Source organism: Notamacropus eugenii, chromosome 4 (assembly GCF_028372415.1).
Source record: "Notamacropus eugenii isolate mMacEug1 chromosome 4, mMacEug1.pri_v2, whole genome shotgun sequence".
Lineage (NCBI taxonomy): Eukaryota > Metazoa > Chordata > Mammalia > Diprotodontia > Macropodidae > Notamacropus > Notamacropus eugenii.
Window position 1 is genome coordinate 432,678,934 of NC_092875.1, and position 72,089 is coordinate 432,751,022.

At 38.9% G+C, this 72,089-nt stretch overlaps 1 protein-coding gene across 1 annotated transcript; it reads left to right on the plus strand.

Annotated features, from left to right (window-relative positions):
• Positions 1–4,769: 4,769 nt before the first annotated feature.
• On the plus strand, positions 4,770–49,824 carry FECH (ferrochelatase). Its single transcript, XM_072605965.1, has 11 exons — positions 4,770–4,919; positions 13,411–13,543; positions 23,841–23,960; positions 25,012–25,160; positions 34,241–34,375; positions 36,903–37,009; positions 39,980–40,078; positions 43,788–43,895; positions 45,332–45,496; positions 48,615–48,674; positions 49,154–49,824. The coding sequence occupies exons 1-11, from the start codon at positions 4,889–4,891 to the stop codon at positions 49,286–49,288; spliced, it is 1,242 nt and encodes a 413-aa protein (XP_072462066.1). The 5' UTR covers positions 4,770–4,888; the 3' UTR covers positions 49,289–49,824.
• Positions 49,825–72,089: the final 22,265 nt, after the last annotated feature.

Here is a 72,089-nt window from a genome sequence, read left to right on the forward strand (position 1 = left end):
TTTAATTTACCCTATGTGCTTTTCAGTTTTTTCCCCTGAAATTAACTCATTGGGACATATGCAGCAGTGTGATGTGGTCTTGGAATCAGAGGACCTGGGTTCATATTCTGCCTGCTTATTGACTGACATTGGCCAAGTCTTTTAAACTCTATGGGCTTCAGTTTGCTGCTGTTGTTAAATCATGCCTGCCTCATTTGGGGTTTCCTTGGCAGTGTTTTGTCATTTCCTTCTCTAGCTCATTTTACAGATGAGGAAACTGAGGCAAACAGAACTTAGTGACTTGCCACAGCTAGTAAGTATCTGAGGTCAGATTTGAACTCAGGAAGATGAGTCTTGCTGACTTCAGACCCTGTATTCTATCTACTGCAGCACCTAACTACCTGGGCTTTAATTTACTTATCTGTAAAATGAAAGGGATCACCCTCATCTCTAAGATCCATTTTAGGTCTAAATCTATGAATCTATACATTTCAGGAAAAAAAAATTTTTAGCTTTTCATCATTCTGCTCATCTTAATGTCCTCATTATTCAATATTTACAGAGTATAAAGCACTATTAGTTTTCTAAAGACACTGATTTTAATCTTAGGATTGGAAAGTTATACATTAAAGCTGATCCAGTACAATGTCTGGCACAACAGGCCTTAATAACTACATTTATCTTATTGACTGACTAGCCATTATAATGGTGTGATCTTCCTATATTTGTCTATGCCCCTAAGAGGACACATATGTCAGGAAAAACACATCTAGGTATATTTTGAAAAATAAGTGACAATAGGGTGCCTTCAGATTTTGCACAAGTAAAGGAGTACAGTAGATAGAGTGCCGGGAGTCAAGAAGATGTGAATTCAAATCTGCCCTCAGACACTTACTAGCTGGGTGACCTTGGGCAAGCCACTTAACTCTGCCTCAGTTTCCTCATCTGTAAAATGAGCTGGAGAAGGAAGTGAGAAATCACTCCAGTATCTTTGCCAAGAAAACCCCAAATGGAGTTTCAAAGAGGTTGGCACAATTGAACAACTTTGGTAGCCTGATGATCTAATTAAAGTATGCTGGAAGTTGCAAAGCATCTATGATCTCATGTGATCTTTAAAACAATGCTGTGGGATTAAGTACTGAAGGTATTATTACTGTTTTACAACCCCCTCCCCCATGAGGAACCAGACTTGGTTCAAGTGACTTGCTTTTGCTTGGGATTGACCCCCAGGCAGAACTCTTCTGGTTCCAAACCAATCTTCTTTCCACTACCTTTTAGTAACATCAAACACATTTCTGTGATAATAGAGATACTTCTTCTGGGTGAAGAGTAATAGATTCATTTTCTCTTGTCACTAATAGCAGTACTAATGTATCACATTTTGTACGTCTTGATCACTGGAAACATGACTCTTACCTTCTACACAGTGGTCAAGTTGATATTCCTTGAGCCCAAGTCTTAACACTGTCACTCTGCTACATGAAAAGCTTCAGGGTCCCATGACTCCTAGTATAAAATACAAAAACCCTTTTGGAACTATATTCTAGTTCTTACCCATCTATTCTGATGTTCCAGCCAGACCAGCCTATTTGCTGCCCCTTCACCCATCTCCAGACCTTTGGATACCGAGGAAATAGGGGGACAGGGAGAGATAGAATCTTCTTTGCCTCCACCTTCTAGAGGAAGCCACCTTTTCTGAACTACGTGGTAGTACTTTCCCTTCCCATTGCATTTTCTTTGTGTAAGATTTGTATTTGCTTATTTCTGTACCCCTTGACCTCCAGTAGAGTGACTTCAAGGGCAGGAAGTATTTGGGTTTGTTTTGTTTTTGTGCTTGTATCCCCAGCACCTAGTAGACACTTAAATCCTTGTTGAATAAATGATGGACAACTGAACTGAAAATGAATAAAAATGAAAATATATCCACAAAAAGAGTAATATAATTTATAAATAGTTGCTAAACAAATATATTTAATAATGAAATGGTTTTGATATTTATTAAAATAATATAAAAATGATTTATTAAAAATGATCAATACAAGTAATTTTTTATAAGCTTCCCCCCTAAAATGTACATTTCTTCCCCTAAAAGTACTATAACATTTACAAACCTTTACCCCATCATGAGTCTGACTAAAAAAAAAACCCCAATATGCAAGCAAACCATGAGCTGCTCATTGAGTTCCTATGAAATTATGTCCAGTTTTTGCCTACTCACCAATCACAATGGAGTCTGTGTGGTAGACAGATGATAGATAAGCATTATCTTCATTTTGCAGAAAGTGGAATGCGGCCAGAGATAGAGTACTTGACTTATCCAGGGTATTCCAGATGTGACTAAATGAAGAGGGAATTCAGACTCCTAATGTCCTCTTGCTTTCTACTTCTCTGGCCTTAGACATACTGCTTCTCCTAGTACTGAATTTAAAAGCAAGTAAAAGTTTCACAGTTTTCGAGGCAGGACAGCATATCTCTCATACTAGAAAAACCCTTTGAAAAGACAATACAGAATGAGTAGAATCCGAGCTAACAAATATAGACTTGGAAATGAAATAGAGGAAAATGGAATTTAAAAAAAATTACTATTCTCCATTTTTCAGAGCAACAATTCTATAGAATTCCCATTTGATTTTACCTTTAGATAATGATGAAGACTGACCCTTTTAATTGGGGCTCCCACTGCAACAGAAATATTCATTTTTAGGAAACTGAATAATTTGATCAGCACCTCAACCACCCAGGTACAGAACCCTCCAAAATGTATTTTTTTATTTCATGGGATGTTGTGGCCATCCTGGTGATAAGCCTCCCTCCCCTGAGCTCAGACAATTCAAGGTGCAATTTATTAAGTAACCCTAACCCTAACCCAACCCTAACCCTAACTCTGCTATATAAAAGGCACTATTTCTGACCTCAAGATTACATACAAGTTGAGAGATTACATTTATGTATGCATGTATGTATAAGTATAATAGACAAGGACACCAGGCAACCAGCAAGCTTTCATTAAGAGCCTACTACAAGCCAGGCACTCAAGAATACAAAGTAAAACATCACCTGCCCTCAAGGAGCTTATAGTCTAAGCTGCCTCTTTACTCAGCTATTTCCTGCCCTGAAGCCTATTTCTGAGATGCTACATTCTAAATGGGTGGGTCCTCTGGAGATCAGGCCTAGGAGGAACTAAACCACCTGCCTGGATATTCCTTGAGACCATGTCCATGTCCATGGACTCTCCTCATCCTCCTGCTCTGAGAACTGTAATCAAAATCAAACTGTTACGGTGTCTGGAAAGAGCTGGCTGCCCCAGTGTTCTGAGCACCAGACCAAAGGTCCCTTCTCTGACCACTGCTCCCCTACGTACCTTATTTCCCCCTTTAAATGGAGCTCTTTGAGAGCAGGGACTGTCTTTTGTATTTTTAATCCTGAGTGCTTAGCAGTTTTGACACATAGCAAATATTTAATAAATGCTTTTAATTCAAAACATACATTTATAGGTAGGTTCAAAATTTGTGCAAAATGGACACAATTTTGCATTTGACTTTAGAAAGGAGTGCAGTTACATCGATCTACATCTTGAAGGCAACGAGTAATCATAAGAGATGGTGGTAAAGTTGAGAGAGAGAGGGCATTTCAGGCTTTGGGAGAGAGATCCTGGACTGAGAAATGGAATGCCCTATTTAGAATGAGCATAACCACAAGCAATTATTAAGTACTTTGTTGCACACTAGGGATACAAAGAAAAGAAAAAAAGTCTTTACCCTCAAGGATTTTACAATCTAACAAGGGGAGACAACATTCAACCATAACTATATACATATGTGTGTAAGTATGTGTATATATGTACACATATGTGCATATACACACATACGCGGGGCAGCTAGGTGGTACAATGGAAGACTGTTACACTCCGAGTCAGAAGGACCTGAGTTTAAATCCGGCCTCAAGCACTTACCAGCTGTGTGACCCTGGGCAAGTCACTTAACCTGTTTCCCTCATCTATAAAATGGAGATAGTGATGGCACCTCCCTCTGCAGGTTCTTGTGAGACTTTTTCACTAGGTGAGCCTGGGCAAGTCACATAACCTCTGCCTCAGTTTCCTTGTCTGTAAGATGGAGATAATGGCATGTACCTCCCAAGGTTATTGTGAGACTTATTAGCTGGGTGACCCTGAGCAAACCACTTAATCTGTTTGCCTCAGTTTCTTCATATGTAAAAAGGAGATAAAACGACACCTATCTTCCAGGGTGGTTGTGAAGATGAAATAATAACCGTAAAGCAACAAGTCATAACCAGTATGTGCTATTATTATAACTATGTAGCCTCTGAGGCCCTTTCCAGCGCAATCCGTAAATGAACATTTTCTGCAATAGTAAAATATGTCTAGATCTTTATAGGAGCCATTGACACACTGGGGGAAAACCCAAACAAACCGACCCTGAGTTCAAATCCCACATGCGCCCGCAGGATCTGGGCGAAATCAGGAAGCCTCAGTTTCCTTAAACGTAACACGAGGGCGCCGGAGCGGATGCCCTCCGAGGCGCTTTCCCAGGGCTAGGGGCAGGGGCTGGAGATGCCCTTTCTGGGCCTGCCCAGCTTGGCTCGGGTCCTCCCTGGGCAGAGGCGAGGAGGGTGGGTCCCGCAGGCAGCCCCTCCCCCGCTCCCCGGGGCCCACCCCGCCCGCGGGCTCTGGGCAGATCCCGCGCAGTTCGCTGGAGGGAGCGGCTGCGGAGCGGAGCGCGGGCGTGGTCCCAGCGGGGGGCCGAGCGCGGAGCCGGGCGGGGGAGCGGAGCAGAGCGGGGCCGGAGCCGGAGCCGGCGCCGGCGCCGGACGGAGCGCGCGTGCGCAGCGGCCTCGGGGGACGGCGCCGCGGCCTCAGCCCAGCGACTCCGAGCTTCCAGTTCGCCCCAACATGGCCGCCGCCGCCCGCCTCCTGGCTCCCGGTAAGTGCGCCTCGGTCGTGGCCGGCGGTGCGGGCCGCTCCTGGGGCCGTGGGCCGCTCCTGGGGTCGTGGGCGGGGGCCGCGGGGCCCGGATGTCGGGGCTCCCCCCCGGGATGCAGACGAGCGCGGGCTGCGGAGTCCCAGGTCCTGGGTTCCAGTTCTGCCTCTGTCGCGAGGAGTTGCCTCTTTCAGGACCTTGGTCACCCCCTCTGTAAAAGGAGGGCGGTGCTGCAGCCCTGCCAGGGGCGCCGTCACCGTGGGGCAGACCTGGGGAAGCTGAAAGGCTTTGGCGTTAGCACTGCAGGGACCGTGAGGGGCACACACTGGGGGCTTGCCCCCCTGGGGCTTACAGGAGTAATCCTAGACGGGATGGCACTCACTGCCGGGAGGGCCAGGACAAGCCTGCTACGGGAAGTGTAGTTTGCCCTGAGTCATTAAGGAGATTGGGGAAATCCCAGAGATGGAGATGAAGAGGAAGATCATTCCATGCCAGGGGCACAGCTGGGACAAAGGCTGGGAGGTGGGAGATGGAGTGTTGTGTGAGGAATACAGTGACTAGACCAGGATTTTAGAATGTGTGTGTGTGGCGGGGGTAGAGTGTTAAAAAAAAAAAAAAAGCAGAAACCCAGAATGGTAGGAAATGTCTGATTGTGAAAGAATTTAAGGTTCAAACAGAAGACTTTATATTTCTGGGGAGCCACTGGAGTTTATTAACGCTTGACTTAGACGGTTATGGTCTTCAGCCCTGTTGGGGAGGAGGGGAAAGAAAAATGCAAGTGGAGTGATGCAATGACTCTTAGAGTTAGTGTAAACTATTCACTTTCCTGGATCTCATTTTCCTCATCTGTGTAATGATGACCTTTGAGGTTCATTCCGGCCCTAGCTGTTACGATCTCTTATGAACAGAGGGCTTTAGGCTGTTGTTGGAGGGTGAGCAGGAGGGGAGAGGTCCTTGTTGTTGGAGAATGGAAGTAAATATGTTATGAAACAGTATTCATTTACTGATAGTGCTTGCATTAGAAAAGCTTGGGAGCCCTGGTTGGGAGTAAGGGTTTTTAGAGTCATTTTATAGAGAGCCATCCTCCCTCATTACGCGGGTGTAGCAAATGTTTCTTCTGACAGCTGTGTGTGCCAGTGCGCCAAGCATGGAGACTTCCACATTTTATGTGTTGTAGTGTTGCTAGTTGGTTTCAGAAGCTAGGAAAATTCCTAGAGGCACCTGTTTGAATACACCAAGTGCCCGTTCTACCACTGAATCCTCTTTATAGTTTTTTCAGCCTAGAACTATCAAGTGCCTATTGTGCCCCAGGCGAAAGGCAGCATGATGTGATGGGTAGAGATTCTGTTTGGGAGACAGCAAGAAATGAGTTTGAGTCTCTCTGAACCTCAGTTCCCTCATCTGTATTCTGAAGTTAATCACATTATCAATCTACCTTACACATTTATTATAGGGATCAGATGAAATATTGTATGAGAAGTGCTTTGCAAGTCTTAAAACACTATATAAATGTGAGTTATTATTATTAGCATAGACATCCTACTAAGATTATAAATTACAAATTTCATACTTGGATTTTCCAAAGTGGATGAAATCATGGTCCCCTTCATTCCCTTTTTTATGATGGCCACTGGACCACTCCAGGTGCTGGACACACTGAGGGGTGGCAGTTCCTGCCTCTTTGTTTTTTATCCTGATCATCTAGCTCTGTGCCTTGTAGATAATAAGTGATTAAGAAATGTTTGTTGTCTCTAATTGAATTAACCAGTAATCCCTAAATTGCTAAATTGAATGGATGGTCTTCTCTTAATTCTCATTCTCCTTTACCTCTCTGCATTCTGCATTCTGTTGCTCACCTTCTCCCCTTGGATATTCTCGATTCCCTTGATTTCTGTGACAGTAACCTTTAACCTCTCTGATTGCCCCTTCTTGATAGTATTATCTACCAGCTGCCCCTTTAGGGTGGGCAACTCCCCACTCCCCCCACTGTTCTGTCCTGAGCCCTTTTCTCTTCCTTATTATGATTTCTTCCTTGGAGGTCACTGATCTCATCTGCTCTGATGAGTTAAAGTATCACCTTTATGTAGATAATTCCCAAATTTATATGTCCAACTCTCTCTCTTGAATGTCATCAGCTTCCTCCTAGATATCTCCTCCTGAATTTTCCATTGAAGTCTCAAATACATTATATCCAAAAACAGAGCTCATTTTTTCCCCCTAAACTTGGCCCTCCTACTTTTCTCTTTCTTTTGAGAGCACTATTATCTTTTTACGTGGGAAAGACCAAGCACATAAAAATGCCTATTGTCCAGATTTCAAAATGAATTTGATTGGATACCAGATAGACCTTAGCTGTCCGTATATTTATCAGATGCAGACTGGACAGGTGGACTCTTGGTTGGATCTGGAATTAAACAGGAGGAGAAAAACTGGTTGGATTGCCTTTAAGAAATTGCGAACATTTTTTCCTGCTTCGCATGAAGGGAAAGGCCCATCTTTTTAATACAACCATTTTCCTGGTGTTGCCGTATGGTGATGAGTCATGGAATATACTTGCCTAGGAAGACAGAAGTGCTGAAGGACAGTAAGAGGAAAAAGTTTAAGAAGCCCTGATTCTAGAAAATAAGGGGCACACAGAGAAATGTTTGAGCAGGCTGAGCATGTAATCAATGAAGTAGAACTGGAGGAAAGACATTAGCGAGGAATTGTATGATAGGAGAAGAAAATGAACTGGTCACATCTGGTGACACATGGAGAGGGTGGACAACAGGGGGCTCCACCACTGCCCTTTTGGTGTTAGGGGAGAGAGAAGAAACCCTTCGGCAGATTTGGATGGACCTGTTACACAGAATGTAGGGGAGTACGTGGCTAAGAGTTACATAGGATGGACGAGGATGGACGCTGTGTGACCCGCATCATTGGAAGGAACTTCCAAGTAGATAATATCATACATCAGTTTAAGTATTTTATACTCATTTGTGTGTATGTTTTATACCCCAGCAATGGCATACTCTTTTAGATCAGGGACTTTTCTTTGTGTCCTCCCAATCACAGGGCCTAGCGCATAGTAGGTACTTAATAGAGGAAGGGATCTTATAGCCCATTGAGTCCAACCCCCTCATTTTATGGATGAGGAAACTGAGGCACAGAGACATTGAATAATTTACTCTGGATCATGCACTAGTAAATGTTTGAGGTGAGATTTTAACCCAAGTCTTTTTGACTCCAAATTCTGCACTACGGCTTGCCTCCCCAAATGCTTGTTGGTTGATTGACCCAATGAAAATTACACATGTATGTGTTCTTTTGCCTCTTAAGGTGTTACTTTTATTAATCTGCAATCAGTGTTGTCTTGCAGATTCCATTAGAGGACAGCAACCATACCGCTATGAGACTGTTATGTTCAAGAAAGTGTTTGAGAAACACTTTTTTGGCTCATATCCTCTTTCTGTTTCTGTCTCTATCTCTCTGTCTCTGTCTTTGTCTCTCTGTCTAACACCCCTCCCACACACACACATATACACACATGCAGACACACATATAGATATGAGATCCTCTGACTCTTCTGAAAAGCTGACCAGTCAGCGTGCCATCAATAGAGAGTAACTGAAAAGGATCAATATGCAAACCTGTATGCCAGGTCTCTATTACAGACATAGATCACCTAGGGAATAAAGTGATGCTCTTTTTAGAATAGGCATAAAGACTCAGTAATGGTGTTGAGAGTTAGTAGTATTGAATTAACTCCCTCCCGCCCTTTAATGACATTTCCTATAAAATCATAAAAACTCTGCATTATAAGCCATGAAGTGATGCAGTATACTGCAGATTCTCTTATCCAGGCCACTATACTTAAAACAAAGTATCCACAAATATAAGCAATGAAGGTAGGAGGCCTTTAGTGCCAAAGATGTTAGGAGTTAAAACTGCAAAGGAGCTTACAGACCATGTGGCCTAATCCTGTCACTTCAGAGATGAGGAAATTGACTGAAAGGAGGATGTAAATTGTCCAAGGTCACACAGTGGGTGGTAGCAGGGCTAAGATTTGAACCAAGTCCTCTGATCTAGTCAGTGCTTTTTCTTCTTGGTCACAAAGGATATGAAAGAAATGCTCCACATTTTTAAAAATTATGTAAACAGTAAAATGCTGAAACTGACTGTCCTTTTCTTGTGTATCAAAAGGAACTTTAAAAGAAGTCAAAATATGCTGTAGCATTTGAAAAATGATCAAGTTCTCAAATTTTTATTATGATCTTCTAATTATTAAGTATCATTGAGAACATGTGAATGTCTCACAGATATCTTAAATTCAGCAAGGCCAAAATTGAACTCATTATTTTCCTCTAAAATCTCACCTCTACAGCCTGTTTCTGTTGAGGGTATCACATTTTTCCAGTCTCACAGGCACACAACCTGGGTGTCATCCTGGATTCCTCACTACTCTCGCCCTCCATATCCAATCTGTTGCCAAAACCTATAAATTTCACCTTTGTGAGATTTCTTGAATGTTCCACCTTATATCTACAATATTACCACTACCCTGGTTCAGGCCTTCATCCCATACCTCGACTATTGCAGTAGCCTACTGCTTAGTCTGCCTGCCGTAAGTCTCTCCCTATTCAGCCAGAGGTTAACGTGATTTTCCTAAAGCTCTGGTCCAACCATGTTCTGCCCCCTATTCAAACGTCAAGAGTTCCCTATCGCTCCAGGATACAAAGTCCTCTATCATTCATGCCCTTTGTAGCCTAGTTCTCTGCCAGATTTTCAGTCTTAAATCTTACATGTGCTAATTATACTCTGATCCAGTGACAGCAGCCTCTTCTTCCCTGAACAAGAACCTTCATTTCTCAGCTCTGAGCATTTTTTCTGACTGTCCCCATACCTGGAAGGTTCTCTTCTTGGCTTCCTTGACTTCCTTAAAGTCCTGGCTATTTCACTTTCTACAGGAATCCTTTCTATTCCTTAATAGGAATAGTGCCTTTGCTCTGTTGATTATTTCCTTTCTATCCTAAATATGGCTCTTTTGAACGTATTTGTTTGCATGTTGTCTGCTGCATTAGATTGTGAGCTCCTTGAAAGCAGGGACTGCCTTGCCTTTCTTTGTATCTCCAGCATTTAACATAATTCCTGGCACATAGAAACTTAATGAATGCTTATTGACTGACTGATTGACCACCATATAAGATCTTGACACTTTAGAGTGAGGGCTAAATCTAATTCAATGAAATTAAATCAAGAAAAATGTAAAGTCCTACAGTGGTTCAAAAATTAACATCATGAGTATAAAATGGGGGAAAAATATGGTTATATGACAATTCATTTAAGAAGGAATTGATGATTTTAGAGGTCCAGAAGTGCAATGTGAATTGGCATTGGGACATGGGAGTCCTAAAAGCAGAGATCATATCACAGGAAGATCAGCAGAAGGAAGGATGTTGGGTCTGTAGAAGAGAGTGATAGTTGTATTTGAAGGGCTGACATTTGGATGAGGAAATAAGACTTGATCTACTTGGTCCCAGAAGGCAGAACTAGGAGCAGTGGGAGAGAGTGTGTAGAGAGACAGATTAATGGGCTTGGTCCAAGAAAGGGCTTCTTAAGCTTTGGCAGTCTGGTGAAGTCTATGGACTGTTTCTCAGAATGATGGTTTTTTGTTTGTTTGTTTTTAAATTTGGAGGCAATGGGATTAAGGGACTTGCTCAGGGTTATACACCCAGTAAGTGTCTGAGGCTGGATTTGAACTCAGGTTTTCCCAACTCTGGGGCTGGTGCTCCATCCAATGAGCCACCTGGTTTTAAATGCATAAAATAAAATATGTAAGATTAGTAAGGAAACCTTTAGTGAATATAAAAATGTATAGATCTCCCATCCCCATAAAAAAATCTGCCCATGGACCCCAGGTTAAGAAATTGGCCTAAGAAAAAGTTTCCTAATAATTAGAACTACCAGAAGTGAAATGGCCTGGTTCAGGAGTGAGTTCCTCTTTATTAGAGAGAGCCCTTCAAACTAAGCCAAATTACCATTATTGGGGCTGTTTTGGAGGAGATACTTGTTCAAGGTACTTGTACAGGTTGGGCCAGGTGGCCTGTGATGCCTGTTACACCTCTGTGATTTTGTGGTAAGTTGTTGCTGTTGATTCAACCTCATAGCACCTCATATTTCAGTTTCTATTTTGAATCTGGTACAGTAATTTTGGATGGGTAGGTATATGAAGTTCCATATGAAGACTTGTAAAAATGACCCTCCAGTGAACGAGAGGAATCCATTTGCCTTCCTTACATGCTTCCCATCCCAGGAGGGGAAAAGCAAGTTAGGACAGTCCTGTTCTCTTGTTTCTGTTATGGTTCATAGGTTTACGAAGGCAGACTCATATTCTGTATCATAAGCAGGATCGGATTTATAGTACATTGGGTGAGTGAGTAAAGTGGCTAGAAAGTTTAACTCAGTACGTTCTCTTTTGACATAACCCTTGTTGGCTGATTACATATTAAATTAAAATTTGTCATTTATTTTGAATGAGTTGAGATTACTTTAAATTCTTTTAGTTGATTTCCCTGACCTTTTTGTGAGGAGAGGCTACTTTTCTTTTCTCTAATCTTGAGATTCTTGGGCTGGAAGAAGCAGAACAAAATGTACATTTATATTGTACTGTATGGTTCACAGAAGTACTTTGAATTGAAATATATCTAGTGCTTCAATTAACCCTCATGTCTCTGTGAGATAGGTAGTATGGGTTACTATTCCTATTTTATAGATAGGAATCTAAAATGAAGAGTAGTTAAGTAAGTTGCTCATCATACAGAGATGGATTCTAAACCTGGGACCTCTGATTGCAGACTTCTCTCTTTCTGATGTGCTGGTGCCTTTACTGACAGGAAGGTTCCTGAGAAGTGCAGTGTGAGGCCTCGTGGTTCAGGGAAGGAGTTCTTAACCTTGTTTGTGTTGTGGAGCCTTTCGGCTGTGAACCCTTCTTAAAATAATGTTTATTACAAAAGGAACCACCGTATTGGAAATATAGTTATCAAACTATTAAAAAAAAACAATCAACAACCACGTTCAAGAACCCCTGGTATAGTTGAAATTGTGCTGGACTTAAAATCAGGAGGCCTGGATAGTGACCTCCATGTGACCATGGTCAAGTCGCTTAACTTTGAAGTCATTTTTCTCTTTCCTAAAATGGGAATAATAATGTTTGTGATACCTGAGAGTTGTTGTGAGGAAACCTACTTTGGAAACTTTAAGAAAGGTACTATGTAGTCGCTATTGTTATAAAATTCCTGGGCAGAGTCAGGAAGGACGCTGGTGCTGACTGTGTCTGTTCCCCCTCTGGGACTCTTGGCAAACTGTGGAGAGGGGGATGTAGTAGAGAGAAGAGCGTGCAACCAATTTGGAAATCTGTTTGTGGATCCCTGCCTTTGGGAAAGAGAGAATATTGTTTTAGTACCAAGTCAAATAATCCAGTTCCAAAATAATTTACCTTGATGCAACCTAGATATGCCTCCAAGAATAATCTGATTTAATTCATTCATAAAAGGGCCTTATAGCTGTTCTGGCCTCACTGAGAATTTGGTTAAACCACCTCACTCGTTTTAAAAGGTGCTTGCCTAAAATAAGCTGATGGTTGTATGTGCTGAGTTGAAAATTGTGACAGTCAGTAGGACCTGAGTTGAATTTCCCTGTGTCAGTTTATATTCTTCCATCCTCATTTAATGAGGTTTATATAATACAGCTTCCCACATGTGGATCTTTTGGGACTGAGCAGAGTCTGCTCTCAGTAGTCCAGATATGTCTTTCTTCCATAGTTTACGTATTTTAGTCACAAAAAAGGCATGATTCCTCATCTTTCAAAAACTTGCAAATGATTTTAGGGGGCCAGTCTATTTTAGTGTGACTAGTTATTTCCTTGCTTCTGTACTAGAGAACAGAGGTGAGTCACATTTTAAAATGTGTTCATAACTCCTTTTCTTTTAATGCACAGAAAGTGTGGGGAAGATGCCAACACTGTTACCAACACTGACTCTCAGGGTAGGGTTAGAATGGGAGAGACTGAGCCAACTTTCATTTCATCAGCTTGAAGGCCAGTAGAAACAGGCCATGGGAACAAGTCAGCCTCATGGCATATCACACATACCATGAGCCTGCTATGGGACTTAAACTTTGATTTTATTATAAATCCCAAGGGAGTGACGCTCTTTTGAGATTTAATAATAGAAAAACATTCAGCAATAGTTCAATCTGATTGAGCCAATCCATTATTTTATTTTCATAGGCTGACAGACAAGCAGAAATGTGATAACTAACTGAAATAAATGTAATTCTAGTTCTGAATGCCTTTTAAAATCCTTTTGTTTCCTGCAAAAGACAGTGAGGAAATGAATTTAGACTCCCCAAATCTCCACATTTATATAAGTCCAGGAACTATGTTCTTAGCACGCCTTTTCAAAGCAATTGCTTTCCAACCAGATTTCACACTAAATTTATTTAAATTTTATTGCAGTGTTGAAAAGCAGCAGGGGTGGCAGTCATGGGAGAAGCCATGGGCTGTGGAGGTGTCAGTCTGGCGCAGTGGAGACTACAACAACAACCACACACACGCAAAGAACAAAAGCTCAAGTTGAACCAGAGAAGAGGTAGGAATTAAAGTTTTAGAAATAAAGAAAGCTTCTCTTGATTGATATGAATGAGTATCAGTGAGTATAACCTGCCCTACAAGAAAGGGACTACGTAGGTTCTGTTAATTAGGAATATTTTCTTCACTTGGGCTTGGTGTCACCAAATGTGAGAATCTGTGGAATATTTTATGTAAGGGAGAAAATACTTTAACCTTGAGCTCTTTCTGTCTGTCCCCAAGGCACCGTCCCCTCATTGGGAAGAAGAAGGAGTACAGAGAGCCTTTTCATGTTGGCTGAGTGGAAAAGGGAATGGCATTCTTGTTTGACCCCCATTGACCCCCTTCTAGCCATCACAGCCTCAGGAGGATGACCTCTAGTGAATGCCACACAGAAGTGGAAATGTTATCAGTAATTTGGGGTTGAAATTGGTTCTGGAAGATTATATTGTCACATCTGACAAACTCTGAGGCCTCATTTTGTGTATAAATGTGGAGCTGGAGAAGCTGCAGGGTTTTAGCATCTTATACTTCACAATGCTATTTCTCCATTTTTTTGTGTGTGAAGAAGAAAGGGTATAAATCAGCCTTAAAACCTTTTGTTGCTCTCATTAATTGCAAAGTACCTTTGCAATTTATTATTGCTTTACTGTTTATTTATTATTTTATTTTTAACTTTATTGTTTATTTTTATTTATTACTATTATGGTAGTAAACATTTATAGCGTTCCCCAAACGTTATTAGCGTATGAGACAATAAATGTGAAAGATATCACAAATGTTCAAACATGCGCAGAGTGGTCAGGTTATGAACATATGGAATTTTTGTGTTTCTTTTTCTTGGTATAAATCATTTGCAATAAAAACAGGATTTTACTTTTGTTCTTTTCAACCACAGACTAGCTTATGTAAGTTTCATAGATTTGGGGCAGGTTAAGTCAAAGGAAAACTTTAAAACTGAAAAAAAAAAATGACACAAGGGTGAAAACTTTTGAGTAATATGTCTTCAGTGATTTGCACTTTTTCTTTTAATGTGCTTGAGCGTTTAAAGAAAGGTAACCTGACCATTTAGACCCTGATTCCAGACATTATATCTTTCTCTCTTGGGGAAAAGATTGTGATCTTTGATGGAAGCTTTACTCTTCACAAAGCTGGGAAAGTGGTGTGAGAAGTTACTAATGAACCATTCACCATTCACAACATCATTTGGAATTAAGTGCAGTGGTGTTTCAACATTTTCAAACCCTTACTTCTCTTTCATGTACAAGATGGAACATGGGTTTTCCAAAATGCCAGCAAGGCAGAGTGATGTCCCATTCAGACCTCAATGGTCAGTCTCCTGCTCTGAGCTCAGGTGGTGTAGATGAAAAGGAGAGTTCTAAATCCAGATTGAATGCTGATACCCTCTGTGGCTTTCGATGAGTCATCTGGCCTCGTGTTTCCTATCCCTTAATTTAAGAACTGGCACCCATCCCTGGAAAAGTGTATTATAATTTATTGTTAGTCACAGTCTTAGAGAGTGAAAGTAGGGGGATGCTGGGACCAGGGAAGAAGAGTGAGAGAGATTCAGGGCACATGGGGAGTGCACAGGAGAGCATCCTGAATTTTCAGGTAACAGAAAACTACTAGTTTTCCATACTTTGGTAGAAGATTTTCAGGCTTTAGTATTTGGAGAGCCTATGGAATGTTGCCTTTACCTCTCTATTTGAGTTTCTTAGTTCAGCGCATCTTCCTTTAAGAGAAACTATGAAAATTTCTTGAGTTAACTCTTAGTGGGCTACAAAATGGACATATCTCTAATAGAAAGAAAACTAGCTCAGAAGTCAGAAGACCTGGTTCTAATGTGACCTCTGTTGTTTCCTTTTACCCAAGTGACTTGGAGCAAGGCATTTAAACCTCCTTGGGCCCCAGGGGGAGGGGCTAGATGGCCTCCGAGGTTCCTTCTAGCTAGAGCTTTGAGCTGCTGCTTTCTTTTTTCTGGAAGTTGGTTCCTGTTTTTAAAATTAAGGTTGAGAATTGGTCATTTACCCACTGTGACATGTTCAAGAGGGAGACTTTCTCCTTTGTAAATTTGACATTATTGTCTACTTTTTTGGTATTTATTTAGTATTTAATTTTTCCCCAGTTACATGTAAAAACAATTTTTAACATTTGTTTTTAAAACTTTGAGTTCCAAATTCTCTCACTTCCTCCCTCCCCACCCCCACCCTCATTAAGAAGGCAAGTAATTTCATATAAGTTTAATATGTATAGTCATGCAGAACATATCCATGATAGTCATGTTGTGAAAGAACACATAGACAAAAAAAAAAACCTCAAGAAAAAATAAAGTTAAAAAAGTATGCTTCAATCTGTGTTCAGACACCATCAGTTCTTTCTCTGGGGATGGATTGCACTTTTTATCGAAGTCCTTCAAAGTTGTCATGGATAGTTGTATTGTTGAGCCATTCACAGCTGATCATCTTACAGTATGCTTTTACTTTGTACCCAGTTCACTTTGCATCAACCCATGCAAGTCTTTCCAGGTTTTTCTGAGGGCATCCTGCTCATCATTTCTTATAGTACAATAGTATTCCTTCATAATTATGTACCACAGCTTGTTCAGTGATTCCACAATTGATGTGCATCCCCTCAATTTCTGATTCTTTACCCCCAGAAAAGAGCTGCTATAGATATTATTGTACATCTAACTCCTTTTCCCTTTTATTTTTTATGTCTTTTTGGGATATGGTAGTGGTATCGCTATGTCAGAGGACATGCATGGTTTTATAGCTCTTTGAGCATAGTACCAAGTCGTTCTATAGAATGGTTTAATCAGTTCACAATTCTGACAATAGTACATTAATGTCTCATTTTTCCTACATCTCTTCCAACATTTGTCATTTACTTCTTCTGTCCTGTTAGCTAATCTAATAGGTATGAGGTCGTACCTTAGAATTGCTTTTGCATTTCTCCAATCAGTAGTGAGTTAGAGTATTTTTAATATGGCTATAGACAGCTTTAATGACTTCATCTGAAAACTGATTATTATCTTTTGATCATTTATCAATTGGGGAATGGCTCTTATTTTTATAAATTTGACATAATTCGCTATTTGTTAGAGAAATAAGGCCTTTATCAGAGAAACTCACTTCATTTTTTTTTTCACAGTTGCCATCGCTATTGTTCCATCTGATTCCCCCTCCCCTGGTTTATTCTGTCCTTTCTTTTCACCCTGTCCCTCCTCAAAAGTGTTTCACTTCTGATCACCCCTTCTCCCATTCTGCTCTCCCTTCTATCACCTCCCTTCCTTCTTTTATCTCCTTCCATTTTCCTGCAGGGTAAGATAGATTTCTGTACCCCCTTGCCTGTGTATCTTATTTTCTAGTTAACATGGAAAAAACAATTTTTTACATTTGTTTTAAAAACTTTGAGTTCCAAATTCTCTCCCTTCCTCCTTCCCCATCCTTCCTTATTGATTAGGTAAGCAACTTGATATAGCTTATACATGTGTAGTCATGCAAAATACTTCCATAATAGTGAAAGACTATTTCTCTCTATCCTATTCTGCTCCCTTTTTATTCTTTCTCTCCTTTTACCCTGTACCTTCTCAAAAGTGTTTGCTTCTGATCAACCCTTCTCCCAGTCTACCCTCCTTTCTAACATTCTTCTCCCCTTCTCTTTTCCTCTCTCCCCTACTTTCCTGTGGGGTAGATGTCTATATCCAATTGAGTGTGTATGTTATTCTCTCTTTAAACCAGTTCTGATGAGAGTAAGGTTTACTCATTTCCTCTCACCTTCCCCTTCTTTTCTCTTCACTATAAAAGCTTTTTCTTGCCTTTTATGTGAAATATTTTACCCCATTCTACCTCTTCCTTTCTCTTTCTACCAGCACATTCCTCTCTCACCCCTTAACTTTATTTTTTAGATAACATCCCTTCATATTCAACTCACCCTGTGCCCTCTGTCTATATATATTCCTTGTAACTACCCTAATAATGAGAAAGGTCTTATCAATAACAAATATCATCCTTATGTGAAGGAATACAAACAGTTTAACTTTAATAAGTCCCTTATGATTTCTCTTTCTTATTTACCTTTTCATGCTTCTTTTGAGTCTTGTATTTGAAAGTCAGATTTTCTATTTAGCTCTGATCTTTTCTAAGAATGCATGCAATTCCTCTTTCTCATTGAATGTCAATTTTTTCCCAAGGAAGCTAGGTGGTGCTGTGGATAGAGCACCAGTGCCGGAGTCAGGAGAACCTGAGTTCAAATCTCACCTGAGACACTTGACTTTCCAGCTTGCAATATTTTCTCCTTGACCTGGGAATTCTGGAATTTGGCTATAATATTCCTAGGAGTTTTCCTTTTGTGATCTCTCTCAGGAGGTGATCAGTGGATTCTTTCAATTTCTCTTTTACCCTTTGGTTCTAGAATATCAGGGAGGTTTTCCTTGATAATTTCTTAAAAGATGATGTCTCAACCCATTTTTTTGATGATGGCTTTCAGGTAGTCCAATAATTTTTAAATCATCTCTCCTGGATCATTTTTTCAGGTCAGTTGTTTTTCCAGTGAGATATTTCACATTGTCTTCTATTTTTTCATTCTTTTGATTTTGTTTTGTTGCTTCTAGCTTTCTCATAAAGTCATCAGTTTCCATTTATTCCATACTAATTTTTAAGGAATTATTTTCTTCAGTGGGCTTTTGGACCTCCTTTTCCATTTGGCCAGTTCTGCCTTTTAAGGCATTGTTCTTCTAATTGGCTTTTTGGACCTCTTTTGCCATTTGATCTAATCCATTTTTTAAGGTGATATTTTCTTCACCTATTTTCTTTTATTTTTTTTCTTGGTCTCCTTTACCAAGCTGTTGGCTCATTTTTTATGCTTTTCTTGCATTACCCTCATTTCTCTTCCCATTTTTTCCTCTACTTCTCTTACCTGATTTTTGAAATCTTTTTGAGCTCTTCCATGGTCTGAGACCAATTTGTGTTTTTTCTCGGAGGCTTTGGATGCAGGAGCTTTGACTTTGTTGTCTTCTTCTGAGTGTGTTTTGATCTTGCTTGTTGCTCAAATAAATTTCTGTCGTCTGAATTTTTTTCCATTGTTTGCTCATTTTTCCCAGCCTGTTACTTGACTTTTTAACTCTTTGTTAAGGTAGGGTTCTGCATCCAGTATGCTGGGTGTACTATCCCAAGCTTCAGGGGTTTTGTGCAGCTCTTTTCAGAGACACTTCTAAGGACTTCTATGTTTTTAGTTCTTCCAAGGTGATATGATCTAAGGAGAGGTGATTATTTCTCTCCTGGCCTGTGCTCTGGTCAGTGAATGACCACAAGCACTTTTTTCTGCCCTGAAACTATGAGGAGTGACCCCTCTCAACTGCTGCCACAGGCTCTGCTGTGCTCCTCCTCGTCCTAGGACTGTACCCTGATCCAAGTATGGACAAACCAACAGAGTCCTGTCTCAGTGCTAGCAAAGTAATCTCCTTCTGACCAGTTGTTCGATCCCCTTACTGTTGGTGGGCTGAGAGCTCTATAAGCAGCCACTGCCACTGCTGCTGCTGATACAGTCACTCCCAAGGCCTGCTCCTAGTTTGCTGGGGCTGGGGTTGTACTGGAGGTGGAGCTGGACTACTCTCCTTTGTCATCCAGGTCTGACATACTTTTCCTACTGACCTTTTAAGTTGGTGTTTGTTGTCCAAGAAGTCTGGAAACTGCCACACCCTAACCCTGGGTTTATTGGGGTCTGGTCTGTGCCGGCACAGCCTGCACTGGACTGCTCTCCTTTCTCACCCTGGTACAACAGACCTCTCCTATTGACCTTCCAGGTTGTGTTAGGCTGGAAATTTGTTTCCCTCTGCCTTTTTTGTGGGTTCTGCTGCTCTGGAATTTGTTTAGGGTAATTTTTACTGGTCTTTGCAGGGGTTTGGGTGGAGTCTCTGCCTTTACTCCACCGTATTGTCTCCGCTCCCTATTGTCTACATTTTTAAAAGCATTGGCAGGGGCTTTCTTTTAAAATGATGATCTAAGTGACTTTTTAAAGAATATATTTTGCTATAGTACCATTAACTGAGTAGAGGGAAAGAAAGAACTCAGTATAAGGTCTGTCTTACAATGTATTTAAGTGTATTTAGTTCTTGAATTGTCAAAAGAAACTCATTGAAGTCTAGGAGATTGATCCCCAATTAGCACCTGAGTAGTGATAGTAAATCAACATTTTGGCACTCTTAAAGTGAAATACCTCTTGCCCAGCAATTTTTCCTCCTATTAACTAATATTCTGACTCAGCTTATATTCTTCCTTGTGGCATTAGGAATAATCAGATTTTTAGTCTGGGGGAGAGGAGGATGGAAGGCTGTTGCATTGATTTTTCTGGCTAGACTTTTAATTCATTTCAACAGACATTTCAGTCAGTAAACATTTATTTTTTTTCCAGTTTTAAAAAATTTTAGACTTAAATACTACAACTTACATACATAATAAAGAAGAGAAAAAAGAAAAAGAAATGTGTTATAAACTTAAATATTGAAACTTAGATACAAAATAAAAGAAAAAAGCATGTCATGTGTACAGCAGAACATAAGATTCAAAATATATAGCAATAAATTTCCATTTCAAGAAAGCCCATATAATGAATACTGTACATTGTGTTAAAAACTGTTCATCTTTGCTTCCTTGTCAGTTTTCTTTTGTTCTTTGCTGTATACATTTTACTTTGTTCTTTCTCCCCCCTTTCTCCATCCTGCCCTCGCTGTATCCTTGAGACCACACGTGACCTTTTAGGTCCTTGGGTTCAGCCTTTTGACTGAGTCCAAGTTTTACAGAACAAATTCTTTTATTAAGGGGATTTGTTCTATGAAATTCAGTCAGAGGGCTGCACTTGAGGACCTAGAAGGCCACATGTAGCATTGAGACTTCAGGTTCCTCACCCCTGGCTAGTACAATGCCTGAAACAAAATAGATGCTTAATAAATGTTTGTTGATTGATTGATTCCAGACATGAGAGAAGTCTATGCAAAGTTACTGAGGATTAGGTCTCATTTCTAAGTTACATAAGAAACTGATTCAAATTTATAACAATAAGAGCCATTTTCCAATTGATAAATGGACAAAGGAGATGACCAGGCATTTTTTTTCCAAAGGAAGATATCCAGGCTGTCAGTAGCCACCTGAGAAAAAAAATGCTCTAAATAATTAATAATTAGAGAAATAAAAATTAAATTGGCTCTGAAGATGCCCTTCAGATCGACAAAGTTCATGAAAAGGGAGATGGCAAATGTTGAAAGAGCTATGAGAAAACTGGCACGTTAATGGCACCAGGTAAAGCAGTGAGTTGATCCAGTCATGGAGGGAAGCAATTAGGAACTATCACCATGAACTCACTAAACTGCATACTTTCTGACCTAGCAGTACCGTTACTAGTCCTTTACTCTAAAGAGATCAGTGAAAGAGGAAAAGAACTCACATGCATAAAAACAGTAGTTCTTTTTGTGGTAGCAAAGAACTGGAAACTAAGGGGGTGCCCATCAGTTGGGGGATAGATGAACAAATTATGAAATATGAATGTAAAAGAATTCCATAGAGCTGTAAGAAATGATGGAAAGGATCGTTTCAGGAAAACTTGGGATACTTGTGAAATAATGCAGAGTGATGTAAATGCAACCAGGAGAAGCATTCATAAAATAATAACACTGTAAAAACAAACAATTTTGAAAGAACTCTAGTCAGTGCGGTGACTGACCTTGATACGAGAGGACCAGTGATGAAGCTTTGCTACTTACTTTCTGACAGAAGTGATGGAATCAGGATGCTGAATGAGATAGATTTTTTTTTTTACATGACCGATACAGGAGTTTGTTTTTCTTAACTATGAATATTTGTTACAAAGATTTTGTTTTTCTGTTATTTTTCAATGGAGGGAAGGTGAGACAGATAGAAAATTAATTTTTTTTTAATAAAAGCAATGCCATAGATGGTAAAAAATGAAATACTGAATTTGGAAAACAACAGGTAGGCCAACTTGACTAATGGAGTAAAGTAATAGGAAATCAGACTAGAAAGAGAAGTGGGAGTTTTATTGTTAAGGGTTTTAGGTGTTACACTGAGGGACTGGTACTTTTTTTAACAGATGAAAGAGAAAGCCACCGAGTTTTGAGTAGGTGAGTGACATGGTCAGATATGTGTTAGGAATGACAATTTGACAACTGTATGGAGGATGGATTGAAATTGGGGGAGAGACTAGAAGCAGGAAGATGAAATTAGGAGGTTACTGCAATAATCCATTTCAGAAGTAATGAAATCTTGAACTAGAATATAAGCTGGGTAAGAAGAGAGAAGGGAACAGAGAGATCTAAGAGAAGTTGCAGTTGTGGCATTACCAGTATCTGCCAACTGATTGAATATTTAGGGTAAGGAAGAGGAAAGGCTTAGGGATAACTCCAAGGTTGAGAACCTGGGTAAGGATGGTGGTGTCCTTGGTATAATTAGAGAAATATCCTTTTTGGATATATTGAGTTTGAGGTGCCAGTGGGAGATAGATAGAGATGATGCCCAGGAGACATTTCATAATGCAGAACTCATCCTCAGGAGAGAGGTTAGGACTGGATGTATATAGATTTGGGAACTGTCTGCATAGAAATCCTAATTAAAGCAATGCAAGCTGATAACATCACCAGCTGAGAGGGAGAGAAAGAGAAGAATTCCAACCAAGCTCTGGATTAGTGGATGGCAGCAGGATGATAATTCAGCCAAGGAGACTTAAAAGGGAATGGTCAGAGGAGAGACAAGATCAAGCAGTGTTTACCATTGTAGAGAATATTGGGTGATAGGCACTGATTCAGAGTGAGATAACCATAACCTTGAGAAAAATTTGTACAATTTGTACAAGGACCACAGCATGGTAAAATAAAACACCTGACCCATGCGTGTCTCGAGAGGAGAGATGTGGAAACATGTTAGAGATGATGAACTCCAATACAGAGACACTATGTAGATGAGTTTTGTGTGAGTATACTTAATTTGTTTAAGATTTTTATTTGTTTTTTCACCATTTCAGTTTTTTAATTGAGAGCTAGGTTAGGGAAATGGGGCAGGGGCACTGATGCCCTCCCCGTAAAAGAGGGCCCAGAAAAGAAGAAAAGGAAATTCAGAAGGAAGCACAGACAAGTAACATGGAGAATTATTTTATACTTTAAAAGGAGGTGGCATGAAATAAAGACATATAGTTTTTTCTGTTGTCTCTGTTCTTTTGCTTGGTGTTTAAGTTCAAAAATTAAAATTTAAAAACAAAAAAATTAATTGGCTAACAAAAACATGTAATTGAAGAGTAAGGAAAACAATAAAATGGCATGTATAAATTTGAAGAGCTTTTTGAACTGGGATTAATTATTCTGTGACCTATGTGGAAGGTATCTGGCAACCATATCATGAAGGAGGAAATTTTATAGCTACAGTCATATGCAAGAAGAATAACTTAGAAAAAATAGCCAACTTGAGGTTTCATTGCATTATTGTGTATTATGAGGTTGAAATCTTGAATTGCAGTAAAGATTGTTTAGTAGATCCCCAAGATAAATTTATCTCTGCATGGCGGCTTTTTCTAACCAGTTTTATATTTTTGACTTGACTCTCAGCCTTAAGACAGACTGAATCTCATTTCAATTTCAAGGCTGAAATACAACAATCCAAGACAACTCTGAAGGACTTATGATGAAAAATGCTGTCCTTCCTCAGAGAAAGAACTGATGGTACCTGAATATAGATTGAAGCACACTTTTTTACTTTCTTTATTTTTCTTGAATTTTTTTGTGTATGCTTTCTTTCACAACATGACTAATATGGAAATGTTTTGCATGACTATACGTGTGTGACCTATATCTAATTGCTTGCCTTCTTGATGAAGAAGGGTGGGGAGGGAGGGAGAGAATTTGGAACACAAAATTTAAAAAATGAATGTTAAAAATTGTTTTTACATGTAACTGGGGAAAAAATAAAATACTAAATAAATTCAGTTTCAGGTTCATTGCTGTATTCACCCTCCAGGATTTTTCATCTTCAGTCTGGGCTGAAGACTAGGACCATACCTTCATCATTGAATAAATTTCATGATAAAGAATGTGCAGTGTTGGGAAAGTTAATGTTAGGAAGTGATGGTAGCTTGATGTGTATTTATTAACATGAATAATTGTGGTAAATGAATCCTTATATTTTAACTTATATTTTTATACAAGAACGTATTTCATATATTACATTAAAGTTTTGTGAGACAGTGGTAGCTTATGTATATTTAAGTTCTAAAGGAAAATATGAACATTTTTATATTAACTTTTATATTGTTTTATACAGGAAACCTAAAACTGGAGTATTAATGCTAAACATGGGAGGCCCGGAAACATTGGGAGATGTTCATGACTTCCTACTGAGACTTTTCCTGGACAGAGACCTCATGTCACTTCCTGTACAAGAGTAAGATATCCATTTCTCTATAGCCTTGTACCTCTATGTTTTTGGAACTTTTAAGAACTTCTTCTTAGCCTTTAAGCATATCAGTGTTTGCTAATGAAAGCAGATTACTTTTATCATTATTATTTTCATATATTTTTTTTCTTTTGGGAGGGGACGGAGATACTGGTAGTTTTATTATTTAAGTTGCTAGAAAATGACATGAGAGGAATTCCCCATAAAAAGCATTATGTGTATATCTAATTGTTTGACCCTTTCCTGCACAGAAAAGATGTGTCCTGCTTAAATCGTTAGTCCCAGAGCTCCAGATTGCCTCGTAAATACCTGTTACTCACTTCATACCAGTTTAAGAAACCTTCATGAAGTGCCTCCTTTGTGCAAGGCATTGTGTTTGCATAGGCATATCCTCTTTAATTGGTTCTGTGAAAGCACGTTAGGCAAAACATCGTTAGGCAATGACTGTTTGAAAGGAACAATGCCATAAATATTACAAATGGATACTCTTTTAACGGGTTTTGTTTGAGTTTATAAACAAGGTTGTGAAATAACGTTGGTTGGATCACCATTAAGTGGGACATACCACTGTAACTAAACTGCTTCCTAGCTAAATATTTAGTAAAGCAGCGTTTGCCACTCATTTGTATTGTGAACATGTAGGTTTTTAAAAGTTTGTACAGAGGTCTTGTGCATAACTTGACCTCCCATGTTTAACTTTTGGTACATTCAGGAGCCAAAAGATTTTCTGTAAGGGAGCAACTATCCCCCACATTGATCAGTTGGTCTGGAACCACAGTCAGGTGTGATTTCAGGGTGTATTGCCAGAGTGGCCTGTGCAGCAGAGATGGAGCAGATGATTGTCAGAAATGTCTGGCTTTGTTCACTACTCTGGGCCCAAAGAGCTAACTTTTTCCAATGATCTGGCTGACGGATTTTTCAACTTATCTTGTCAGTCTCTTCTTTTTTTGGCTTGTTTATTTTTTTCCTTGGGTGAAAAATGTTTCTTAGCCTGGTAAGATGAAGTAAAGCCAACTTACCTGAATGTTGAATGATTTAGCAAACTGGCCCCATTCATCGCCAAGCGTCGCACACCCAAAATTCAGGAGCAGTATCGTAAGATTGGAGGTGGTTCACCAATCAGAAAGTGGACTGCCACGCAAGGAGAAGCCATGATAAAGCTACTGGATGAGCTTTCTCCACATACAGGTACCTTGTTAATGAAATACGTAGTAATATTTTTATTTCAGGAGGGTTAAAAATTGAATAACAAATTGAATAACAAATGTAATGAGTGTGTGTGTGTGTGTGTGTGTGTGTGTGTGTGTGTATATGTGTGTATCACCACAAATGTTAACACAGATCTTATAGTGTGTCTTGGTGGGGAAGGAGGATAGGAGCCCTGACCTCTGTTTTTTATGGAGTTAATGCATATCCTTTAGTGTATCTTCTTTTTGAGTTCCTACAATATAGATTTTTTAAAAAAGCCTGAATTCTTGGTTTTAGAAAAAACTCAGAGGATATATAAAGGTAAATTGCATCATAGAGAAAAATCAGGGACAGCAAGGTGACATAATGGTTAGAGTGCAGGGCCTGGAGTGAGAAAGACTCATCTTCCAGAATTCAAATCTGTCCTCAGACACTTCCTAGCTGAGTGACCCTGGGCAAGTCACTTCACCCTGTTGCCTCAGTTTCCTCATCTGCAAAATGAGCTGGAGAAGGAAATGGCAAACCACTCCAGTATCTTTGCCAAGAAAACCCCAAATAGGGTCACACAGAGTCAGACATGACTGAAAAATAACAACAAAAAAAGAGAAAAATCCCAGCTTCTGTGATTAGAGGATTGTTTGTTAGGGCAGTAAATTGACTTTGTCGGTGTGTATGGTGTGTGTTACTTACTTATCTAGCCCACAGCCTTCTCCTTCTGAGTAGGCCACTAACAAAATTAATGTTTCGAGCTAAATGAACTTTGGCATCCTGTAAACTATGACATTGCCAGTGAACTAGCCTAGGGTTAGGTGATGTAATCATTTATAAACTTTTATTAAGTTACAGTTGTACATGCCACTGTAGCAGACACTATATGGAGAATGTAGATCTGATAGCCCCCATGTGACTGCTTACGTAGGACATTCATGCTGGCACAGATGTGTATGTACAGGACAATTGGCTGTAGAAACATTCTCCAGGTCATGAATAGGAAATAAATATATCAGATGAAGGAAAGGATAAATGCATTTCAGGAAATAAGGGCAAAAATCGTTCCATAATGAGAGATTTTGGCCATGCCAGATTGGATTGAGGGAAAAGGTCAGCTCTTCGTGGATCAGCCTGAGAAGACTTCAGTCACCCTCATCAGCCATGACAGTTTGAGAAGCTGCTTTTTTTTTCCCGTTGTATACAGCTCAGTAACTCCCTGGCATATCAGCTCACTTGGAAAATTGTTCAGTTGCATTCCTGGATGTGAGGTGTGTTTCTTGGCTTTAGCTATAGCTCAAGGGCATTTCTTACACAGTTCTGTTTCAAATGCCACAATGCATCTTCTTAAATGTTGGGTGAAGGAGGTTTGGCTGACCTCCACTCACACCTACTCGATTGGGAATGAACTCTGTAGTCATTAACAGTTTATCACTGATAAAAGGTTTAACACAAATTAGATCTGCAATTACTATGCTGTCTTTAGAGGAGAGCAGAAGCATAAAGTGCCATTTTTATCTGTTTATGTGTTACTACAGCACCCATCACCATAATAGGCTCAAACAGAGTTGTCAGGTACAAGCAAAGAGGTCAGGCTAGAATATAGATGAGGGAGAGAAGGACCTTCTTCCTTGCTATGAGGTAAAATGATTAGACATCCTGGATTAGACAGGACAATCTTAGATTTCAATTTTCTGCCCATTATTACAGTGTCCTAGAAAATGTCCTGCATTATGTCCACCCAGTCTGGGATGGCTAATCATTTTAACTCATGTGTGTTGATGTAAAGAAAAATTGGAGGATTAAGTCAGCATTATTGGCTCTTATTTGGATAATTCTACCCCTGGTTGGAAATGTTCATGTTGTCATCGTAATAATTGCTATAAAATACAAAATTTTTTTATAAAAAAAAATGTATAAAATATCACTTATTATCTCTAAATAGAAAAGGTACTCTGCCCTTATTTTTTATTTAATTTAGCTCTTTTGAGGTAGATGGGGGTAGAAATTATTTTTGTACCAATGAATCCACAAACTGTTAATTGCTAGTCACACAACAAGTTGTTGGTGGAACTAGGGAAACTTAATTCCGTATAGTTCGTTCAGACTAGAAGTGAAGCTGTTTGGGCTTGCTACCGTGGGGAGAGTGTTGGATTCAGGAGTCATAACATCTGGGTTCAGAACCAGGTGGTCTTTGTGTTTGTGTGTTCGGTTTCTTGCCACTGTGAGTTGTATGATCTTGGGCAGTTCATTTAACATCTCTGAGCTTCAGTTTTGTTTCCTCATTTTTAAAATGAAGATAATGAGATTTATATCACTGATCTCACAAGGTTGCTCTGAGGAACAAATAAGATTATAAATAGGAGTTTATAACCACAAAACTGCAAGTATTGATGATGATGATGACGATTTTTTGTTTTTATCACACTACACTGAACCTGTGTTCACGGCCCAGTGGCAGTAAGGGCCTCAGTACTAAGCTTCTTCTTCCCCCCCATATTTCTTTACTTCATTTTAGAGATAATTTTTGCTTTCCCCTACATGTCAGAGAAAGTTGGAAGAGGAGATCAAAATAATGAAATAGATGGTAGTTTGGGCATTTCTGTTCTTGAGGGCAGTTACAAAAACTTCACTGGCATCTTCTTATAGTTCTCAGAAGCAGCAATTGACTTAAAAGCTGTCATCTGGCTGTGTAGACAAAAGCCTATAATGTTAAATGAGTCTGTAAAATGCTTTGAAATTTTGGGAGAAAGGCAGTAGATTTCTTGAACGTTTAGGAAATGGATGTTGGGAAAGTTTCATCAGTGTAGAGAGAAATCCTAGTATCTAATTACCTCCACCAACATTACTTATAATCTTAGAGATTTTCCTGGCATACCGAGTATTTCATTGTCTTGCCCATAGTCCTAAAGGTATTATATGTCAGAAGCGGGCCGTGAATCCAGATGTCCATGACTGGCCCTCCATTTTCACTACCATGTTACCTCTCTACCATGTACCTTGTATATAGTTGGTGCTTAATAAGTATTTGTTGAATCGCATTGAATTATACAATGTATATGCTAGGTCTGATAATGATAACAGTGATGGGATCATCTTAGCATTGTTTCACCTGAATAAAACAGTCTCTGAGTTGTATCCCTTCATTCTGAGCAGAACTTCTAGAGGGAACTTAAAAAATATTGCCAATGATTATAAAATCTGTATTGAAGACTGTAGGGGCACAGGCTGTGTTTTCCTCACTGTGGCCCTTTGAAAAGAAGAGATATAAAAGAGAAAATTAATTTGGGAAGTGAAGAGCTCTAAAAAGGTTTGCTGAGGATTTCCTTTGGATAGTGGCTTACAGTATAAAGATGACAGACTTCTGGCTGGAGTTGCAGTACACCTAACAAAATTTGGTTCAAATATATTTTCCAGGTGTCTTGGAAATATAATCAAAAGGGCTTTAAACTAAAAAAGATGGAGAAGACTATCAGTGAATATTCCTCAAATGAGATGCTATAGAGAGTAGCCAGAAAGAATAAAGAAGAGGAATACCAACTGAGACACCTAGAAATTAATAGGAAATAAACTGTGAATGTGGATACAGGAAAGAGAAGTATCCCAGGCATGGGGGAAGTCAGTGAAAAAGCACAGAGTAGCACAGGAGAGGGTCATTGTCTCTGGATCATGTAGAGAGGGCTAATGTGTAGGAAGACGGGGAAGGCATGAAAGGGACCAGGTTATGAATCAGGGCTTCAAAAGCCCAACTGAGGATTTTATATTTGATCTTAAGAGGCAATAAGGGGCTACTGTAGTTCGTTGAGTAGGGGAATGACATGGTCAGACTTGCATTTTGAAAGATCACTTTGATGTCTGATTGTAGGATGACTAGAGTGTGGAGAAAATTGAGACAGGGAGACCCCACCAGGAGGCCATTACAGTATCCAGGCATGAGGCTCTAATGAGGTCTGTGACAGGGGTGGCAGCTGTGTTGGAGGAGAGAAGGGAATGCAAAAGAGAGACAATGCAGAGATAGAAATGATAGGGCTTGGCAACAGATTAGCTATGGGGAATCCTTGAGAGTGAGGAGTCAAGGATGACACCTAAGCTGTGAACCTAGGTGATTGGAAGGGTGGCATACCCTCTACGTTAACTGGAAAACTCATTCAAGGGGAGGGTTTGAAGGGAAAGGTAATGAGTTCAGGAATGCTAAATAAAGCTCTGAATGAGCTGTTATCTGGTGAGTGAAACTAAGGACAACAAAAAGGGTTGGGGTTTTTTTCTTTATTTGTTTTTGTTTTATTTTTAGCTGTATTGGGAGAAATAAGGATAATCAAATAAGAGACAGGACCTTGACTGGATTAGTTAAGAGGGTGACAACCGATGACAGGGAGAAGAAAGAGCTTCTCAGTTTTTACTTTATCTTTGTTTTCTCTGCAAAGGATGTACTGGAAATAATAAAACAGGAATAGCAGATAGGGAGTTGACACCCAGGATTAAGTGGAGAGAGATCCTTACAGGGCAACTAAGTACCCTTCCTTGAGGAGTGAAAGTTACCTGGCCCAGGTGCACTACATCCTTGAGTCCTGAAAAAAAAACCCCAGCAGATATGACAGCTGAGCCACTGTCAGTGATAGATTGGAGATGGGCAGATTTTATCCTAGTTTTCCAAAAAGGAAAGATAACCATCTGCAAAGTAAAGGTCAATAAGCTTGACTTTGTTTCCTGGGAAAATTCTTGGTTAGGAGACAGCTAGAAAAGGAAGCAGTGATTACAAGTAACCAGCATGGCTTCATCAGAACAGGCCTTGACGTTCTACCCTCATTTCCTTTTTTGATGGGATCAACAAACTATTAAATGACTGGGAAAGTCATGGATATAATGTTCTTAGATTTTTAGCAAAGCTTTTGATAAAACATCTCATAGTGTTCTTATAAGGAAGCAGAAGAAAGAGGAGAAGGAAGAGGAGGAGGGAGTAGAAAGAGGAGGAGAAGACGAATCATAGCTGGCGTTTATATAGTGCCTACTCTGTGCTGGTACTTTATAGTTATTATCTCATTTGATCCTCACAACCCTGGGAGGCAGGTGCTATTATTAACCCCATTTTACAGATGAGGAAACTGAGGCAGACAGAGGTTAAGTGAGCTAATGGTGGTTAAGAGAAGATGGAGAGATATGGATTAGACAAAGGACAAGGTTGGTTGACATTTGATGATTGGTTGAAGAAGGTAGGAATGATTAACCTGGGGCAGAGAAGACTCAGGGAGGACATGATAGTTGTCCATAAGAGCTTCCTTCAACCCTTCTTTGAAGGACTTTTGGGGGCAGGGGGCAGGGGGAGTATGTGTGATTAGACTTGATCTCTTTGATCGCAGAGAGCAAGAACCAGAAGTAGTGGATAGAAGGTGCTGAGACACACCTTCAGTTAAGCTCAATGTCAGAGAAACTCGAGCAGTTAGAACTGCCTCAAAGTGGAATGGCTTTCTGCAAGAGGGGCCATCTTCCCTCTCCTTAGAGGCCTCCAAGGAAAGGTTGGATGACATCTTGTCGGGTCTATGATGTGAGGATTCCTTTCATCTATGGGTTGGATTAGATGATGCTTAGATGTTTCCTTCCAACTCTCAGATTCTATCCTTCCAAAGTTCTCAATGGAAAGGTGGCATTTTCTCTGCTTATATTTGACTACAACTCCTTTACAGCAAAATTACAAGGTAAATAAATTAGTGCTTCATGGAAAATATTGCCGAAGCTAATTTATTTTTCCTTTTTTTTTTTCCCATTTCTACTAATTTGTGAAGAAGATATTTTTAAAAGTGATACTTTCTAGGTTCCCAGGAAATTTGAGTCTAGTGTTTTCAGTTTAATTTGGGATAAAATTTGCATTATGAGTTAATGTATATAGAGTACATTGTAAACCAGTATTGAATGTGAGCTCTTTGTAGTGAGAGGTGTTCACAGTATGAAGAGTGCAACAGGTACCAGTATTTTAAAAAATATATTCCTACTGTTTGGGGAAACAGTTATAGCCAATAGCTACCGTGGGTGTTTTCAGAATTGCCCTAAATTTTTGGAATAAATTGTGTGTGTATGATTAGTGAGTGGGTCAATGAATGAATGAATGAAAAAGCATTTAAGCACTTACTGTGGGCAAAGCACTGTGCTAAGTACCGGGATACAAATAAAAAAGCAAAGTCTCTGTCCTTAGGTAACTCCTATGTAGGTGAGACAGCATCATACACACACACACACACACACACACACACACACACACACACACACATATACACATACCCACAGATATATATATATATACACATACGTGTGTATGCATGTGTATATATAACAAATTTATTTGTCTATAGTTATAACATCACAAAGTAAATATGTGTGTATGTATATATGTATGTATATGTATGTATATAGTTTCAGCTGCAAGTCAGATGGAAATGTCCACTGGTTCTCAGGTTGAAGTGGCCAGAAAGTAGATGACAGTGTACCTTCTTTAAGATCATTTCCATTGATAAAAATGTATGTTTCTGATTTTGACCCATTCAACTGTGCCAAGGACTTTCTTTTCTGTATCTTAGGCATCTGTAGTTGTTAGAGGTTGGGTGGACTTGGGAGGGGAGATGAGCTCTTGCAGAAGCAGTTTCTAGGTCTCATTTTCTTAGGGGTTGCTTAATAGGATGATTTTCAGGGGCTGATCCTGAAGCAGGGATGGTGATCTGGGACGCATTGCCTTTCCCAGGACTCTTGGGTTCAGGATCCTGGGTTGCCTCTTGTCAGTTTGAGGGGAGGTGTTGATCTAAGTGGTTTGACTTTCCTGGCATGTGACACCTTCTGACTCTCCCTCAGGATGCTTTCCTGTTCAAGTATAAGGGAAAAGTAGAAAATCCAAATAATAAGATGTTAATAAGCAAAAGAAGAAAATTCAATGAAAAAGCTACTTTTGTACAATAGTAAACTACTGGTTTACTTTGTGTACTAATAGTTAAACATAAAAATAGCAAGTTACACTACTTCTAGTTTTTTACTCAAAGAAATGTTCTGTTTGAATTATTGTAAATTACAATTTAAAATATAAATTAATGGTTTTATTGTATAAAAATTCAGTTTATTTGCTTTTTATTTCTTAGTCATAGTTATGATCAAATAGCTTAAAGGTTGAATTTTTACTTGGCTCTCAAGTCACTTAATTGATGTTATTCTATTTCATATTAATGCTCATTAACATTTGTGAGTTTCCTAGTATTTTCTTCCGATTTCCCTCAGTAACATCCACAAAGTTAAGCCAGTCTACACTCTTTAGGGTATGTAATTATATTTGATTAACACTCACTGTAATTTCTTAGACTAGCCCAATTGAGGAGATCTTGTAGTCACTTTTTCTAAAATAGGTTTCCATGAGCTCTCTTTACATTGACAGTTCAGGAAGCATTATCTCTTCTTTCCAAGGCATTGGCTCTCTGTAACTTCAGTATGTGGTTACCCACCCTGCCTTTATCTGTCAGGGCAGCTTCCACACCTCATTTAGTCTGCATCATTTGGGGAACTCCTTGACCTCAGATATTTGGTCAACAATCTTCAGATGCCAGGCAGGTGAAAAGAAAATGTTACAAATGGTTGATGGCCTGCAACATTCAGCGACTTTACGATGTCAAAATGATCATTGTATTCTCGCAAAACAGATTAGAGAGCAAATCCCACATAAATCTGGCTGTAACATTTCAGATCATCTGGAGAAACTGAAAAATAAGGACTTGATGTTATTTTTAAGGACAGTTAGCACTTTTCTCATTAACTATGTGGCATTAGAACAGTCATTCATTTATATTTCATCTCACGGTGTAGTTTCTCCTGTTATGGCTTAACAGCAGCTCACTGTGGCTTCTGACTGAAAGAAATTATTGTCACTTATATTAACTATAGCTTTTCTTGGTGATGAGGCACATTGTGTTTCCTCATTTTATCCTTATAACCATCAGGTTGTGCAAATGTGATTAGTCATTTTATAGATAAGAAAGCTCGGGTTCATAGAGGGTAAATTACTTAGGTCTGGTCATACTGTTACTCATTTACTAACCAGGTCTATAGACTTGAACTCAGATGCTCTCTGCTACACCAAGCTGCCTATCACAGCCACATACAACTGGCCAGGGCATCTTGAAGCAGTTTATTCCATTTACCCTCCCATCCCAGCTCATCACCAGAGTGATACAGGGGATGATCTGTTCCTTCAATGCAATGGATTCCTCACAACAATCTGTAAAGAATGATATTCCTCACACTCTGTTGGCGACTTAATTTCCTTTCTTGGCAATTCTTATACCTAGGTTTTTAGTAGATTTTTGTATAAGCAAGACAAGATCATTGTTATTTCCTAGGGTCTAACTTTAATGCTCCTTGTTGCAATCTAATTACTTGTTATGTTTTCTTTTTAAATATTTTTCCTTCTAACCATTTGAAAAGTAACCTTGATTGGCTTGAAAATTTGCACATGTAAGCTTAAAATAAGCACTAAGAAAGCTTTATTTTTCTCTTGGAAAAGGATGAGGAAGAACAGGGCAAAAGGGGGTAGTAAGAAAGAGACAATAGAGAGAATAAAAAGAGGTAGCAACAGAATACCTCGAACATTCTCTTCAGGTGACATGGTGATTCTAGTGCCTGTGGGATTCTCATCTGTGGCATATCACCTAATCACAGTGTGCATGCATTTCTTTGCTTATTAAATTACAGCCATGATTCTAGCTGTTCCTTATCAGTAGACATTGACCAAAGACCCCTTGGAATTTGACATCTCATTTTTGTGTTTATTTATACAAATTGGTATGTGTTTATAATGAGGAGAGAGAGCTCTTGGATTGTCCAAGCTAATGCCAGGCAAGTAACTGAAAAACTGACTTTAAAGAATATTATTAAAATTGTACTTTACTCCCAGAAAGTACAAATCAACAACTAGATAAGCACCAGGGATATTATAATACCTTAGAAAGTTCAGCATCACAGAAATTAATCTTTTTTTTAAGTTATGAGAATTGCATTCTGGACAGAGTAATATGAAAAAATCCTACAAAAATGATTTTTTTCTTTCCTCTCTGTACTTTTTGTAGCTCCTCACAAGTATTATATTGGGTTTCGGTATGTCCATCCTTTAACAGAAGAAGCAATCGAAGAGATGGAGGCAGATGGACTTGAAAGGGCGATTGCATTCACACAGTATCCACAGTATAGCTGCTCCACTACAGGTAAGGGCATCGCTTTTACAATGGAGACTAAATATTTGCCAGCCAAAATAATATGATATACCTGTGAACAGGAATATTCAAGGCAAGGATAAATCACTTAAGAGTCGAATGGCAAATCCAGCCTGTCTCCTTTAAACGCATGAGTTCAGGTAGGTCTATTCAAAGTCTCATGGTTCATCTCTCGCTTGAGTTATTACTTGGACTGCTGAGAATTACAAATGGTGATTAGAAGAAGTAATTGAGAGTATTCCAGTACAGCTTTATAACAGTGATGAACCGTAAGCCACTTCCTATAGTTTGTGTTGTTTCCTTTTATCGTTGCCTTATGTTTTCAACTTAGCAGGGTAGCCAACAGACATAGTTATTTCCATTTTCAAAGAAAAAATGCCCACGTTTGTCACTGTTTTTGGTTGTGCAAAGTAGCACAGCTTTGTGTTTCCCCAGCTTGTGACTGGGGTGACGGAGATGGATCCATATTTGGAAGTCTCTCACTCACTAGTTGTGGGTGAGTTTTCTCTCTCAAGTAGCCATTGCCCATGTGGACAGGGAAGGCTTGCACCTTGCTTCCTTGTCTTGAGGTTAGCTGGTTGGTTTTTTTTGCTCTTAAATGGCGCCTGAACATAAAAACTGTTCAGTTTACCCTCTGATGTAAATAGACTTTAGCCAAGGCTACATTTTAACTATCTATCTGTTTGCAGTGTTTCTTAAATGGTGGGTCTTGACCCCATGGGGGTTGTGAAAAATTTGACTGTAGTAAAAGGTTTCTGAATGGGCAAGAATGAATTAAAAACCAAAAGTATAATGAATCCAAGGTGTTTCTGTTAGGGCTTGCCCAGTTTCACTGCAGCCTTGACTCTGAACACACAGCACATGTGCTTTGCCATGCACATGTCCCTTGCCACGCACATGTCCCTTGCCACGCACATGCCCCTGGAATATGCAACGGATGAATGCTGCCAGAAACTTGCAAAGAGGACTCTGGTGTAAAAAGTTTAAGAAGCTCTGCACTCTAAAGCACTAGTCACTCTTTTAAAAATACCTTGGTCCTCAGAAATAAATGTTAGATGAACAAATGCTGATGGAATCTCAATGGTGAATATGTCAGATTTCATAGGGGAGTAAGCTATACTATCCATACTATTCTATGCTTTTCATTCACTCAGTAAACTAAAAACATGAATTTCTCTAAGAAAACTCAGTACATAAAAATCCAAACTTATAAAGCAGGTAAATTTAGGTGCTAATTATTTAAATAATAAAAAGTTTCCTTTTACAAGATATCTTTTAAATAACTAGATCTTTAAGTGCATGTATAGAAATGTAATTTATTCTAAATATTTTTAATAACATATTTATCACATGAAGCAAGCCCATGCTTCTAAGGTGTGAGACACTCAGAAGGTGCATTAATTCTCGTAAGCCACTTGGCTCTTGTTCACCCACGATATCTTTTAAACATTCACTATTGTGGCAGAACCATAATGTCTTCATTCCTAATGTATTGATAACAAGCAGCGCTTTCAGTTATGTCTTTCCCTCCTCACTTAGTTATATCTAGTCAACCAAATGGTGCTGATCTAAACGAGCTAATACAGCTCATTCCTCCCTGCGCAGGCTAACGCACCCTGGTACATTTTGTTTGAAGTATACTTGTGGTGATAATTGCCAGATAATATTTCAGGAGGGAGTGTTCCTGACCCTGGGTCTGTTAGTTTAAATTAGGTAATTCTATTCAATCATACCCTGCTTTCATGCATTAAGTTCACTTTTTGTAGGCTGCTTTCTGGCCTGAGTACATTTTAATTAAAAAATATGACATTGTCTTGTCTAGCATTTTAAATTGGATGCCTTCTGTTTCTTGTAGTTCTTTTATTTAGAATAATCAATAGATTGGTGATGTGAGACTTCTTAAGGTCACAACACAAGTATCCCATCAGGGTTGGGGGTGAGATTCTGAAGTCCTTCAGTCTCATGTGTTTAACCCTTGGCCCCTTTGCCTGTTCATTTAGTCGAAGGAAGAATCATTTTAAGGTACAGCCTTGCAGTTTGCGGGTCAGGGGAGGAGCTTCATGTTTTCCAACAGAGACATATGGTACCAACACAGAAAATACATGAACCTCTTATTAGGGTACCCCTACACAAAGATGGACTGTTTTGACTTATTCCAGGCTTTGATGTTTCTTTTTTTTTCCTGCACTTTCTCTTAGTAAATTGACTATTCACAAATACCAGTATGCTTTCTCACAAGAAGCTCTCTATTTTAGGAGAATAACTAAGCCTTGACAATGGTCTTGTTCATTGGCAGAGACCACAAATGTGAAAGTCTACTGGAAATGAGGAAAGTCTGTTGTAACTGAGCAAGTATATTAACCTTCATTTCCATGAAGTTTAATTTATGTACATTCTAAAGTTTTTAAATGATTATAATTATACTCATTTGGTATAGAGCGTATAATTACTGACCCTACAAACCTCTTATTTATTCGTATTATGAACAGTTTACTAATTGCTTGCCTATATGTTTTAGGCAGTAGCTTAAATGCTATTTATCGATACTATAATAAAGTTGGGAAGAGACCAAAGATGAAGTGGAGTACTATTGACAGATGGCCTACCCATCCTCTTTTCATTCAGGTAAAAATGGAAGATTGCCAACATCGTTTGTAGCTTTAGTTACTGGTGTTAATGATAAAGTTTTTTGTCTCTACTTGCTTTGTGTAAGCTCTTTGAGTTTTAATTCTATCAATTATTATACTCTGGACTCTTTGCCTGTTTAGTTTTTTGTTTTATTATTCGGGACATGTATAGAAATAATGAAGTGTTTACAATTTTCTCTTAAAAAGCTTAATTAGGTCACAAACAAATTCATTTATTTGCTGGATTGTAAGCTCCTCTAAAGTGGGGCCAATGTTTTGCCTTTCTTTGTTGCTCAGCACTGTACATAATAGGTGCTTAATAAATGTTCATTAATTGATTAATTTGTTCAGTGGTATACCTGTATTTTCATTGATGTGGGTCTTCAACATCTTTGAGTAGCGTGGCCCTTCCAAAATATGTGTGTGTGTGTGTGTGTGTGTATATGTGTGTATATATATATATATATCTCTCATTAGGCCCTTGTACGAAGCATTGAAAATACTTACTATATTATAATGACTTTGCTTCTAAAGTAGATACCCTGATAAAACATATATGCGTTAGTGATTCAGTGATAGAGAATTATATACTAGTTTCCATTCTCTGTCATAGATTATGTACCCGACAGAATTCTTCATGTTAGCATAGTTTGCTCAACTTTGCATATGTTGCTGTTGATAATTATACCCCACAAATGCATTTTACTTTGTCCCATAAATGGAAGCTTTTGCCAGTTGGAAAGTTCACTAGCATTTGGAAGAATGTCCATTAAACATATATATATGATGTTTAAGACTTCCTATTTAAAATCCATAACCACTAGATGGTGCTCAGCATCACTGTGAATTTGGGTTAAGTTCCTTAGAGAGTCTATAATACCCCTTGAGGTCATGTTGTAGGTGATGTAATAGGTTCATATAATAACTCTTCATATCTAGAAACTGGGACTTGTGACCATTTTAAGAAATAAAGTGGAAGGAATGAGACTGATTTTAGCTCCACGGACTGCTTTCTATATTTGATTTCCTGACTGTGCAGAAGGTTCTGTTGTATTTAGCTGGAACATGAACCTGAACCATGATGGTCTTTCTTGCCTTTGCTCTGGAGAGGCTTGTGACTTTGCACGTGGGGGTGTTTCAGGTCAAAGCTGACATGTGGTAGGAGAGCTGAAAGAGAGATCTGCGCAGCATCTGCCTGCCTGCACTCATCTAGTGAGTAATTAGATTTGCATTAAAATTCAGCTCTTTGAAAAGGGGGAAGTAGAAAGATGGAAAGGTATCTTGCCTGAGGAAGTCTCTGTTCATAAAATGAAAGGGAGTTTCAGAAGCGTTTAGCTGCCCTACTCCACAATCCCACTGACGACGAAGGGTAGTGTTTCGTTTTCTTTGTATAGTTTGATTGCATGTAGAAAATGCTGCCGATGGGATTTTTCAGGTGGAGTTGCGCTTGTATTTGTCTGTTGCTCTTTAATTTTGAGCATGGCACAGGCAATCTTAAACCATGATAGAGTTGTATTTATCACTTGCTATTCCATAACTGGTGTGCAGGAGATGATTTTGAAATTCCAGTTCTTAATAGATTTCATTCTTAGCATTAAGGATCATTCAGCGGAAAAGAAAAAACAAAACAAAACCCAGCAAACTGAATGAAACAAAAGACTTCATGATGGCATAAGCCAGAAGAAATCAAAATCCATTTTCTTATTTCGCATTTCATTTTTATCCCAGAAATAACAAAATAAAATAATAATTTTACTTATATATATGTGTGTGTATGTATATATATACACATATATATACATACACACACATATATATACACACATATGTATATATCCTGGCTTAATCTGTTGGAGCCAGTAATATCCATGCCATTTCTAGGCTCCCAGATAGAATTTGCAGAAGACTTTCTCCCTAGCCCTCGGACCACAGACCTGGCTCACCTAGGCTGCCTGAGCTTTAAATACTGAAGAGGTTTTCTGTTTTACTGCCTGTGGCAGGTCCTGCCTTGTGATAAAACTTTTTTAAGGAGGTAATTAACGAACATCGAAAAGGAGCATTAACTCTTCCAGCCTTTTGGGACACTGTTTTTCACATTGAAACTGTAATTTACCTAATGGTGCTCAGAGGTTCTGGAAAGGGGGCTGTACATCTCAGTGTGTATTTAGGAGTTTGACTTATGGAGCACTGAACCATGAACAGGAATATAGACTACAAAAGTGCACACTGTTTTGGTAAATTGGCCTTCCAGCTTAGAAGATGGGACAAATAAATGATAAAAGTGAAGAAAGTTGTACTTGTTGAAAATTGGAATGATGAACGCAACTTTGGACTTGAAGTCAGGAGACTGGTATTTTGGTTCTCATACTGATTGACCTTGTATAAATTGGCAGATTTTATGCATTGTTTTCCTCCGATGTTTGTGGTGGGATTGACACGAACTTATTATTAGGAGACTGACCTTGGTCTTAAAAGATGTCATAAAAATAGAACACCATTTTCTTACTTTTTCCTACTCTTATTTCCATCTAATGTATTTTAGTTTAATGTGATGTGCCTGAAAGCCAAACAAAGGAAGTTTTAGAAAGACCTGGTAAGCTGTTTTCCTGCTAACTGAGCAAATGAGATCTTAAAACAACTTCTCTTCCCCATATGTGTTTCCTCTCCATCTGGAAGTGTGCCCTGTGCCTCCCGAGGGGAAGCAGACACAGAACGTACATTTTCAGTGAGCCATTAGTGAGCTTTAGAAGTTTCCCATCAAATTCCCTAGGCCCCTGAAACCGTTGTTAGCTGTTTTGATGGTGAACTAAAGGAGGAAAGATGGTACTTTTGGCTGTCAGAAAATAACTTTTTTTGTTTTAATGTTACCCTGAGAACATTTTGATATAACTTATTTATTTTCAAAGTTTGTTTCCTTCACTTCTACTGGCTTTCTTACACCTTTCTTATTTTCTTTGTATTTACACAGTGCTTTGTAGACCACATACAAAAAGAACTGGACCTGTTTCCACCAGAGAAGAGAGGAGAAGTGGTCATTCTTTTCTCCGCACATTCACTTCCAATGTCTGTAAGTCATAAAAAAAATATATTTTCTGAAATCAAAGAGATGTTTATGCATAATATTGTTTTTCCTTTTTGTGGTCAGTGATTATTACCTCCATTTTATAAACTTATCAGATCAGCTTACCCTCAATAGGGCAAAGAACGTTATGCTATGTTTATGGGCAAAGGATGATATCTGGTAGAGCTAGATTGATCAATGTACATCAATGTACATCATTGGGGTATTCTTAATATATATTCATATATAATAAAAGCGCCATCCTTTAAAAATGAGAACCATAGATCAAGGACACTGGAAATTCTATTGCTTTTGACTCTTTGTTGCGGTCAGTTGGTCTTCAGGTTAGAATGCTGAGACTGTCAGCAGCTGGATTTTGTCAGAACTGAATGGGGGTGGGGGCTAAAACTGAACCCTCTGATTACTCTTCCTTCACTTTCAGAAGGAACTCTTTGCTATTCACAAAGTCACGGGCATCCTTTTCCTTTTAAGTTTCCTCTTTCTTCCAGTTTTCATCACACACCTCATTGTGTTACTTTGTTGATTATTTGCTCATCAGAACATCTTTTCTACTTACAAAGCAGAAGCTTCTGATTCTAGAGATTTCAATATTCCTGTAGTCTGGGTTGGACCTTGAATTCTTTGTCAAATGGAATAATTAAGATAGTTGGACAATATGAAATACCTATGACAAGCAAATTTCATGCTGTTAAAGCCACATTTTTGGAAAGACCTAACAGAGAGATTAGCTAGAACAAATTCTGTTATCTTTTGTGTGTGGCTTGTGATAAAATATAACTGGTTTGCTTTCTACTCTTCTGTATTTTGCTCCTATACGTCTTACCTGGGAATGTTGCATGTCATATACCGGTTTCTCCTTAATGGGAGAAAAACCCCCCAAACCTTTAAAGCATACATGAGCATTAACATGACCTCTGACCTTAATGAAGTTAGGTAGAATTTTAAAAAATGATACTAACAAATAGACAGGAGAGTAGATATTAAAGGTATTAATAAGAATTAATTATTAGCAAGTAACTGTGGGTTTAGAGATGGAAGGGTCTTAGAGGCCATCTTACCCAGTCTCTTCCTCACTTTACCACATGAGAAGACAGAGGCCAACAGAGGCCGGGTACTTGCCCTAGGTCACACAGGTAGTAGATGTCAGGATTTAAATCCAGGATTTCTGACTCCAAATCCAGTTTGCCCCCTGCTCCTCTTTGTTGTCGCAACTAATTGTACGTAAAGATAGAGTTCTGATCTTTAGTGTCATGTCATTTTTCTTGAAGCAGCAGCTGACAGAGGCATAGTAGAAGGAACATTAGATTGGGCATTGGAAGCCCTGTATTCTCTGCCATTAACTAGATGTATGACCTTGGACAAGTCATGTCATTTTTCTAAGACTCAGTTTCTTCTTTGGTGGAATGAGGGGGTTGGATTAGAAGCTTTCTAAAGTCACTTCCATATCTGTGTCTTAGATACTTCTAAATCTGGAAAGAATCATTGCCTTCATTTTGGTAAGAGGAAATGGCTGGAATATATTTTTGTGGGTTGACAAGAATTTTTTTGGGATGATGGATTTTTAAAAATCTGTTGATATGCATTAAACGGTTTTTTTCAGTGCCTGTTTTACTTCTTAGCAATTTTTATGTTTGATTTTTTTTCTTTTCTATTTACACTTAATAGTATTTTTTTCCAATTACATGTAAAGATAGTTTTCAGCATTCATTTTTGTAAGATTTTGAGTTCCAGATTTTTTTCTCTTTCCCCATTCTGTTCTCCCTTCCCAAGAGAGCAAGATATTGGTTATACACGTATAATCATGTTAAACATATTTCCACATTAGTCATGTTGTAAAAGAAGAATCAGAAGAAAAAAGAAAAAAACCATGGAAAATAAAAAAAATAAAAACCAGAAAAAGTGAAAATAGTATGCTTTGCTCTGCATTCACACTCAATAGTTCTTTCTCTGGATGTGGATGGCATGTTTCATCATGAGTCTTTTGGAATTGTCTTAGATCCATGCATTGCTGAGTCTATCAAAGTTAGTTTTCACACAGTGTTGCTGTTACTGTGTACAAAGTTCTCCTGATTCCACTCACTTCTTTATGTTTGATTCTTAAATGAAAAAAATGCCTGCCTTTCATTTTTAAAATGGCCTTAGATGAACAGTGCTATGCAGTAGGCACCAGAAGGAGAAGAGGCATTTTCTACTTGGCTTCTTGACCTGTGGGTAGCATGGTTCATATGGCATTATAGCAAATATGATATAATGGATTCAAAAAGAATACAACTACTAATGGTAAAGGAGAAGATGGCTGCGGATAGATCTGTTGCAGTCCATTTCTCTAGCTCAGAATTGAACATTCTGTCCTAAAAGCGTGGCCAGGGAAGCCTAAAAGATGGCATATTTTCCATTTCAAAAGTATAATAAGCACCCCATCACCACCACCTGGTGGTTTTTTTTCTGTTGTTTAAGTTGCCAAATTTGATATAGGGGCAGAGGACAGGGGGCCTGGGGCACAGGGAGACTGGGGTGACTTTTTAATGGGTCTTTACTGCCACCTGCTGGTCATCAGCAAGGAACTTCTTTGCTCTGACCGACGGGGAGGGCAAGTGAGACCTTGGAGAGAAGCCCCTCGTAGCAAAGTCTATTTACTCAATAACGAAGCAGGGTTAGGAGCTCATTTTCATTTTTTTGTAGGTGGAGGAGTGAGGACGGTGCACAAGAGCTCTGAACTTAAACTTCTACCATAGGGCCACAGGTTCTCAGCTCTCTTTTTGCCCATTAATATGCTAAGGTCTTCAGTTCAGAATTAAAAAAAAATCACTGAATAATATTAGATTTTTTCCTCTTCTTACCCTCATGCTTCATTTCCTTCTGTTTTCCTAAGGGGTTGAGCATGTTGGGGGTAGGGAGGATTGCTGGCTGGGGAAAGCAAGTTAATGGAAGTAAAACCTGGAAACCTGCTGAAGTAATAAAGGACAGTGGAGTTACTGGATACAACAATCCTCAGGAGGAGAGACAGTGAGCAGGGGAATTGTCAGCCTAGCAATCTCTTATTTACCCATTCGTGCTTTCTGCAGCTTTCTGGTTAGCTTTGATATTTCTGAATTCTACAAAATGGTTTGTTGGTATGAAATCATTTCTGAAGCAGTTAAAAGGAAACCCAAATTGAATGTTTCCAAAGATATTTAACAAACTTTGCAGGCCAGCTATAGTTCTTGAGCACTGCTACGTAAAGGTTTAAAGTGTATTGTAACTTAGTCTTTGTTCTTAAGTTCATAATCTAGCCCTTTTTCTGTTGCATCATCTTTTATTCACCTTGTTTCTATCAATTCTAAGCCTTTTTCTGTACCACCATACGTAAAACTTTAATTCTCGTTTAATAATATACCTCTCTTCCTTCAAGTCCCTTCTTGCATCATGTGATTACAAAAGATATTTGATGGACATTCACACACTCTACACCAAATTGACCCTTTCCATCCTTCTTTTCTAGAGTTTACTTTTCTTTTTTGCATGTACAATGAATGCATTTGGTAATTATTCTGATAATGGTAGAATCTTGATTATTAAGACTTTTTTGTAATTTTAGTGAAAGAAACCAGATCTAGTTTTTCCTTAATTGTACTTTGGAGGTCACCTATGTGCATCTTGCTTGGCTGTTCTTCATATGATTGGAGCCTGAGAACATAATATTTCTTGACCACAGGTAGTCAATCGAGGTGATCCTTATCCTCAAGAGGTAGGAGCTACAGTCCAAAGAGTAATGGAGAAGCTGGGTTACTCCAACCCTTACAGACTTGTCTGGCAGTCTAAGGTATGTTTCAGAATCCAGTAACTTAGGAGTGTAATCTTCTATAGTTTTTTCACATTTTTAGTTCATCAGCCTTTAGAGAAAGTCAGTTCTCTAATTAAGTGCTAAAAATATTGATCACAACGCATATATCAGCACGTACATGGGCTTGATCATTTTGAAATCCGGATACTCACCATGGAAACACAAATAACTGGAGGTGAATAAGAGGGAAAAGAAAAGAAATGACCTAAAAAAAACGTGGTTGTGATTTAAAGAGATTTATTATTGTAACAAAAATTTGATCCAGCAAAATTTACTAAATACTTATTACAGGAAAGGTAGTGTGCAAGGATTCTTAGAAAAAAATTATCTTTACCCTCAGAGAACTTATATTTTTTTGGCAGAATAGGATGTATGAAGGAAATAAATATAATTTGAGGAAAAATGAGTGAATGAGCAAATGGGAAGGTATTTGTTATGTACTTACTATGTGCCAAATACTGATCTAATGCTGCAGATACAAATAGAAAGTGAGACAGTACCTGTCCTCAAGAAGCTCATATTCTGGTCGGGGGGAGATAACACTTGTAGGAAAAAGAGTGTGAAGAAATAGTGAGAGCATAGGATCCTAGACTTAGAGGCCATCTAGTCTAATCTTATTGAAAGAAAACTGAGGCAACTGGTGGCACCACAGTGCTCTGAAGTAACTGGGCTTAGAGTCAGGAAGACCAGAATTCAAATGTAGCCTCAGAGACTTGCTGGAGGTATGACCTTGGGTGACTCACCTGCCCTTTCTCTACCTCTATAAAATGGGGATAATAAAACCATCTCTTCTGCAGAGTTGTTGTGCTTACTATGGTAAACACTTCATAAATGCCTGTTTCCATCCTCTTGTAGGAAGCATCAGATGTAGAATCTGAACTGAAGTCCTGTGATTCCCAGTGCTTCCAGGAAGGAGGTTGTCCTTGGGCTGAGTCTTGAGGGATGATAAGGATTTTGAGAGGCTGAGATGAGAGGGGAGAGCAGTCAGCAATGGGGCGGTGGGGTGGGGAACTAGGGAGGAGCAGGGACAGCTTTTTTAAATGAGTGGAGGTGAGAGGAGACATTATACTCAGTTTGATTGTAATGTACCTAATTACAGGTTCTGTTGCCATTTTGTTTTTGTTTGTGTATTCCTAACATTTTTAGTATAGTGCCTTGAATATTTTGAGGGCTAATGAATGGCACTTAATAAAGGCTTGTTGAATTGAATTTTCATACAAAAACTAAACAGAACAAATCTTTAAGTTAACTGAAACCCCTGCATCTCTTGATCACTTGATCACTTCCTTGTTTTCACCTCCTTCCTCCTTGCCTTCACTGTCTCCATGGTTAAGTATTCAGATTTCAAAATGAATGGTTCTATTTAAGTCACATCAGAGTGTATTTATGTTGTCACTAATGTTTCATTTTCGTAGGTTGGTCCAATGCCATGGTTGGGTCCACAGACAGATGAAACTATCAAAGGACTTTGTGAAAGGGGCAGAAAGAATATCCTTCTAGTTCCAATAGCATTTACCAGTGATCATATTGAGACCTTATATGAACTAGATATTGAGTATGCACAAAAATTAGCAAAGGAGGTAAGTTTCCTTTTAACTTTCATTACTAATGAGCATTAATGTGCATATCTGTATTTCTGACTTTCTAAGTGGGAGTACACATTTGGTCACATAAAAACAGATCACTCTCTTCAGATGCTTGAATGATTTTTGCGTAGAAGACAAAGTGAACTTATTTTTCTTGATTCCTAGAAGGCAGAACTATAATGTACTGGGAGGAAAAAAGAACTTGGTAATAACTAGAGATGTTAAAAAATGAAATGAGTTCTCTTACTAGATAGGGAGTTCCCTTTTGTGGAAAGTATTCAGGCAGAAGTGCTGTGACCTCTTGTTAGTGACATTTTAGAGGGAATTCATGATTTAGGTTGCTGTTGTGATTCAGTTGTTTTCAGCCTGTCTGTATCTTGTGGCCCTATTTGGAGTTTTCTTGGCAGAGATACTGGAGTAGTTTGCCATTTCCTTCTCCAGTGATTTTTAGAAATGAAGAAACTGAGGCAAACAGGGTTGAATGACAGGGTCACACATCTTGTAAGTGTCTGAGGCCAGATTTGAACTCAGGAAAATGAGTCTTCTTGAGTCCAGGAACCATAGTCTATCCGCTCTACTATCTAGCTGCCCCAGTGCTAGCCCATACCCATGATTCATTTGGGGATTGTCAAACTGGATGAGCTTGGTGATCTCTGGAGACTCCTTCCAAGTCTAAGATCCCAATGATTCTGTGACTCCATCTGAATCCCACTCCTTCAGAATTTCTGGTGATTTTAACTGGGATTGAGTTGATATTTACTCCTATTCTTCATGAAGATCTTTTTATTCATAAAGTAATTTCATAGTGTAAAAAATATTGAAGGGGGAAATGCTTTAAAATCATTAGTAATACTTTAAAGTATAATTTGGAAGCATATTAGCAAATAAAAACATGGTTACTCATTAAAGCAGATGGCTTAATGATCACTATGAGACAACAACTTTTAGCTTAGTTTGAATAATCTATATACTGTATGAAAACTGCACTGTTTTTAAAAAGTCAGTTCTTCAGACTTTTCATTAATCCTGTCAGGCACCTTTCCATTAATCTGAGTTAGGTTTTATTGTGCCATAATTCCTTTTCTTCCTTGATGTTGTCATTTAATTTGGGACTTTCATAAAAATTTATTTTTCTATTACATGTTACAAGGCATATGGCTTTTAAAATTCTATATGCTTTTTTTTATAAGTATGGGATTAAACACAGAATTATATCCCTAGTAATTTTCTTGACCTCTTTTACGTACTGATTTAATTAGCTATTTGCCACTGTGTTGTGATCAATCTGATTACTGAAATAAGAAATACCATCATTAGCATCTTGTAATGTAAGATGGATGTGAATTGTCAGTCACTATGGAGAAAAACTATAGTTCAGCTATGTTATGGGTTAAATAACCTTTTGTGGGCTAGTTGGAGAAACCTAACCACCATTTATAACATTTAGCCTATGGAAAAATGCATTCCGCATTTATGGAGAGAGGGGAGTATAGTAATGGGAACACATGGCCCTCCGACCACTGTGGCCATTAAGCCATTCCTTGCACAGAGGTTCAAATAACACTTCTTACTCTCAAGGACTTTCACCTTGTGGTATGGTGCTGTAGGACGGCTACTCGTGTGTGTACGGTATACCCTTCATGTACTGAAGAGTGTTTGTCACTAACTTTGTTAGGAGGCTTTGTGGGAAGGTTACAATTAGCTAAAATGAGGCTCGTAGAAACATTTTTCATGTTTCTCTGTCCCACTCTTAACTAATGTGGTTTATACCAAGAATTTATTAGGGAGTTTTTTCCCCATATTAATGACATCTCACATCCATCTTACATTGATATTTATTATTTCAATAATCAGATTGATCCCATCAGTGGCAAATGGCTAATTAAGTCAGTGCATAAAAGGGAACAAAGAAACCAACTCCCTGCCATTTTTAACATTGTTTATATGATGATATGTGTTCTCAGTTTCAAGGAACTGAGAAATGAACTTTTAAGAACATAGACCCCTCTAAATGGAGGGCTGTCTGTAGCTTTGACTATGTAAATTTTAGCAGTTCCCTCCCCCCAGCCTACTGATGCTAGAACTAATTAATGGCGATAGAAAGGAAGGTAGCCCAAGGAAGAAAGAGGAGATTCAGGTGGCCTAGATCTTTTACGCATTGGATAATTAACCTACAAATAAACATCAGTCATTGTACTGTTGTTTTGAGGGTAGACCAACCAAATTTATCAAATCTTTTTTAAGTACCTTAATTACACAAGAATATGTACAGAAAAACTCACTCAACTCTAAATTGTATTAGTTTTAGGTCTAGAAAAACACTAATTAGTAAATTTGCTTTTTCATTCTGATACTTCAGAAGAAAAAAATACTTCAGTCTAAGTTGGTGATACTCAGTTTTATGGTAATATCTGTAATTACTCTTAGCCAAAAGAGCATTGTGTTTCGGTTGGTTATTATTGTGATGCAGAAATGGGCAATCTGGAATTAATATGAAACAGGTAAACATGAAAGAGACATATCTTATTAAGAGAAAAAACCCCTAAATACATGGAATTTTAGCTTACCTACAAGTTGGATAAGAGGCTACAGCAGTTATTTTTATAAGCAGAATTGAAATAGACCCCCAAACCTTATCATTGTTAGAGAATTAAATGAATATTTTAACAAGATGTGTGTTAACTGAATGTAAGTTTTTTCACGTAAGAGATGAAGACAGAAGGAATGACATGTTACTAGTGAGACGCTGTTGGAATTGCATGTTAGAAATCTGTCTGCTTTGTTATTTTTTTCTGGAGGAAAAAAATGAAGGGCAAATTTAAATGAAGAAATAGTTATATTTTGAGGGTAACAAAAATGGATTAGAAACATATGATGCTTATGCTTGGGGGGGATAAGAATAGCAGGTAGAAACTGAAAAGACATTTATAATACCAGGGGTGAACATTAACGCATAGCCCAGGTCCAGTATTTTCAATTAGCAGCTGCCGATCGACACTTTGGAACCAAGACTGTGGGCTGTGGTTTTGTTTGTTTGCTTGTTTTTGATTGTAGAAGGTTTAAAAAAAGGCTAAATTTAAAAAGTGTGTTTTTTTCTTCTCATTTGATGCAGTGTGGAGTTGAAAACATCAGAAGAGCAGAATCTCTTAATGGAAATCCATTGTTCTCTAAGGTATCCACAGTGTTGCCGCTATCTTAGTAGAACACAGAGTGGAGCAGTCCTCTGAGAAACTCGAGCAGAATATTGGTTTTCTCACATATTAAAACATTTTGAGTTCCAATTAATTACAAAAAATAAAAATCGAATTCCCTATACTTAATTTTTTTTCCCTTTTATCCCCAATTTTCCTGTTTGTGCCTCTGTGCACTTAAGGTTAATTTAAAATCAGCTTTCCAAAAAACAATTATTTTAGGGTATTGGTGAGAGTATTTAATTTCCAAAAACCCTTCTCTTAGCCTTCTTTGAGCTGAGGTTTCCCAGAAAAGGAAGGCTTTGTAGTCTTTAGTTGATAAGATTTATGAATGAACTTTAAAAGAAAACCCCAAACCAAAAACACTCTGGTAATGATGGGGGCAAACCCAAAAGGAAAAATTAACTGAATATACTTTTCAGTTCTAGCTAATCTTTGTTTCTTATCATCTGTTTTTCAGGCACTGGCTGATTTGGTTCATTCACATATCAAATCAAATGAAATGTGCTCCAAGCAGTTAACTCTAAGCTGTCCACTCTGTGTAAATCCTGTCTGCAGGGAGACAAAATCCTTCTTCACTAATCAACAGCTGTGACACATGGTCTGCAAAGCCAGTTGGATTAGTCAGGAGAAGAACTTCCTGGGGTGACCCCACAGACACCCCGAAGACATCTCATCTAGGGGAAAAATGTTAAGAGAAGTAAAGGAACAAAATTACATTACTATGTTGATGAATCCTTCGGTATACTTTGCTTGATATTACGTAGACAGTGATTCTGAACATCCCTCTAGAAGGAATTCTATTTGTACATACTTAATGTGCTGTGAACATTCACATTTTATTCTTTTAAGTCTAGTGACATTCTTTAAGTATCGCTGGCATAATAGCCGCTTGGCTGTTTCGTTTAAATAATAAATAGATGGATTTTAAAGACTTCTTGCATTCTAGAAACACATTGTTAAATACAGATTTTGGTGTCATCACCAAAGAAATTTTACAGCAGTCCAGATGAAGATATTCCATAAGGACCATGGGGATAGTTGCACTGAAATTGAATGCCTTTCATTCATCTGTTTTTCTCATTGTTTCAACAGAAGTGTCTGACTATTAAAAACCTAACTTGAAAAGAAGGATACTCAGTCTTCTTTCTGTGGCCTCGCAGTAGTACCGTGTCATTGGGAATGAGCTCTGATGCCTGTGTCGACCAATGATTTGCCAGAAGTTTGCTGGTGAAGCTGGTCTTCTTTGCATATTGCTTTTTTCATTGGTAATAGGGAAAATGCATTGATTTCTAAATCCCCATGAGATTCTGAAATCCCTTTGGGTAAAAACTCAGAGCTGGTAACAACCTAAAAATATATTGTCTATAATGCATTACTTTATGGAACTTTACAGTGGCTTAAGGAATATTCATAGTTTTTCCTCTTGGCCTCTGGAGGTTTATGTTCTTGAATGATGATGTTACTGAGAAATTTTGATAATATCTTGATTTTTAATTTTGCTTCCAGAATCCCAGTGAGCGTTCTGTGCAAATTCTCTTCTCTCTGAGATGAGTTTCTCCATTCTGAATAGGTTTGTTTTGAAAATTATTTTTTGAATGGCAAATATGTTTTATAACCATGAGCTCATAGGTAAAAAGTTACCCCTAAATGCAGCAGTGATGTCAGATAATCAGATCTCATGTGTTCTGAGTTAAATGGATTAAAATTCATTGTTAGCTGTATACACAATAGAATTTGTAATGATTGCTATTTTCCTTCATTCTTCCAAAGCCCAATGCTTCATGTTCTTCAAAAGCAATTTTCTCTGTGTGATTTTAAAAAAAAGTTTAGAAAATAGGAGTATTCTTTAGAGGATTTATAGGTCTTCTGTATTCAGGTTTGCTGTGTTAATAAATATTACGACATCTGTAAGGGTGTTTTGGAGATACGTAGATGAGATTGGCACATGAAAAAATGCCTCCCACTTTTGTTGCCCTAGTAATAGTCCTCTCAATAACTTAAAATGCGGTGGTATGTTAGAAGAAAGAAAGAAAGAAACAGGAAAAGAAAGGAAGGAAGGAAGGAAGGAAGGAAAGGAAGCAAAGGAGCAGCTGAATTTTGATCATTTGGTAAAAAAGAAAAAAAACTGACTTTTCTATGAGGGGACTGTTTTTGTAGTTTAACTTGATTCTGAGTAGAAGCACTTGATTAGGCTCTTGCTGTAGGATGTTATTGCAGAACTGTTTATTGACTTCTTTTTGAGCTTTGATTTGGAATCTGGTGCTATATGGAATTTCACATCATAAAGAATGAGTAGTATCCCACTCATTTTACCCCAAGAAACTATGATACAATTCTTTTTTAGTCTATGAATGTGGCCTAGCCCTTAAGTATTCTTGGCTAGAGAATTTAAGGAATGATGAGAGAGTCCAGGTTGGTGGCACTTTAGACCCTCAGGATGGACGCAGCACTACAACCTTAGAATCCCTGCAGACAAGACCTTAACATGCTCTTCCACCCTCCACCTTACCCCGATTCTCAGTTTATCCCTGAAACCTAGCCAGTTGATCAAGGAACCTTAGACATTAGTCTGGGCCAAGATTCTTGGTGCTGATTTAAAACTAGGCCAGCTTCCCATATTAAGGCATTGTGGTGACATTTATTTGAATCTTTGTCCATGGTATTGGTTATTTTTACGTTAACCCTGATTGCCATTTAATTACTGCTTGATAAGTCTGGAGTTTGGTAGCACCAAATTATTGATGGGTCTTTTTTGGACTGTTAGGTGGGCTATGAGAAGAGTGTTTGCTTAGTTGTCAACTTCGGCATTACAAATGTCTGCTCTGGGTAATTAGCACTAAAATACTGCTGGCTCTCCTCAAACTGAGCTCCTGAGTAGTGAGGACTTTAAATTGATGAAGCAACTTCTTATAAGGATTAAAAGAGCTGTGATTATTAGGTAATTTGGCTTGCCAAAATTAGTGTAAGGTACAGAATTCTCCTGAAATACAGTCCCTTATTTAAAGATTATACAGTTTCACTGCCACCATTCACCTGTTTATTGTCTTGTACTGAAAGGAAACTCACTTTTTAATATTTGAAAGGAACTTAGCTTTGAAAACCTTTTATGCTGTTCACCTTGCCAAAGTGTCTTCTAAATGCAGTTGCTCTCAGGCACACTGTTGGGGTTTTAATTAATAGGTAGTGGGTAGTTAATTAATAGCAATAAATTCCTTTGACAATGTACATGTGATAAACCTTTTCCTTAACCTGTTATTAGTGTACAGCACTAAAACAAGTTAGAAACTTTACTAATTCCCAGAGTTACATTGTCCTCTGTCCCTTTCCCACATGTCTTCTGTACAGTGGTTCTTAAATGCATGGTTGCGATGGTGAGCCAGGTATAAGGAAAGAGTAGAATGTTGGACACCATGTTGCTAAAGCTTTGGCTCAGAGCTGATGATATGTGCGTAAAGCACCTCCTGAGTCATATTCTTGTCTTTATGGACAGGAGTCATTGATGTATAATAAAAAGGAGGAGATAGTAGTTCGTGAAAGTTTTCAGTTGGCTTCCCAAATACAGATTTTCCTTCTTCCCTTTTTCTGAACAAATTTGCTCTTTTAATGTGAGATAGGCCATATAGAACAAGACTACCATTTTTTTTTTTTGTAGGGATGGGGGCAGACCTAGATCAGTGGTTCTCAAAGTGTGTTCTAGAAATCTAAGATCAAAATTATTTTCATGATGGCACTAAATTTTAATTTTCATTATGGTAAATATTGATAGATATAACCCACCTAAGCAAAAGTTCTTTCGTGATAAGGGTGCTCAATAATTTTTAAGACTGTAAAGTGGTCTTGAGACCAAAAAGTTTGAAAACTGTTGTCTAGACAATATGAGACTCACACACACACATATACACACGCATCATATATAGTATGTATATTACATATACACACATATATGTGTGTGTATATTACATATACACACACATATATGTGTGTGCATAGATAGATACACATATAGTCACTCATATATATGTGTGTGTATAATTTTACAGATTTGTGTGTATCATTCAAGAAGCCATAACTGAAATACGTAAGTAAGATGGTTTGTGCAACTAGCTGCAGATGTATTCAGATCAGTTATTCAGGACCTGACACATTTGAAATGTGTGAAGAATTATTCAACCAAGAGGGTAGTAAGATCAGAATAAATACCAGTGAGTAGGGGCAGGATGAGACCTTCACCAGCCCCAAAGTTCAAAATAACCACATGGCCCTTTGCAGGCAAGGGAAGCTCCTCTCTTCTGCTCCTCCCTCCTCCCAAGGGCAGTTGCTTTGGCAGAAAGCCAGATTACTAGGGATAAGCTGCAGCTGGGGACAGGGAAAAATTAGGAGCTGCACCTTAAAATTGAGGACATCTGGTAGCCTTAACAGTCAAAATATCTGTTTGTGTGCACATGCATGTTCATGTCAGGAGAATCCTCCAAGAGTCTTCATCCTCATCCCTTGGTAGATTGTTGGAAGCATTCAAAGCCAGGATCAGTTTGGCCTCATTGTTTCTTTAATTCTTGTATTCGACTAATTTTTCTTTAAAAGTGCTTCCTGAAAAGCCCTGACCTTGAAGATGCATGATGGTGGTTGAGGAAAATAATTCAACTGATTAAAAAAAAAAACCAAATTAAATTTAGTGCTGCATTCAGAACCCTTAATGGAAATCAGTTTCTCAGTTTTCATCAGCAACACATGGACTTGTGAGAACATTTCAAACTATTAAACTACTGTTTATTTTCTGTTGTTTATTCACATGACATCTGTAAGTTTAAAAGATAATTTTAAATACACGGTCTGCCCTAGGACTGCTTTGACAACACAACTCTAGAACTTTACTATAATTGCCTTGTAGTGAGAAAACTTTAGAGATCATCAGCACTTGACTTTAAATATTTAAACTAAGACCCATAGAAATTAATCCAAGATCATATAAATATTAGCAGAACCAGAATTAGACCCCAGTTCTTTTTTCTTCTACTCTAGTCACTTCCCACTATTCCAAAATCCCAGTCTGGGAAATTGTGTTCTAGTGAGGTTGTGTGTACCTGTTCCAATTTTATTTTATAAAATAAGTTTAAATGGACAGATTTTGCGATAAACCAGAATTCTACGTTAGCCAATGATAACTAGCATTGCTAGTTAAATGAAACAATTGTACCTGACAGCTTTTGTATTTGTTAGGTTTCACTCTCTGGCATATGTGTATGTGAGGGCATATGTACTATAACAATTTATTCCCTATTTGATTGCTTTAAATGTTGCTTTTCTTAAGATATCTTTGGAAATATTATTATGGTTTTATCTAGAATCATTGGTTTCCATTTTTGTGTAGAGCTGTTGTCTATATGAATTGTATCAGTTGCCATTGAGATGGATGTTTGAATTAAAAACGTTTTTTGGGAAAAATAAACTCATGTATGTTCTGAGACATTTATTTAAAAAGAAATTCACTTGTTGACAATTGTCATTAGAGGTTTTCCTTTCCAAATACACAGAAGTCAACCCAGAGTACCTCATGGTCTGAGGACATATAGTCTCACATATAGACCTCACTATGCCAGACATTCAACTGAAGTATGGAGAAAGGAGCTCTACTTTCATGACATTAAAAACTAGAAAAAACTTAGACATTTGTGAAATGTTCCAAGGTTTTATCTGTCTCTTCCTTGGGTTCAATCCATCAAATATTTTAAGAAATCCTGTAGTACTGATGGTCAGTGGATGTTTACGTAATTCACCTCTTGATTTTCTTTAGTTTTCACAAGTATATATATATATATTTCCGAAGTATTACTGTGGTGCCCCATGACAATGGAGAGGTCACCCTGTGTTCTTGGAGACTGTGTCAGTGAATAGCAAGCTCTGGCAGGTCCTGCCAAATGGGAAAGACAGTGCACATCTAATGGTGGGCTGTATATGTGGGCTGAGACTGAGCCCAGCCAAGTTTGGAGAGGCTCATCATCTGAGGGTTGGCCACAAGATGGTGACTGGGATTGGAGTAGAGGTGAGGTGGAGAAGGATAGCAACTCACAAAACTGTACACTGAGATACGGAGAGATTGTCACCTATATTGGTAGAGGGAGCACCCACATCAATAATAGATCAATATAGATCTTTGAAAAGTAAGACATCTAGAGTAAGTCTAGATGTCTCATTGTCCCAGTTAGTATGTAAGCTGGAAGGCAATATTTTATTTGTTTCCCCCCTCCTCCTAAAGCATTTAACAATACAAAAATAAGTCAACTTAAGTACCACTTAGAGAGATCTTATAGGAAGCCCTGAAAAGAAAATCTCTTCAACTAGTACCTCCCACTACATTCTGTTTGCAAGCAGGGCCTGGAAAATAGGAATCTATTCTGCTTCCCTCTCTCACTCTGGGAATTTTAATGGGAGAACATCACATTTGGGCTCCTTATCCCAAACCCCAAATGTGCCACCCTCAATATTTACTTCATTGGTGCCACTTCCACAGAGACAACTTTGGCAAAGGCAAATCTTGTGATTCCAAGAGGAAATGAGGCCCAGAAGCATCCAGGGCTACAGAGCTGCAGTTGATTCCTGAAGATAACCCATCGTCTTACCGTCCGACACGTCCTTTCTCATCAGAGTAGTGTCACTGTATACCCTTTTGCCTCCTATTTCATGGTTCCTATTTTTCCTGATTTTTCTCAAAGCTGTTGTCCATAGAGACAAGCATTCTCTTTTCTTGGTGCCTCTTTCATGTCAATTGGATGAAGGAAAGGGATGTTCTTGCTTAAAACAGTTTTAGCCATGTTTCCAGCACATACCAAGACTTATTCCCCGTGTTGTATATTCATCAAAATACTGAAACACACTTTTGTAGCTACTTCAAACTTCTTGTAGACCCCTAGACCCCTTTCTGTGTCTCATGTTATTCCTCTATTCAGTACAATGTTTCTCTAGCTTTTTCCTTTGTTCCCAAAGGAACAATGCTATGCTATGATCTCTTGATCCTTAGGAGCTACAAATATCTTTAGGGCTTTAAGCATGATCCTTTATCTTCTAAAGGCCAAGTACCCAGTTGAGCCACCCAATAAAAGGGGCTAGCTAGGCTAATGTTACATTTTTTAGAGTGGGCTCTCTCTTTGGGAGCATCAAAGATACCTTGTTGCACCTGTGTAGGATACACTGTAGCATCTCAAAACTATGAAAGCTTGGTTACTGCCACATTGTTCTTAAAAAAATACATGGATGCCCTACTCTAAGGATATGCTCATTTCTGTCTGCATTAGCACCATCTGGACGAAATTATTCCCAGATCAGGTTTCACTGACAGCTGACTGGTTTGCCATCAAATGCAGTAAGAAGGAGAGATTAGACTCAAGGAGATAACAGCATCTTGTGAAGGAGGCCTCATGACTGGGTGGCAAAGAGACTCCTAGATAGAGATTCACATTAGTGAATTATACTTTAGGAGAAGAAATTGTTGCAGGCTGTCTGACAGACACCAGCACCTGAGGTGACTAAAACACCTGAGTTACTGGATTTACCAAAATAAAAAGTTTTTGGGAAGCTGCAATGTATGATCCCTATGCTTTCAAAAAATATTTGTAGCCACTGAATTTTTCTTTAAATCAAAAGTATTCAGGATAACTTTGATCTTTTCAGAGAAAGTGAAATTGAATTTAAATGGTAATAATGTATGTTGGCAACAATTTGGTTTTTTTTAGTTTTGACCTAATTTTACATCTTAATGATACTATAAGGACCCATAAAAACTGGATCAAGTTTCTGTGGAATGTGGTGGAATTTTAGTTTTCTGCAGATTATTAAAGAAACCCTACAAACCAGAATTAATAACCCATTTTAAATTGTGTAGGTGTCATTATTCCTGAGACAGGGTGTCGGATAGATTGACCTTAAGGGGTCTTATTTAAGACTATGTTTCTCTTTCTTACAGTATGATGGGAGTTTATTTCCCTTCCTGTCCTGGGAAGTGTATTATGCAAAGGAACCTAGCTACTATTAGGGAGAAAAAGCTAAAAAACGAAATGAGGCAAATTACTTCTCAGACTTAGGTAACAGAGTGATTAGTTGGAGCTACATTTCTTCAGTCATGGAGATAAAGGTCTTGGGATAAATGTCTGTTGGATGGTAGACAGTCCTCCTAAGAAGCATGTGCTCTGCCTGCCTATGGGTCTACAGGGAAGCTTCCAGTTGCTCAGTGAGTCTCAGAATATAGCCTATTTGGCCCCAACTGGCCTCACCTTCATTTGAGAAGAAAGGTTGCCCCAGCTTTTATAGAGAGAGTTCTGTGCCGTTGGGAAGCTCTGACCATCAGGGTATTATTCAGGACAGTAAGACATATAGATGATGACCATACATGTACAGTCAACTCTCAATCACCTACTGTAACATAAGCTGCAGGGGCAGCAGGGATAAGTAGGATCTATTGATCATCCCTAAACCCACTTATGTCTATAGTCTCAACCTCTTACTAGACTTGCTTCTTGTATTTCAAGAGAGGTAGGTACTGCTGTGTAAATGGTAGGCAGTATCCTTGGCAGAAAGGGATGGTGACATAAAGGACAGATTGTTAGGCTTGGGGTCAGAACGATCTAAATTCAAATCCTGCCTCATATGCTAGCTGTATTACCCAGAGTAAATCACTTAAATCTGTGCCTCCGTTTCTTCATCTGTAAGTAATGAGATTAGACCTGATAATCTCTAAGGTCCTTTCCAACTGTAAATCTTTAATCCTATGGTATTCCTTCTCCCTTCCTCTTACTTCCAGGAGGCTCAAATCCAGTGCTTAAGAACTTTCTTCTTCTTTGTGAAGCAGTCAGGGTTAACTGGCTTGCCCAGGGTCACACAGCCAGTAAGTGTCAAATGTCTAAGGCCAGATTTGAACTCAGATCCTCCTGACTCCAGGGTTGGTGTTCTATCCACAGCACCACCTCATTTCCCCAAGAACCTTCTTAATAGGCACTACTTCAGAATTGACAATCCCCAGTCTCTATCCCACTTTTCTCATCACATTTTTACCTCTGTGTAATCAGTGACTACTGAGGTTCTGGTATAAATGAGACTTTGGATATCTTCAGGAAAGATATATGACACAAAAGCCCAGAAGCTAGGAGCTTCCATCTTATACACAGATTTTTCTTCTCCATATTTAAATAAAACAAGCCAATCAAGCCTTGGAAAATCTTTCTGGTGTTTTTCCAGGAATGCCTAAAGACATTATGGCTGATGGACTTTAAAGGCACCAACCCTATTTCTTTCTGTACAGTGGCCTATAGCTGGAATATAATGGTCCTGAAGGCTTGATAGGACATAGCTTTCTACATGGAGAAACTCAGTATAGTGAGAGGAGGCAGGGCATGTCCATACTCTATGATCCATTGACACTGGTGTCCTTGTTGTTCCATACACACAACATTCCATCTCCCAGTTCCAAGGATTTTCACCATCTGTCCCTGAGCACTCTCACTTCTCATCGCCATCTCCTGGCTTCAAATCTCAGTTAAAACCCCACCTTCTGCAAGAAGTCTTTTCTGATTGTCCGTAATGCTAGAGACTTCTCTCTGAGTTGCCTCCACTTTATCTTGTGTCTGTTTTTTGTAGTAGTTGTTGCATGTTGTCTCTCCCTCTAGACAGTGAGTGCTTTGAGAGCAAAGATCGCTTTTGCTTTTCTTCTTTGTATCCCCAGTTTTATCCCTGTAGTCTTGCATATAGTTGGCGTTTCATAAAGGCTTGGTGATGACTTTATGTCCTCTACAGAAGGAATTAATTGTTGGAAGTATAGAAGTAACCTATGGCCTCTCTTGTATAGGAGTCTTCCCTTGTGGAAGCACTGTGATAAGAAGCCCTCAATGTGTTCTTAGCCTGGTAGTCAGATTCTGAGAACCGTCAAAGAAAGTAACTATTCCATCTTAGGGTTATAAGAAGTAAGTATGGCAGAGCTGGGTATAGTCAAATGAGTACCTTAGATTTAGATTTTCTAGCTGGGCATGGTAGCACACCACAGCTGAGATTAGCTGATCTTTCAAGCCTGGGAATTCTGAGCTGTGGGACTGTGCCCATTGGGTGTCTGCACTAAGTATGGCAGCAATAATGTGGGCCCCTGGGAACCAAGGGTCACTGAGTGGTCTAGGGAAGGACAAGACTGTCTAGCTTGGAAACAGAACAAAACCCAAGAGCAGTTCCCTGAACTTCTAGCCTGGGCAAAATGGGGAGATCTAATATTGAAAAAAAGATTTCTCTTTTCTCCTCCCCCTCCCCCTCTTCTTCCCTCCCTCTCTCTCTTTCTCTCTCTCTCTCAACAACATCATTTTCCAGTCAAATTTATGAGGATAAAATGAAATTATGTATGTGAAAATTCCCTGAAAAGAAAAACAAATATTTTAAAAATGTCAAGTATTTATTATTACTTACAAATCTCAGTTTCAGGATTTTCAGTGGTATCCTGTCTGACCAAGATGTAATCAAGTGTTTTTTGGAAGGATTGATTACATCCTAGAGAGTTCTTATTATCTACTGGGAGAAACTGGTTAAATATTGGAGATGATCTATTGCCATGCTTTATTCAACTCCTACTATGTGCCAGGCAAGTGATGGCTACTGGGGATAGAAATACAAAAGTGAGGTAGTTCCTACCTTCAGGGAGTTTACACAGATCACTGAATGAATCTGAAGGTTCAGAGAAAGCTCATATAGAACACACTCTATACCAAATTAGGTTTCGAGGAAATTAATGATCAGAGTTTTGTGGTTTGTGGTCTGGTGATTGAGTTTGTGATTCATTCAGGCTTTTTACTTTCCCTTCCCTTCCTCTTTACTGTCTCTTTTAATTCAACAAACATTTATTAAGGACCTACGATATAGAAGGCTAATTACTACCTTGACAGAGGGTGAATAGGTAAAGAGTGAGAAAATAGGTCCAGACAAATTATCCTACACTTACAAGGAAGTCTGGTAAAAGGCTGAGATTGTATCAGGGAAGAGGTTGAGATCATAGATTTAAGTAGGTTTGGGGATAATCAGTGGATTCTACTTATCCCTGCTGCCCCTGCAGGTTATGTTACTGTAGGTGATTGAGAGCTGACTGCATATATATGGGCATCATCCATATACCTTACTGTCATGAATAATACCCTAGTGGTCAGTCCCTCCCAATGGCATAGAACTCTCTCTATAAAAGCTAGGGTAGCCTCCACCTTAAGTACCTGCTGTAGCTACATACAATTGTTCCTTTAAGGAGGGGTCAGCAGGGGATGAGCTCCTTTCTCTTTCTCTTGCTCATGTCCATTCTAACCCATTGAGAGCCTGGGCCAAGGCCAAGTTGCCTATCAATATTTTAAAGTGGTGATGGTATAAAATTTATGGACGATGAACAAAGGACAATTCCCTGAAGCGATGATCCTGCTGAGAAGTGATATTGGCTGAAAGGAGATTTCCCACTTTGAGACAGTGTGAAATCAAGTGCCCACCTGAAGAAGCCCTTTATACTCTCCAGGCTCCGAGCTCAGTGGAGAGAGAAATTTGACCTGGTTTCAAATCCCACCTACAACTGTTAATTTATTTGGTTATCTATTAACAGTCTCCTGGTAGCTTACTTTTATGTTTAAAATTAAGTGCATGATTGATTAGTTTTGAGAACAGTGATGGGATGTTGTTCTATACTTGAGCCAATCCATTAGTGGGCTCTCTCATTACTGATCTGTTTTTTTTACCCTTCTTTTCTTGGTACATTTTGTGTGTGTGTGTGCGTGTGTGTGTGTGTGTGCACGCGCATGCATGTGCATACACACACGTGGGGGTACTCACAGGAGTGTATGGGCACATGTGCCTGTACTTGAAAGAGGTTGAATGACAGGAAAATAAGTTTCTTGGTGAAAAAAGAGCCAAGATAGAATTCTGTTGTTCCTTGAATCCTATAATAAGAAATTCATCCAGAAGGATTTTCTTTCAAAAAAAATTTAAAAAGATTTTTAGGAAGTTATTTTTTTATTCTGAATTAAACACCTAATAAATAAATAAGTGAAACCAGAGAACATTTCCATATGTACAGAACACAAAAGAAGACTTTATGAAACCATGAGTCTCTATTTCAAATTGCTTTCTTTTAAAGAAATTATACATTCTGCATTTTATTTTCTTTTTAATCTTCTTTTAAAAATTTTTTTCAAATGAAGATCTCCTTTATCTCATTTCTACCTCTCCCCCCAACTGAAGAATCAAGAAAACAAAACCATTATTACAGACATGTATGGTCAAGATAAATGCTCACATTATTCTTGTCATGTGTGTGTATTTCATGTATAGTTAGTGTTATTATATATATATGTTTCAGTTTGTTCTCTGAATATATTACTTCTATGAGGAAGTTCCATCATAAGTTCAGAGTTCCTAAGTCTTTCAAAATTGTTTGTCTTTACAGCATTGTCATTATTGAATGAATTGTTCTGTTTCTTCTCACCTCCCTCTGTTCATGCAATTCCTCCCAGGTTTCTCTCATGTTCATATATCATAACTTGTTTAGCTATCCTCCAAATTATAGGTACCCCCTCAGTTTCTAGTTCTTTGCTACTAGAAAAAGAACTACCATAAACATTTTAGTACATGTGGGTCCTTTTCCTCTTTCTGTGATCTCTTTGAGGGATAGACGTCATAATGATATTCTTGGAGCAAAGGGCTTAATTTTAAGCCAGTTTAATTATTTGGAGGTCATGGTTCCAGCTGGGTGGCACAGTGGTTAGAGTACAGAGCCTGGAGCAAGGAAGACCTGATTTCAAATTCAGCCTTCAGACACTTAGAACCTGTATAACCCTGGGCAAGTCACTTAACCCCTTTACCTCAGTTTCTTCTTCTGTAAAATGAGCTGGAGAAGGAAATGGCAGATCACATCAGTATCTTTGCCAAAAGAACCCCAAATAGGGTCACAAAGAGTCAGACACTATGGAAACAAATGAACAACTACAAGTATTGGTTTTAATATTTGCTCTGTGACTTTGGGAAAACCATATAAACTCTACGCTTCCGCTTCCTAATTTATGAAATAGATATAATGTTATTAAATTACCTGCTTCACACAGAGGAAAGTGCTTTGTAAGTCTAAAAGTGCTTGATAAATACAAGTTATTATTAATATTATCACTAATATTATTAGCATCAGAACCCTTACTACTTCAATCCCAGTAATTGCTGGGCTCTATCACAAGCCTTACCTTATTTTCTACCTACTTGTTTCACTTTGTACCTATCTGAGATCTCTCTTAGAGGAACCAAGGTTGTAAAGATAAAGCAGAAAGGCAGTATGGATTCTGGTTAGAGGAGGGTAAGCATTCTTCAGCTGTAGACTTGTTAACTGGTCAAATCTCAGAAAGGATCTGCCACATCTTGCCATTTCTACCTCCACATCTCTTACAACTGATCCCTTCTCTCCTCTCATATAATCACTACCTAGTTCAAGCCCTCAACACTTACATCCTAAACTATTGTGATGGCCTACTTTCGGTTTCCCTACCTTCAGTCTCTCCCTGCTTTAATTTATTCTCCACACTTCTGCTACAGTGATTTTCTTCAAGTGCTCATCTGACAGTGTTGTCCTCTATGAACTCCAATGGCTCCCTATTGTTTCTAGGATAAAATATTAATTCTTTTTTGGGGGGTTTAAAGTCAAATACCTTCTTCCCCTTTCTGAACTCTGTGGATCAGCCAAACTGGCCTTCTGCATATTTCTCCCATATCCCTTTGTATCTTGTCTATTTACCTTTACATGAGCTCTCCCTTGTGTGTGGAATCTGCTCTCTCTTCAACTTAGCCTCAAAGAAGTATTCCCTTCCTTTAAGATGCTGCTCAAGCACTATCTTTTCACAGAAAACCTTTCCTGATGCCCCCACCCCAACTGCTAGTGCTAGGATCCATATACAAGCCAATATTTCCTAGCATTAACATATGAGTAAAGATGGTCATTTCACCTTAAAAAGTAAGAGAAAAAAACAAAAAACAAAAACAAGAAGTTTCAGGAGTCGTGAGTATTCCTTTCAATTAAGAAATTAGTGTGACCTTTGAAAACCATGTGTTCCAAGTAATGGTGTCTTTTGAGGAATAATCTTCATAATATTGAGAGAGACATATACGCTGAAGGGCATTTCCTTTTTTTTTTTTTTTTTTTTGGTGAAACCCACATACTGAACTGCATCCTAAGTCTTCATTTTGGCTCCTGCCTACACGTGCAATGGAAAGTTCCCCTCCACCTCTCCCTGACCTTCCCCACCCCCCATCTCTCCCTCTGTCTCTCTCTCTGTCTCTCTCTGTCTCTCTCTCTCCGTCTCTCTCTCTCCGTCTCTGTCTCTCTCTCTCTCTCTCTCACACACACACACACACACATCCTACCTCAGAATCAGAGAATCAGCTCAGAAATCAGAAGCTTCTTCTGCTCATAGAGAGCATATTCCTGCCTAAGCAGAAAGGCATTTGGTGAATGAGGGACACCTGCCCATCATGGACTTGGCAATTGTTCAGTCTTTGGAAAGCCTTCATTTTCAATTGATGGCATAGCCTTAAGTGGAATTGGACTCAATAAACATTTAGTAATGTGTAAGTACGTAGTAAATAGTTGTTGAATTGAAAGAGAGGAGGTGACCGGCTTATAAATCATGGCTCACAAGCTCTTCCATTCTCCCCAGGTTCTCCCCTCTCTCCCTCGCTGCATCAGGAGGTTTCATTTAGTCACTGGGATAGGGAGGGGGAAGAATTCTCACTTCTTTCTGTTCTCTTTGGGTTTAGCAAGGAACCCGATGAAAATGGCAGGTGATTTGCATGTTTGCTTGATTGACTGCCATTCTTTCTATGAACATCTTGAGATGGATTGTCTCTCTGGGCTTCATACCCTTTTGTCCTCCAGGGTTCAGAGGTTACATCAAAAACCTCCCTGCCCGCTGCCTGATGTGACATTTGAACTCCAGGGCCAGGGGATCAGCAGGCCATAAAATAAGGCAAAACACTAAAGGTGTCACTCTTATTATTCTCAGAGGACAGGAGTTTAAGGCTTGATCACATGATTCATCAAAGAGGAAATGAGGGCAGTGGAAAAGAGAAGGATCAGGAGGGGGGCATGTCCAAATTCCCACTTGGCGAAAATTTGAATAGTGTGTATAATAACGTCCGGGTATCAGCAACGTGCAAACCACTAAAAGTGCTAGCTTTGCTTTTCTGAAGCAGTCCAAGCCATGAGTCACCCCTGCCCCCTCCACCCCATTTTGCATCCCAAGCAGAATTCACTGACTTGCCTGAATGACAGTAAAGGGAGATTCAGTACAACCTTTCACACTGGCATGAGAAGGCAGGACTCTCTTCCTGAGTAGGGCTCAGAAGAGGAGGAACTGTCCCAAGGAGAAGAGATGCCACTCAAAAAGGACAGTGGTAGGAAACATTGAAATCAGAGAGATACTGGAGCTCCCAGCTTCAAGGGGAAAGCATCCTATTAGCTGTTCGCTTTTTTTTAAGTGAAAGAAGCTCTGGCTCATATTCAAACCCCCAAATAGAATGTCATTAGGAAGGGGAAAAATCTATTTGGAATAATGACAAAGGTCTCCTTGTGGCTGGCCAGTATTACAGGGCAAGGCAAAATAAACCTGAAAGGTAAAAAAAAAGGTGTGTTAGGGGTGGGGGGAGCTCAGAGGAAGTCAGGCAGGCAGGCAGGCAGACTCTGCTAAGGACAGCCCTTGAAAAGGAGAGACTCTGGCCCTGAATCTTGACACAAAATAAGTTATCCAGAATATTCTAAAACCATAAATGAACTTCTCCTGATTTATGCAAAGGTCTGCAAGGTCTTTCAAAAATGCATAGGAGTCATTTACACTCCCTAGTGGTATGGAAAATGTTCCAGAGCCACAGAAAAGGGAAATAGAAATAGAGTAGGGTTAAGAGCAAACAGCCACAAATAAACATTGCCTCTGAAAAGAGCCCCATAAATAGAATCATAGGAATCCAGAGCTGAAACAGATCTTAGGTGTCATCTTGTCTTACCCTTTCATTTGAGGGAGAGGGGAGACTGAAGCCCAGAGAAGGGACATTATTTGGGACATCTGTCCCCAAATTGTATTCTCAGATGAGTATTCTGAAGGCACTTGGAGGGATAAACTGGAGGGGAATATTTGCTCCACCAGCTGGACTCAAACTTCAGAGTCCAACTCTATTTTTGAAGGCTAAATGGAACTGTGGTAATCTGAGCCCTTGCCTAAGGGCAAGGAAAGGACAGTGAACTGAATTGGAAATTGAAGAGAGGCTTGTGGGTTTGAAGGCACTGGAAAGTGTGGGCAGATACTTGAGAGAATCAGACTGCATCCTGGGAAGCAAACAGACTGCTTGTTAGATGGGCCTGTGGCTAGGGACTGGGGGAAAGATGAAGGCTGGATCTCAGCTGTAACCTGGAGATGGTTCAGAGAAGGTGCTGCTTATATGGGGATATGTGGAACAGAGAAGGAGATTTGCAAAGTACAGAACCAGAAACTGAAAAGCATTTTCTTTTCTTTTTTCTTTTTTTCCTGAGAGAAGCTACAGCTTTTAGAACTGCTTCAGCTCTTGGCTTCTCAGGGATTAGGCACCGAGGAGATCTGAGCAGCTGCAGAGAAGCTTTTGTCTGTTTTCAAGTTCTCCAAGTGTTACTTTGATGGTGGAGACCCCAGAACAGTTAAAAGTCGAGGGTTTTAATGTGAATTAAACTGCTACAGGATGATTTCTTGGACCAGTTTTGACCCTTTTAATGTGAGCCTTTGGAAAGCTAGAATCTGCCCTGGGGTGAGAGCTCCTCCTGCTTCTCTAATCACCCTCCTTTTCTCCCTGACGGCCTCCCTGTCACTTCTGTCCAGTGGGGGTCAGAGGGCTCCACCTGAGTCCTTTAAGCTGCCTTTGAATTGTAATTTAAGCCTCAGAATTTCTCTGGCTCAGCTCTCTCTGGCTCCCCCCACCCCCCTCAACATCCCCCTCCCATCCCCACAAGGATCGAAGCCACCCTCGCTCTAGGGGTAAGGCAGAGACCTGAGGCTGTGGTAAGAGTGATGAGAAGATAATTTAGGACAGCATTTGGGGGCTGCCACTTGGGGGCCAGGAGAGAGGGAGGTTGGGGGTCACGCAGAGCAGAGAATGAATTTAGGGAGGAGGATGGTTCTTCACTGTGCTGTGTGTGCAGGCCACTCTGTTCTCCTATTCCCTCACCAGGGCTTGCTCATTCTGGAATCTCACTTTGCTCATGGTATTCCATTTGGAATGTCCTTGGGATCGTGGATCTGGGGCAACGCAGGATCTCAGAGGCCAGTCAGTCCAACCTTCACATTTTGCAGATGAGTTCTTGTCCAGGATCCCTGTTTCTTGGGAAGCCCCAGCTATACTATGTCCTTTACTCCTAGCCTCCCTCATTCTCCTTCCCTTCCCCTTTGCCACCTTTTTTTGGTTTGTTTTTGGTTTTGTCTTCCCCTATTACAATGTGATACTCCCTTGAGAGTAGGGGCAATCTTGTTTTCTTGTATTTCTATCCCTCATACTTAGTACCATGCCCAGCATGCTATGTTCTATCAGCTATCTAACTATCTATCTATCTATCTATCTATCTATCTATCTATCTATCTATCTATCTATCTATCTATCTATCTATCCATCTATCTGTTCATCTGTCTGTCTGTCTGTAGGTCTGTCTATCAAATAAGGCAAATAGGTTAGTCAGTTTTCTAGAACCTGTGGCTGACAGTAAGTCAATGAACTTTTATCAAGTGCCTAACGTCAGGCTTTGTGTCAAGAGCTGGGGATACAAAGAAAGGCAAAAATTAGTCACTACTCTTGAGGAGCTCACAGTCTAATGGGGGAGACAACAAGTATACCAAGATGTGCAAACAAGCCATATATAGAATAAATAGGAAATACAACAAATAGTATTTTTTTGGAGAGAAAAAAGCCAGTACTACTGATCACTACATTAAAATTGTTTGAAAATGTGTGCAGTGCATAACATCTGTGGACCTTCTACCTTCCCTAAGGAGAAGGTTGGAAGTACTTTCTCATATCTCTTCTCTTAAGTCCTATTCATCTTTATAATTTTGTTAGATTTACTTCTGCTTCTTTTGTGTGTCATTATTCTTTCCAATTTACATTGCAGTTTCTGTGTATGTTGTTTTCTTGGCTCTGTTTATTATAACCTGTATCAGTTGATATAGATTTTTCCATGCTTCTCTGTATTCATCATGCATATAATTTCTTACAGCACAGTAATATTCCATTACAATGATGTATCATGATTTGTTTAGTCATTCCCCAGTTGATAGACATCCACTTTGTTTCCAATTCTTAGCTATCACAGAAAAGTGCTACTATAAATATTTTGGAGTTTATGGGGACTTTTTTCTCCTATTAATAGTGTCCTTGGGGTATAATCTCACTATAAATGAAATTTCTGGTTCAAAGAATATGGACATTTTTTCACTTTATTTGCATAATTCTAAATTGCTTTCCAAAATGGTTGCACCATTTTATAGTTCCACCAACAATGTATTAGCATACCTATCTTTCTGCAGCTCCTCCAACATTGAATGTTGCCATTTTTTGCCAATTTGCAGAGTGTGAGGTAAAAACTCAGGGTTGTTTTCATTTGCATTACTCTTATTAGTAGTGATTTGGAGCATTTCCCATGTGATTGTAAATAATTTGCAGTTCTTTTGAGGACTGTTTATTTTCTCTGACCATTTATCTCTTAAGAAATGGATATTAGTCTTACATATTTATTGTTTATATATCTTGGGTACCAATCCCTTATCTGTCCCCTAAAATCCTAATGTACTCATGCTGATGTTGAGATAAAGGTGAATCATTTGTCTTACCAAGAAATGAGGGTAGGGAGAGTGTTCAGACAGATGAGTGGACCTCCTACCAGGGATAGGGGGAAGAATGGTTGTGTGTTGTATAGGACTGTATCAGAGACACATTTTTTCTTTCTTTACAATTTGCCAAGGACTGATCAAGCACTCCAGAGAAGGTTTTAGTTTAGTTCAGTTTAGTTTAGTTTAGGTTTAGTTTTGTACAAATTTCAGTGGTTTGGACTAGAAAGCTAAGGAATCCAGAAACAAAGTAAGCTCCACTTGTTGATTGACTTAGTCTAAAGGAGGCCCTCTTGGGACACTGCCGGGGCCTGTGGGGTATAAATAAGCCCCTGATTCAGGGTGCAGTCTGCCCCAGCCATCCAGCCCCATGTGATGAATGCTCACTTGCCTTCCTGCACATTCCCTCATCTAGTATAAGCTGGACATCTTGCAATTACAACGGAATAATAGAAAGGACATGTCTGGTGACTCCTTGAAAAATAGATCACCAAATAAAAGACCTGGATCCCTGAAGAGAATGCACAAATACAGTCTTCCTGATGTTAAGGGTGGGAGCCTCTCCCTCATTGGGTTTGTAAAAAAGAATGGGTGGTCTGGCATGTGTCTCTATCTCACTGTGTCAATCTGGATCCCCTCACCCACTCCTAGAAGAGAGATACTTGGCTGGAGAACAGCAATCCTTGCACAGTGGTAACCAGGGGAAACTGACAAACTTTGTTCAAGTTTATTAGAACCTGCCAATGAATTGTGGGAAAAGGAGGCAAACATTGACTTGAGGCACAGTTAATGATGCTCAGATCTCCAGTGATGGATGGATAGATTTACGTGAACATTAATCTACTCTCACAAGCACTAAGGATGCCATTTTTAACAGATTGTGTGTATCACCAATCCCTGGAAGCCTACCGGCCAGGTGACAAACCAGTAATAATAAAGCCTAGTGCTGCTGAGGGAGAAAGGCTAACTAGATTTCAAACCCTGAAAGATCAGTATTGTGAAGGATTCATTTAAATGCTTGGTTCAGTTCCTGAATTAAATACAAGACAGGGGTAAAATTTTAATCAATCCAGTTGAGCCACAGTGTTCTGCCATGACCTAAGCAAAAATAAAGGTCACCAGAGAAGGCCAGTCAAGAAAATTTGACAATCTGTGGAGATGAATGGGGTTATGTCAATTGGCCTGAGACATGAAAAAAAGACCAGGCACTTAGTTCATTTTGAAATGGGGTTGGCAGCCTTTCAGTGGTGGATGCCAACTGCTGACCTCTATTTTGTGTGTGTGTGTGTGTGTGTGTGTGTGTGTGCGCACGCATGTGCACACGCATCGGTGGTAGGGAAAGGAGAGGAGGAGGAACATTGCCAAGGGAAACAGGAAAGGACCTATTCAAGAAAATTCCCCACATATATGCCTCTAGTTAGAGATGCATTTGAGTGAGTGAATCAGTCCCTCTTTTAAAATGCAACTACCCCCTAGGATGGACATAACTATTCTTTATGCCTCAGTGTGAATCACTAGAAAGTTGGACTTGGCCTCAGGAGACCTGGATTCAAGGCTGAACTTTACCAGTTAGCAGATATGTGACCTTGAAGTCAGTTGTCTGAGCCTGTGTTCATATATGTATAAAAGGAATAGTGGCATTTGATCTTCTAAGATCAGTTCTCTAAGCCAGCCACTCAACCTCTAAATGTCTCAGAAAATTCTCCAAGGCTCTAAATTACAGAGAAGTGGCAAAATTGCCTGGTAGAGAGAGTTTCCACACAGAGTTTCTAGCCACAAACCAATAGATTTATATCCAGAAAGACCTTAAAGATGATCTACCTGAATCCCCTTGTTTTACAGATGAGGAAACTGAGACCCAAGGAGTATAAGTAACTCACCTACCATCACACATATAGTATGTGAAATCATAGGTTTCTAGAGGTTCCCAAAGTGGGCAATATCATCTGCTGGGGGGTGCTGGATTGATCCCGGGGGGGCAGTAGTTCATCTGTTGTACAACAAATTTTCCAAATAAACACACAAAATTCGAGTTATAACTGATCAGTGGTCAAATCTTCTGATAGGTCTTAACAAGCAAGTGTTGGCAGGTGAGCATGTTGTGCATTGTCAGGAAGTCTAAATGCATCAGCAGGAATGTGTGCCTGTAATGACTTATTTACAATATGATCCTATCCAGTTATATGATGCAATATGACATCATCAAAATTTCACTGCATGAGAAAATCCAAACATTCATAATAAATTATTAAATGTATTAAGTACTAAATGTAAATATTTTATATATATATTTTCAAATGACACAAATCTTAAACCACTAAAGGGTTAAAGGTTTCCTGGCCCCACCCTGGAGGACGACACTGAGGAATTTTTTTTTTTTGATAAGGGGGAGATAGGCCAAATAAGTTTAGGAGCCTCAGGTTTAGATCCATAAGTATATAAATAAATAATATCTGTGTTACCGACATCACAGGGTTGTTGTGAAGAAAGTTTATTGTGGAGCCTTAAAGTACTTTATAAATGGTGATTATACATAAAACTTCTAGATAATCTGGAGGAGTAACTGGAGATTGAGGTTTGCAGATCTCTTGAGCTTGGGAGTGCTGAGTCACAGTCAGGTTAAAACAGATTGGGGGTCTTCTTGAAGTCCAACACCAGTGTGGTAAGCCCCTAGGAGCGAAGGGCTACCGGGCTGTCTAAGGAGGGGTGAACTTGACCAGGTTGGAAATGGAGCAGATCAAAGCTTTAATATAGATCAGCAGTGGGACCAAACCCAACTATTGCACTTCCAGCCTGGCTAAGATAGGGAATCCCAGTGTCAAATACACACACGTATACAAACACACATGTGGGCAAATATATAATATGATGTATGTGGAGTAATGATATAATACGGTATATTTTATATATACTACATGTTGGTCTCAGAGTCAGGAGTTCAAAGTAAAAGAATATAATATGGTATATTACAGTATATAAAGTGTATATGTAGAATATGTATTTATATGTATTATAGCAAATATTCAATATATTATATGTGTATACACATATAAACATATATGTACAAATGTATAATATATATTGAATATATGCTATAGCACATATAGATAGTATATTATAGTATGTGTCTATATAGTGTATATATAGAATACATATATATGTATATTATGTAGTATATATTTAATATATGTATTTATATGTGTGTGCATATGTATGCATGTAGGTATGTGTGTATTTTCTTGGATAGCCACTTAGTGCTGTGTATTATTTCGGCTCTTTATTTTTCCTTTACATTTTGTTTATTTCCTGCCTTATTAACAGTAGAGGAAGAGAAAGGTGAAGCACAAAATTGGGCAATTTGTTCTTAGCTCTTACAGAGATTAGATAGTAGAACAGGTTGAAATTATTAGCTAAAATGAGGTGTGGGAATTCCTGGGGGATTTCAGTTACTCACGCTGCTATCATGGTCTTCCATTTCCACAGGGAGCAGAGAGGTTGTTGTATTCAGTTCAAAGAGCTGGAAGGAAGCTTAGAGGCATTTTAGTTCAGTCCTCTCATTTGATACATGAGGAAACTGAAACAGAATGAAATAGCTTGATTAAGGTCACATGGCTAAACCAATGGCAGACTGTGGATCAGAAACCAGGACCCTGTGACCATCAGAACCATCAGACCCTGTTGTGTTAGATGACAACAAAAAAGAGAAGTTGTATAAAGTATTGACTCAGACATTTATCTGTGGAACAATTAGGAAACCATTGAGGCTATACATGACTAAGTACTGAAATGTGCAAACTGGCTTTTTGTTCAGTCATTTCAGTCATGTTCCATTCATTCTCCCCCCACTTTGGGTTTTTTTTTGGCAGATACTGGAGTGGTTTGCCATTCCCCTTTCCAGTTCATTTTACAAATGAGGAAACTGAGGCAAACAGGGTTAAATGATTTGCCTAAGATCACACATCTAGTCATTGTCTGAGGCTGAATTTGAACTCAGGTCTTCCTGATCCCAGTCATGGTGCTCTATCCACTGTGCCACCTAGCTACCCCAAATTGCTTTCATTGCCTAAAAATAGAGAAAATAAATCCATAAAGATATGCTGCCTTTCCCTCCTACTCTGAAAAGAGTAACAGAACCAAAGGATTTCAGAGATGGAGGGGACTTCAGAAGCTTTCTGGTCTAACTCATAACCACACAATAATAACATACTGGACAGCTGGCCATTCAGTCTTTGCTTAAAGATCTCCAATATCCACTGGCTCCAAGAAGCTGCAGCATGCACAGAGGCCACATCTGGATAAACGGTTTTGGCAGACAGACCAAACCAGGGTGAGGGTAACCAAGGGGTCTCAAACCCATTGGTGAGTTAGGGAGGTGTCTACCCCAAGCATGTGAAGACTTCCTCTGGTGAAATGGGTGAATGAGAACAATTTGTTTCAACAGCCATGAAGGCAACTGAAGCAGGTGATGTGGAGCGCTTAGAACTTGGTTAGACACCAATGAAGCCAAGGTCATCCACTGCATCC

Excerpts from the sequence above, each read along its gene's own strand:
- FECH (XM_072605965.1), top strand. The coding sequence starts at position 4,889 with ATGGCCGCCGCCGCCCGCCTCCTGGCTCCCG. Across the intron at positions 34,376-36,902 it reads GTATAGCTGCTCCACTACAG|GCAGTAGCTTAAATGCTATT; the intron begins GTAAGGGCATCG and ends TATATGTTTTAG. Across the intron at positions 37,010-39,979 it reads CCCATCCTCTTTTCATTCAG|TGCTTTGTAGACCACATACA; the intron begins GTAAAAATGGAA and ends GTATTTACACAG.